The 59,615-nt window shown below is 47.7% G+C and overlaps 2 protein-coding genes across 3 annotated transcripts; one reads left to right on the top strand and one right to left on the bottom strand.

Moving 5' to 3' along the window:
- Nucleotides 1–14,279: 14,279 nt before the first annotated feature.
- SMIM7 (small integral membrane protein 7) lies at nucleotides 14,280–25,273 on the bottom strand. The gene is made up of 5 exons (XM_004761072.3): nucleotides 25,184–25,273; nucleotides 25,060–25,101; nucleotides 24,511–24,563; nucleotides 20,805–20,895; nucleotides 14,280–15,399 (listed from the first exon to the last, which is right to left on the bottom strand). The coding sequence occupies exons 1-5, from the start codon at nucleotides 25,207–25,209 to the stop codon at nucleotides 15,384–15,386; spliced, it is 228 nt and encodes a 75-aa protein (XP_004761129.1). The 5' UTR covers nucleotides 25,210–25,273; the 3' UTR covers nucleotides 14,280–15,383.
- A 210-nt stretch (nucleotides 25,274–25,483) lies between these two features.
- On the top strand, nucleotides 25,484–43,429 carry TMEM38A (transmembrane protein 38A). 2 transcript variants are annotated; one of them, XM_045082162.1, is made up of 7 exons: nucleotides 25,484–25,993; nucleotides 26,400–26,453; nucleotides 37,083–37,239; nucleotides 37,519–37,703; nucleotides 39,401–39,488; nucleotides 40,945–41,062; nucleotides 41,848–43,429. In XM_045082162.1, the coding sequence occupies exons 3-7, from the start codon at nucleotides 37,112–37,114 to the stop codon at nucleotides 42,085–42,087; spliced, it is 759 nt and encodes a 252-aa protein (XP_044938097.1). In that variant the 5' UTR covers nucleotides 25,484–25,993; nucleotides 26,400–26,453; nucleotides 37,083–37,111; the 3' UTR covers nucleotides 42,088–43,429. The 2 variants fall into 2 exon arrangements, with proteins under 2 accessions (XP_044938097.1, XP_004761128.2); XM_004761071.3 differs by lacking the exon at nucleotides 25,484–25,993 and having other exon boundaries at nucleotides 26,239–26,453.
- Nucleotides 43,430–59,615: the final 16,186 nt, after the last annotated feature.

Genomic DNA, 59,615 nt, shown 5'->3' with positions numbered 1-59,615 from the left:
CACTGTTATGGGAAGGGGTGAGAAGGAAGGCTGAGTAGATTATTAGCTGCAGCTCCGGAGAAATAACCTTTTTTGTTGTTATAGGAAGACCTAGATTTAAAACAGGAGGGAGGCAGCTAGCTGATGAGAACCACACGCGCGCCTTGGATCTGTGCTACACCTGTTAGTCTTACATTTGTCATGCTTCTGGGAAGCATTTTTATTTGCAGAAACGGCTGTTTCTGCACGTGGTTGTGGCTGCTTCCTTCTGGACATGTGAAAAGTTTTACATCACACTTGTAGCAGAAAATAAACACGGGCAAAATACTTAAATTTACTTTTTCTCCTAGAATGAGATGCTTTGTGTATGTGGTCCAGGTTGGAAACCAATCCATTTGGAGATACTCATTTTTGATATCTCATTTTAGATAAGCAAAATAAACAAGCTCTCCCCAAGCATAGTCTGCTCCTGCCTTTCTTTCAATTTCTAACTCAGATGTTCAAGATCTTATTTTTTTAATCAAGGATCACATAGAAGCACATTCGACAAAGGTTCGGAAAGCACTCAACTTACCTGCTCTTTTTAAACTAAGAAGCAACATTAAGATGACTGAGTTCTGCATGGCCAGCTGTATACACACACACCCAGACATAGGTATGCAGTTCATCTCCATAGATCTGGCACAAAGTGGGGCTCCATAAATATTTAACAAATGAATATTAAATGTACTGTATACACTTTAGGATGCACATAGACACAGAGCTATAGAGATATATATAGATATAGTTTTATTTCACATTTAACATAGATATAGTGGTAAAAATTAAATCAGATGGCCATTCAATGAGAGTCTTGAGTCTTGAAAACATTAGTTTCTATTAGGTCCAGGATAGATACTGAAGTTCACCTAGCAAGACCTTCTGTTTCAAGGAGGACATACTTGAAATGGCTCCTATCAGTTATACAAAGGTGGGGGGCTCAAGGTAAATCCTCTTGTTGTAATGGTTCTTTCCCAGCAATGTGCCCTTTAAATTAGTTAGGTCCAGAGAACATCCACCCCACCCTGTTCTGAAAGGACAAGATATTTTGTGCCTGTGATGCCCCTGACAATGCTGCCTTACTTCCTAGTGAGGTGGCCCCTCAAAAAGTAAGAGGCACTGAGTCCATGACTTGGCTCTTGCCATGGTAAGTGGCAGAAAGATAGCTTTAAGAGCCTGGGTGCAGAGCATCCTCAGCCAGACTTGGCAGTGAGGGTGTGGGCTCATTCTCCCTCCATGAACGGCAGTTGCTCGAGCGGGATAGGCAAGGGCATCATGGAGGAAGCTGTGGGCAAGCCAGCTCCCACAACTGCTTAGGACCAATCTTCAACAGCGACACCATATGTTGCAAGAAGCAACAGCAGGGACCCACCAGGCGGACTCAATCATTCATAAAGTGAAAGGCAGCTGTGACCCCTTAAGACACCCACACCCCTGGGAGTTGGGCAATTCAAAGGCGAGAAAGTAACTGGACTTACCCCAATAAAGTATGTGAGGGCTTCGATGACTAATAGGAAAAATGAACGCGAAGAAACCACCACCTCACTCTGACCAATTTGTTCACTCTGAATTTAACATCTGATGGGAATTTTTAAAAAACACTCTCATGAATTAACTCATTCAACCCTACTGATGAGCTCAGCAGCACCCAGAGACGGGTTTCAGAGTTCCGCGTGGCTTTCCTTGCAGCAAGGCCGACTGATTTTAAATGCGAAAAAAAATTCAATTGGTTTTGAATAGCCCCTGAAACGTCACTGCTTTTATGAAGGGGCTCCAAAGACAAACAAGAGAACTCAAAATAATTTTACTATGTCTTCAAGTAAGGGGATACAAATGCACATTAAGAAGCACAAAGCCAAGGGGCACCTGGGTGGCTCAGTGGGTTAAGCTGCTGCCTTCGGCTCAGGTCATGATCTCAGGGTCCTGGGATCAAGTCCTGCATCGGGCTCTCTGCTCAGCAGGGAGCCTGCTTCCCTCTCTCTCTCTCTCTCTCTCTCTGCCTGCCTCTCTGTCTACTTGTAATCTCTGTCAAATAAATAAATAAAATCTTAAAAAAAAAAAAAAAAGAAGCACAAAGCCTACTCCTGAGGATCTAGTTTTGAAGTTTCCAAGCACTGGAAACAGGTTGGGGACCCAAGAAGACAATGCTCTAACTGTATTGTCCGAGCAGGTAGGTGCCCCAAAGGGGGAACAAAGCCACTCCTGGACAAAGCCAGGAGTATCAAGAAAGATGTCTGACAGCATTTCCATATGTTCATATCCTTTGCCCCAGTATTTCCCACCTTCTAGAAATTTATCCAAAGAAAGCAATCACTGTAGACAAACATGTACATAAGGGGAAGTTGACGGCAGCATCATTTATAATATAAGGGCAAATGATCAGAAGTAACCCAAGTGTTCAGTAAAAGGAGAGTATGTAAATAAATTAGGGGTCGATTCCTGCAAATGGGAAGGTTATGGATGGGAAGGGACCACGGGATTTTATAATTCCACCTGGGTAGTGGTCTTGTCTTATGGGTGTATGCAACATGTAGAAATTCACAAAGCTGGACACTATGCTTTAAAAGTATAAAAATAAAGGACCTAGATAGAGACAGATGATAGATCATCTTAACTATTGAAATCAGTATTGAACAACATGGAATGCTCCCATATTTCATATTAAAATGTTAAAATGCAGTATATAAACCATATACATTATCATCTTAATTTTGGTTTTATACAAGTACGTCTACTCAATGCACCTGAAAAAATACTGGAAGGAAAGCAGCCAAAATATTTACAGTGGTTATCGCTGACAGGCAGGATAACAGGTGATTTTACTTCTAATACTCGTCCCTAAAGTTCCACATTTTCTAGAATGAACGCGCGGTGCCTACCCTCATCTCATTCATTGCTGGGGTTATTCTGACCTCTAGTAGCCTCTAGCTGTCACCTTCGGACTCAGATACCGCTAATTTGAAGCGTGCCCATAATCTCCAAAATCCTGAGCAGGGGTTTACTATCAGGCCTGCTGATAGCTGTCCATCTAAGTCCTAACAGCCAGTGTTGTGCCTACTGCCTCAGTTCTGTATTATTCTTAGTGACAAAAAGAGTAACATTTATTGAGTACCTACGAAGTGTCAGGTTGCACGCTGAGGGTTTTACCTAAGGACCCAGACGAACCCCTCTGGGCAGTCAGGTTCTTGTGTCAGCCTCTCCTCTTAACTCGGTGGGGGGAAAGGAGGGGGCTACAGTTTGCTTTAGAGAATGCAGTGGAACCATGTTCTGCCCGGTCCAAGCTAAAGCTTCAAGGCCTAGCAGTTACCACCCAATTCACCAAATCCGCTCCTATCAAAAACTGAAAACTACACTCAGAGACGTGTACAGGTAAATGTCCACAGCAGGACTATTAATGGGTGTAAAGTACAACACACCGGATGTCTATCAACTGGTGAATAGATGAATGAAATAAACACCCACGGGCTGGAATATCACTCGGCCGTAAGAAGGAATGAGAAGAAGGTGCCTGGGTGACTCAGTTGGTTAAGCAACTGCCTTCGGCTCAGGTCATGATCCTGAAGTCCCAGGATCAAGTCCCACCATCAGGCTCCCTGCTCAGTGGGGAGTCTGCTTCTCCCTCTGACCTCTCCCCTCTAATGCTCCCCATGTCTCATGCTCTCTCTCTCTCAAATAAATAAATAAAATCTTAAAAAAAAAAAAAAAAAAGGAATGAGAAGAAATGAAAAAGAGGAAGCAGCAGTCCTTTCCAGAACTGGGAGCAGGGAGCTGCCATGGCAGAATCCAGTGACTACGCTAGAGGGCCACTCAGCAAGAGGTAGTAGCCACAGGCCTCTGTGAAGGAGAACACAGTTCCTGATGACAGAGAACATGGAGCCCCCTATGTCTAACCCCAGGAGGCTGGGACGCCCTGGGGGAGGTGTCAGGCATGTGAGCTGAGAAGCCCTTGGGGCTCAGAGCCAGCCCCACTGTGCCCCATCCAATTACCTGCCCACAGAACTGTGACTCAATAATACAGGTTTTAAGCCACTTAGTACTGGGGGCATTTGTTACTCAGTGCTAGCTAACCGAGACACAGCTGCTAATGTCTCAGTCTCAGACAGTGAGAGACACACACGGCCCCTTCACCCACAGTGGCACGGCTGGGATTCCAGGCTGGATCTTTCTGAGTCTGGACAATGCTCTCCAGCCCTCATGGCTCCTTAACTCCTGGGCCCCTCCTGCCAGGCATTTGTCTTTGGCCACGTGTCCCCTGTGTTTCTGTCCTCCCCTGAACCCCTGCCCTATCCCAATCATCTCGCCTGCTGACAGTTCTCTCCTCTGATCTGTGCCACACATGTCCAGACAGCTTATTTCCTTATAAGCTTTAATTATCTCCTTTATCACGCTGACCTTCAGGTAAGTACCGGGTAACGAATTATCACACATAAAGACAACACAGCACATTTCATCTTAACACACACACATACCCATGAAGGAAATAAAGGATCACTCTCTCTTTTGATTCCACCTTTCCTACTGCAGCCCATGCTTTTTTTTTCCTAGTAGCTATGGGAACACACCTATGGATCTCTTTCATTTACACTTAATTCTTCAGAACACAGATCAGACAGTATGGTTAGAAACTATAAAAGCAATTTTGTCTGTTTTTGGTTTGTAGTCATAAAATTATTCTTCTTGCCTCTTTTTTTAAAAAGACCTCCAAAAACTTGCTAAAGTGGTTTTTTGAAATGTTCCAATAATCTCATCATTCAATCAAGTGATCTAAATCATTGTTAGATTAGAGGGTATCGTTTTGCTTAGCGCAGCGTTATGGTCTCTCAGTAACCCTTATGAAGCAAAGATAGAAAATCAGAAACTGTTTTTAACTCTCTAGTGAATGACTTTGATAAACACTTTATTTAAGAGTCTATAGCAATAAGGTAAGATAATCCCTTCTTCCTCAGTAAAGAACTGCAGGATAGAGTATCAGTCTCTTATAGCTTTTTCTGCTCTAGACAGCTCTTGCTAACATGGGTCTGGATCTTCTTGCCCCCTGCTCTAAAAACTCAGGGGCCCCCCAACTTCATCTCACTTAAGCCCTTGGCCTTGGGAAGCCCCTTTGTCTCACACCGCTCGTCACACTCATACATGCTGCCTATGTTCCTGGCCAGCCTTATTCATCCCCAACCCTAGCAGTTCGTTTCCTCCCCTCCTGTCACATTGCTCATCTCACTAGCCAACCAGGTGACCTCATTCTTGTTCCTCAGAGGAGGAGGAACAAGTCATGTGACTGGATTTTAGACAGGATGACAACCCCCGGCCCAGAGCTTAGATTTCCCAGACTGGCAGAGAAAATACGTGAACCCAGTCAGGTTACAAGCCATGCCCCCATGGAGCAGACCAGGGCCAAAAGACCAAAGCCACCAGGCACCAACAGAAGCAGACAGGGGCCACAGTAAAAGGTCCCTAACTCACCAATGGAAATCCCAGAAACAGGCTGTGTTGTTCTGCAACGTGATGAGAGGGGAGATGATCTAGAAAGTATTTCCTACAGTGTCAAGCCCTGGCAACACTGGGTCTGGAGCCATCGGGGTCACAGACAGAGAAATGGACACACAAATAGGAGCGATGACCTGTCCCCAACATCGCTGGCAAGTAAGGGACAAGGCGGGGACTCAGCATGCAGGCCCATGACCCCCTCCCCACCATTCCCAAACCCCATGGCTTGGAAAGTCCGAAGAATTTCTTTCACTTTGCATCAGACCCATTTGGTTGGCAAAGCTCATCTGAAATCTCCACTGGCCCAGTTGTGTGTGAATGTCAAGCTGTTTTGCTGCAGAATTATTACTCTTTGAAGAGTGAGCGAATAGCCCAGATGCCTCGGGGCTTCGTGGCATATACAGCACGTGCTGCTGGAAAGCAAGAGAAGTTCTGAATTTGGAACTGGCTCTGGTGCCCCAGCTTCTGGACTGGTCTCTCAGGTGGGCTGGGCACAAGCCATGTGCTTTCCTAATCCACGTCCACAAAGAGGTAGCAGAGCCCAAATAAAGGTGTTCGGGTGGGAGGGCGGCAGCATCAGAGGAGATGAGGGTCAGGGACCTCCTCGTGCCAGCTTAGCTGATGACCCCAGCAACTTTGGGCAAAGTCACCTCCCTGGATTGGCTTCAATTTCCTCATCGGGATAATGGCAATACTATGGCCACCCCCTGTTGTGCCAAAGCATAAAGGTTATGCGTGTAAAGCCCTGGCATGATGACTCTGACTTCTGTTCATGTAGTCAGATATAAAGGGCAGTTGGAGAAAGAACCCCAGGGGCACCTGGGTGGCTCAGTCGGTTAGGCATCTGCTTTCGGCTCAGGTCATGATCTCAGGGTCCCGAGATTGAGTCCCGCGTCGGGCTCCCTACTCAGGGGGGAACCATGTATCCCCCAACTGCAGCCCTGCCACCCCAACCCTGGCCGGAACTCCCTCCCATGTTGTCCTGGCAACTACATAGATCATTTGTCTTAACATGAATCTCAGAACTGGATGATGGCACCGAACTGCTTGGACAAGATTTTCTTCTCTCAATTAAGTGTCACAAAGAGAGTTCAGGAGACATGAGCAAGCAAATGTCCTATTTGGAAAGGGTAATCCAAAAGGCAGCCCATTTAACTGGAGCTGCTGCTTGCCCTGAGAACATCCCAAGCTTTGCCAAATTCCCAGGCTCATGGAAGAGGAGTCCAGAAAAGCACACATGTTCCGGAAGCTCTATTTGTGGCTTTTTCCTTTTTAACCTCAAGACGTGGTGGTGGTGGTTTTCCTCACATTTCCTAGATGCTCTGATGCTCCCATCTTTGTGTGTTTTTTGTCCTTCCTGATTACAAGAGTAATAAGATGTTTGGTGCAGACCATCAGTCAAGTATAGCAACGCATAAAATAAGATTTAAAAACCACCGCCTGAGGGACGCCTGGGTGGCTCAGTTGGTTGGACGACTGCCTTCGGCTCAGGTCATGATCCTGGAGTCCCGGGATCGAGTCCCACATCGGACTCCCAGCTCCATGGGGAGTCTGCTTCTCTCTCTGACCTTCTCCTCGTTCATGCTCTCTCTCACTGTCTCTCTCTCAAGTAAATAAATAAAATCTTTAAAAAAAAAAAAAAAAAAAAAAAACCACCGCCTGATGGGTACATGGGCAATCACAGCACAACACACAACCCTTTTTGTGTGTTTACAATTTACCATAAGAAAGCTAAAGATGGGGCACCGGGGGGGCTCAGTTGGTTAAGCGTCTGCCTTTGGCTCAGCTCATGATCCCAGCGTCCCAGGATCGAGCCTTGCATCGGGTTATCTGCTCAGCAGGAAGTCTGCTTCTCCCTCTCCCTCTGCTGCTCCCCTGCTCGTGCTCACCTGCTCTCTTTCTCTCTCTCTAATAAAATCTTAAAAAAAAAAAAAGGAAAAAGAGTCACACAGCAAGCAAGGCCTTGTCAGGTGTGTGCGGTCTCTGGCTGTTTTCACCCTTCAACAGCAGAAATGCACGGCTGAGTAAAAGGCTGTGTGGTCCACAAAGCCAAAAGTGATTACTGTCCGTCCTTGTGTTGGGCCAGATAACATCAGCCCATCCCAAAAGATGTCCCAGAACCTGTATATAAATGATGATACATGGCAAGAGAGAATTAAGGTTGCAGATGGAAGTAAGGGTGCTAGTCAGCTGACCTTAAGACAGGAGATGATTCTGGATGCTCCTAGCAGGTGGGCCCAATGTGATCACAAGGGTCCTTAAATGGAGAAGGAAGCAGAAGAAGAATCAGATGGCATCATGACAAAGATCTGCACAGCCACTGCTGGCTTGGAAGGTAGAGGGTGGGGCCACAAATCAAGAATGTAGACAGCTTCTAGAATAGCAAAACGCAAGGAAACAAGATTCTCCTCTAGAGCCTCCAGAAGAAACCGGCTCTGCCAACACCTTGATTTTAGCCCAATGAGACCCATGTTGGACCTCTGACCTCCAGAACTGTAAGATCATCAATCTGTGTTATTTTAAGCCACAAAGCTTGTGGCCATTTGCCACAGTAGCCAAGGACAACTAACTCATGCAGGCTCTGGACAAGGAAAACTTACCACTCTCTTTTAGAGGCAGTGCTGCCCAATTCGAGGTTTCGGCCATGAAAGGCACTTGAAAATGGACTTGTGACTTGGGGGCTAGAGTTTTAATTTCAGGGGATTGGTAAGGGTATTTCCCTGACAGGGAAAGTGAAATAGCCACGTGTGGCTAGTGGCCACTGAACAGACAGCCTCATTACTCAAAGTGTGGTCCGGAGACCAGCGGCAGCATGGACATCACCGGAGAGCTGACAGAAATGCAGAACTGCCGGCTGTGCCCCACCCTGTCCTGTCAAATCCCCACTTTGCCTGGGGGATTCATGGGGACACCATGGTCAGAGATGCTATGGTCAAAGCCGTCACCCCACTTCCAGGCAAATACTGCACTACGGAACATCGGGAGGCAAAACCCCTCTGTACCAGGTGTCAGGATCAGCTTTGCTAGACCACAGGGAGATCTCTAAAGTTTTTAATGCCTCGAAGCATACTATTAGCCAAGGACATGAACTCACACCTCCGGAATCTCTGCTACGGGACAGATCTTTGACCATACATTATGGGCTGAATGGTGTCCCCTAAAAATTCTTATGTTAAAGCTTTAACTCCCAAAGTGAACATACGTGCTGATAAGGTCTGTAGAGCGGTAACTCTACAGAGGTCAAAACGGTGGGCCCCGACACAATATGGCGGTGTCCTCACGCGAAGAGAGATGCGCATGCGCAAGCAGAAGGCCACGTGAGCGCACAAGAAGGCAGCCCATGCGCGCGCGCACGCACAGAGGAAGGTCACGTGAGCACACAGCAAGAAGCAGCCATTGGTCAGTCACGCAGAAAGGCCTCACCAGGAACCAGCGTTCCTGGCACCTTGATCTTGGTCCACCAAGCCCCCAGAGCCATGAGAAAATAAACGTTCTGTTGTTTAGGCAGCCCAGTCTGGGGCACTTTGTTAGGGCGGCCTGAGCAGACTAAGACGCTACCTCATTTAAGGTTCACAAATCCCCATCCAGGAGATTTTTTTAATAGAAGTAATGACAGCCGCGAAAATACTACCACTTACTGAGTGCCCGCTGTGTGTTACGCAGGCGGTAGGTACGTGTCAAGGCTCTCTTCCTCACTGTCCCCTTTTCACAGATGAGAACATGGAGGGGCAGCGATGCCAACTGCTGCTCCAGATCACTCTCCATAAAGGACAGAGGTGTTTGTAATCTGGCTCAGACCGCCATCTTGCTAGTTTCTACCACAACCATCTTTTCCATGATTTTCTCTGATTCACACAATAAACTCGAATTAAATGCGCCAACGCTTTATTCCCTTTAAAATAACTTCTACAACTCCCCCAGCGGACCAATACCCTTGTGGCCCACATTTATCACTAATGGTCTCAACAATGTGAACTAACCACAGATGAACAGGACCCACCCATGAGATTTCTTAAAATAAAATAAAATAAAATAAAATAAAATGCTGTTTAATCTAGGGGTCAGCACATACTCCTCTAGAGTCAGACAGCAAATATGTTTAGTTTTGCAGGCCAGATGGTCTCTGTCACAAGGACTCAATTTTGTCCTTGTAGATCCCTTTGGAGCCACTGATGGTATGTAAATGAAAGGGCGTGGAAGCTTTCCAATAAAACTTTATTTACGGACAAAGAAACTGGAGTTTCCTCTCATTTTCTTCTTAATCCTTTTTCAACCATTTAAAAATGGGAAAACCATTCTATCTTGTGGACCATGAAGACAGGAGGCAAGTCAGATGTGGGCAGCAATCTGTTAACCCCTGGTCTGATCCGAAATCATCCACCGGTCAAAAGAAAACCACAGAGCCATACTCTGAACTAGTTCTTGCTGTTTTCTTATTGAAAAACACGGACTTTGCATTTCTAACTTGCTCTAGACTCCCCCACCCAATTTCCCATGTAGGAATGCTCACTATTACCAAACTCTCATTTCCAGCAACTCTCAGAAAGGGGCTCAAAGCAGATCAAGTACTTTTCTCCCTGCCATAATGGAAATCAAGGGAATGATGAAAACAAATACCCAAGTAGAATTTACATCTTCCTTTTAAAAAGACCAGGCCTTTTGCTTTATACACAAACGGCATACGTCTTTCATCAACATGGGAAAACATCGGGAGGTTTGTCAAATATTTCATAAACACAAATGTGGTTAAGAAGGAGATAATGAAACAGTTGAAATGAAAAGAAAATGCCTCACTAATGACAGCCACGCTGGCTTTTCAAATCCAACCACTTCAGAGGAGAGCCGATCTCATTATCACACTGTGCTGCCGACACAGAGGAACTCCCACTCAGGAGAATCACAGGGAGCCCAGAAGAGATCTCTCCCCTAACTATCAAGAGAAATAAAATTACGTTTTGGTCTATTAAGCTCATGCTTGAAAATAGCTGGCTTGATTTTTCAGCAAATTCGAATGTGTTTATTAAAATGTAGACAAGGTGTGCCAATGGCTTCACTTGAGTGCCTTTGCGGGGAAAGGGCCCCTCGAGATTCTCTATCACCCCCTAGCTCAGCGGTCAGCAAATGCATCACATATATGGACCAGAAAGACAACATTTTCAGTTTGGTGGGCCAGATGGTCTCTGTCACAACACTGCCACTGTAGCAGGAATGCAACTAAAGCAGGCTTAGATAATACGTATTTGAAGACGCATGGCTGGATGCCAATAAAACTTTATTTACAAAAACAGGTGGCGGGCCAGGCTCTGCCTGGGAACCATAGTTTCCGACTTCTGCTCTAGAATAGCTGGAACTGAAGTGCAATGAGAAACCCACCAAAGGAGGGACATGTTCCATCTCTCGAGATGCCAAGGGGGAGGAAGCGAAAGGGGATTTCTAACAGGAATCCCAAAGGGCAGGTACTGCAATCTGTGGCCTTGTGTTCATTCTCAACGTGCAGCTTCTCACCTTGGCAGCAACTCCATGTAACGTGCTCCAGGGCAAGCAGCAGTGGGCATTTAGTACTTAGTGGTTGAGATCCCTAACCATCAGGACCAAGCGAAAGCCAGCTGACATGATGTCAATTGCAGTTACTTACAGAACAAAACAGTTATCTGGGTGGAGCCTGGAATTCTCATCCTTACTAACAGGTTAAACAAACCGAAATAGCCTAATACCACTCTCAGTCAAAGCTGATGGGGATATAGAGCCCAGTTCTTGTACACATGAACATACATACACATGAACAAATGAACACAGATTCAAGTCGTCCAGATGCATTTTTCTTTGGGATCCTTAGCCCAAAGCTGTCAAGATGAATCTCTTTTTAAAAATGACCCCCAATGGACATTGGGGAGTGTATGTGCTATGGTGGGTGCTGTGAAATGTGTAAACCTGGCGATTCACAGACCTGTACCTCTGGGGATAAAAATATATATTATGTTTATAAAAAAAATTTTTAATTAATTAAAAAAAAAAATAAATGTGACCCCAAGGGGAGCCTGGGTGGCTCAGCTGGTTAAGCATCAGACTTGGGCTCAGATTGTAATCTCGGGCCCTGGGACCAAGCCCTGCATTGGGGCTCCAGGCTCAGTGGGGAGTTTGCTTCTCACTCTCCCTCTGCCCCTTGCCACATTTGTGCGCACATGCTCTCCCTCTCAAATAAATAAATAAAATCTTTAAAGAAAAAAAATGGGACTACAAAAATTCATTAGGGATGACATACTGAGATGTTCATCACAGTGTTATTTGTAATAGACAAACACTGGAGACAATGCAAGTCTCCATCACCTGGGGAGGAGTTAATCATGGCACATCATTATAATGTTATTAAGAACGGTAATTGTAGGAAAAAATACAGAAATTTATTCTCGGATTAAAAAAGCAGGCTAGAAGGCACAAAGACAATTTACGTAATGAAAACACGTGCACCATACCTAGTGCACACGCACAGAGAAAGAGCCAGAAGGATATGTCTGTACCTTGAGTGATGCTCTCTGAGGGAAGGTGATTATTGGTGGTTCTATCCCTTAAGGCAAAGCTGTATAATTTTTCTATAAGGAACATGCACGGATAGTAAGAAACGTGAAAACAAAACAAAAACCACTAAAGCTACAACGGCGGCACATACCAATGTGGCCTTCCTAGGAACTGCAGAAGCACCCATGAAGGGCACCAACAAAGGCTACAACAATGGGGATGCAGGGGCATGGATAACTGTGGGCAAAGTACAAGTTCAAAGCACACAGGAAAGGACCAGCAAGAGGGCCACGGTTAAAGAGAGCTCTATGGACACCGCGCAGTAATTAAAACCCAGCATCACGAAGCCTGTCAGGCAGGCCGAAGATATGAAGGAAATGATGCCAAAATGAACACAGTAGAAACCAAGCTGTCTTGGGGCGCCTGGGTGGCTCAGTGGGTTAAGCCGCTGCCTTCAGCTCAGGTCATGATCTCAGGGTCCTGGGATCGAGCCCCGCATAGGGCTCTCTGCTCAGCAGGGAGCCTGCTTCCCTCTCTCTCTCTCTGCTTGCCTCTCTGTCTACTTGTGATCTCTGTCAAATAAATAAATAAAATCTTAAAAAAAAAAAAAAAAAAAGAAACCAAGCTGTCTTAACCACGATCAAACTATGTCACATCCAGGCAGACCTCGAGTTTTTGACAAACCCAAGGTTTGCGGCAACCAGTCTCCTGCCGCCATTTTCCCAACACTGTCTGATCGCCTCATGTCCCTCAGTCACATTTTGGTGATTCTCACCATATTTCAGACTTCTTCATGATTACTGTATTTGCTTTAGTGATCTGTGATCAGTGATTCTGACTCACGTCTGATCAGTCATATGACCACTAAGCATTTGTCAGCAATATTGTCAGCAATAAAGCATTTTAATCACAGCACACACGCCAGTTTTTCAGACGTAAGGCTATGGCCCAACTCCACGATGCAGTGAAAACATAACTTTTATATGCACCGGGAAGCCAAAACACACATTTAACTTGCCTTATTGCAATATTCGCTTGATTGGGGTGGTCTGGACCCAAACCCGTAGTATCTCTAAGGTATGCCTGTTTACTGATACAGATAAGGAAAATGCTGGAAAGGAAGGAGGAAGGCGAGAAAAGGTTTTCCATGTTGGAAAACTATTTCTATAGTTTTTAAAGAATGCCATCTCTCTTTCACGGCATGTGTGCAGACTCTGCGCATGAACGCAGGCAGAGCACAGAAGAGGCAGGCAGGGAGGACTTCCAGGTTTTGAGCGCTTCCTGGGTGCCAGGTGCACTTGGTCAACCACTCGGCCCACATCTGAGCGTGCTGAACCTCACAACAACCCCAGGCAGGTGGGACTTCCAGACCCACTTTGGAGATCGGAAACTGAGGCAGAGAATGGGGAAGCAGACAGCCAAGGTCCCGCTGGCAAGGAGCAGAGATGGGACTTGAACCCACAACTAACTGGCCCAGATCGTGAGCGCTTAAATGCTGGGGAACCCTTGGCACCCGAAACTCAAACGTTGAAAACCTTTGATGTTAACGAGAGTTCTCAAAAAGCTTCCTAAAGGTGCACGTCCATGAGATGCAACTTTTAAAATGGACAGCAGCCTCCAAAGCCACACTGCTTGCAGAGGGCTTAACAATGAGATAACAGTTCTCTGGGAAAAAATACAACTATTGAAACAAATTCTCAATGACAGCATTCTCTTCTCAGAGAATGATTTATCCCTGTAACGTACGAATGCCTCGCCTCACTGAAACTTCAGCACCAGTCTGAATAACGCAGTGAGGTTTCCCCGCACCACTGACACGACCTGAGGAGTGACCAGCCAAGATCTCGGCACATCTGTTCTTGCTGACAAGGACACAGGCCTGTGCGAAGCTCGATTCAGCAGCTACGTTCCTGGCCACTGACAAACCATACGCCTGGGTTTGACAAGGGAATAAATTACAGAAGCGGTGGAGGAGAATGACATCAGCTGAGCAGCCATAAAAGTAGATTTGGCCCTGGTCTTGCAAAACCCCGCTGTTTTTCCCTGACTCTTTCAACACTCCCCAAAGCAGCCAGTTCCAAAGCCCATTTGCCCCATTCTGGCCTGACATAAGTATTAAGGAGAATCCAAAATGGGAAATTGAACATTGCCTCTCTTCTGACTTTCTGACAGCCTCCAAAATGACTCCTTGGTGTCTCCCACAGTGTAATTCGAAACAACGCCAGTTGGAAGTTCTTAGTTAAAAAAAATGTATAAACAAAAGATCCTTTTTGGAAATGAGCTTTATTTCCAGTGCTACTTAGTTCTGAAAAGTCTGCATATTTAGTTTCTCCTCCCACCAGGTTTACCTCCAAATCAGGAATTCAAAACCCACAACCAACAGATCAGACACCAACAGGATCTGGGTGTTGACAACCGGCATTTCATCCTGGCGAAAAAGGACCTGCCTTCCAAAGGAGAGTCTATGCAAAATGCTGTATTTCCTCAAATGAGGCTCACTGCTTTTCAACCTTGAAATCACTCACTTGAAAAGACCACCCCAAATTCCAAGCTTTCAGACCTGGACCTGATTATCATCATGTAAGTCACTCATTCTTAAAAACTACACATTTAATGGCCCCAAGGGTTACTTTAACAGAGGGCTGCAAGGCAGGGCAAAATTTCTCGTAACACCCACATCTGCCTCTGCCAACTGTTCTGTACCTCTCTTCCACGGTAATCAGTGAGGCTTTACCCTTAAAGTCCTGGGCATGACCTCAGAGGCACTGAGTGGCCGAGCAGAGCCCATCGAGACAGGAAAGGAATTTGGACACAAGCCCAGCAACAATGAACTTGCCTGTTATTCCTAAACACAGTCCAGTAAAGAGGCTGCATCAATCTTAAAAGCCAACCCTTCTGTTTCAGATCCCTGGATAAAAAATTATTTTGAAAAATCTGTATAATTTGAACCAAAAAAGAAGGGTTATTAAAAAATAAACCAAGAAACATCCAGAAATGAGTTTCTAGTAAAAGCTTGCTAGATGAGAAATTCAGTCTAAAAAAGCAATCTACACAACGTTCTTTTATCTGTGGGGAATGCAATGTTATTACATCCCCTTCCATAAACCCTCCTGAAACTCCTTAAGTAGACAGCATTTCAACGCAGAAACCAAAGTGAAAATATCTTTGAAAAGAAAACAAGGACGTGGCTGGGAAGCCGTGTGTAGCTTGGCGAACATTTTTTTTCCACCCACCACGAACTTGGGCTTTCTGGGAAGGTCGCTGGTTTTCCGGTCAAAACCATTCTTGAAGTTGTCAGGAACGGAGGAAGGGAGACTCGGCATCTGGGAAGGTGGCTCCTGGTTCCCAGGAAGGTGTGTGTCTGGGGCTCAGGAGCCGAAGAGCCTGGAAAAGTCAGAGGGCAGAGATGTCCATAAGGATGGGAAGGATGTAAAGCTATAACTCAGAAAACACTTTCAGAAAATATTTTGTTACTATTATTAAGATTATTTTATATTACTTATGACTCTATAAATAACTCTTCTGTTACACAACACGAATATACTTAACACTACTGAACTGTATATTTTATCTTATTTATAAAGCAGGGCTTGAACTCATGACCTTGAGATCAAGACCTGAGCTGATAGCAAGAGTCAGATGCTTAACTGACTGAGCCACACGGGTGCCCCCAAAATGGTACATTTTATTTTATTTTAAAGATTTTATTTATTTATTTGACAGAGAAAGAGAAAGAGATCACAGGTAGGCAGAGAGGCAAGCAGAGAGAGAGGGGGAAGCAGGCTCCCCCCTGAGCAGAGAGCCCGATGTGGGACTCAATCCCAGGACCCTGAAATCGTGACCTGAGCCGAAGGCAGAAGCTCAACCCACTGAGCCACCCAGGTGCCCCATAAAATGGTACATTTTAAAAAGAATAAAATCTATTTAAGAAAGTACTTCATCAGAATCTGTAACATTTTATTTTAGCCCATTCTTCATTACTACAAGTCGATGATGACTTTCACAATTTGAAAAAAAAAGATTATTTTTCTGAGTGAACAGATGATTACAGTTAACTCTGGTCATTGACGAAAATCTGAATGGGAAAGGCCTGGAAAATATATAAATGTCCATGAAATTGAGAATGGGTCTGTTAAGTTATGACAGAGGTTTCCAGGGGAAGACCACAGAGCTATTAAAAAGATATATATATGGGAACTCTGTTATCTTTGCAACATTTCTATAAATCTAAACTCTTTCTAAGATAAAAAGAACAACAGATTGTGCAGGACCACCACATGCAAAAGAATGAAGTTGGTTCTCTATCTCACACCATATACAAAAATAACCTCAAAGTTGATCACAGACCTAACTATTAAAATTAAAACTACAGAACTCTTAAAAGAAAACTTAGGCCCAAATCTTCACGACCATGGGCTGGGCAATGACTTTTTGCTACAATACAAAAAAGTGCAGGTGACAAAAGGAGAAATAGACAGAATAGACTTTATCAAAATGAAGGTTTTTTGTGCTTTAAAGGACACCACCAAGAAAGTGAAAAGACAACCCAGAGAATAGGAGAAAATATTTGCAAATCATGTATCTGATAAGGGATTGGTTTCTAGAATATAAAAAGAGCTCTTATAACTCAGTTATAATCCAGTTTATTAAAAAAAAAAAGACAGAGGACCTAAACAGACATTCTTCCAAAGAAGACATACAAATGACCAATAAGTACATGAAGAGAGAGGCTCAATGTCATTAACCACTGGGGAAATGCTACTCAACCTGCACATCCACTAGGATGGCTCTAATGAAAAAGACTGACAATAACAAGTGTTGGCAAAGATGTGGGGGAAATTGGAACCATCATACACTACTGGTGGGAAGGCAAATTATGGCAGCTACTTTTAAAAAATAGTCTGGCAGAACCTCAAACAGATAAATATAGTAACCATATAACCCAGCAATTTCACTCCTGGGTATGTACCAGAGAGGACCGAAAACTTAAGTCTGTCTGCACAAAAACTTGAACACCAGCGTCTGTGTCAACAGTGTTCATCAACAGTCAAAATGTGGAAACAGGGGCGCCTGGGTGGTTCAGTGGGTTAAAGCCTCTGCCTTCGGCTCAGGTCATGATCCTGGGGTCCTGGGATCGAGTCCCGCATCGGGCTCTCTGCTAAGCAGGGAGCCTGCTTCCCTCTCTCTCTCTCTCTGCCTGCCTCTCCATCTACTTGTGATCTCTGTCAAATAAATAAATAAAATCTTTAAAAAAAAAAAAAAAGTGGAAACATTCCAGATATCCATCAACTGATGAGCAGATAAACAGGCAGTGGCACAGACACACAATGGCCTATTCTTCAGGCACAGAAAGGAATGCAGTGCTGATACACGCTACAACATGCTGGAACCTTTAAGACATCACGCTACACGAAAGAAGCCAGACACAAACGGGGCCATACATCATTACGATTCTGTTTACAGGAAATACCCAGAACTAGCAAATCCATAATGACAGAAAGTAGCTAAGTGGCTCCCAAAGGCTGGTAGAAGAGGCAGTCATTGCTTAATGGGTATAAGGTTTTCCTTTGGGGTGATGAAAATGTTCTAGAATTGCATTGTGGGTGGTTTCACAACCCTGGGAATATAATACAAAATACTTAACTGCGAAGACTGACTTCTGCTTTTACTTATTAATCCTGCTCCGTGATTTGACACCCTCATCTTCTCCGTGTCTTCCCACCCAGTATTTTATTACGGAGATTTTTACATATAAAAGAGTTACAAGAGCAGTTCCGTGAACCCCAGCATATATACCTCCATTCTGTAATTAACACTTTGCTTTACATGGGTGCCCGGGTGGCTCAGTCAGTTGGACCTCCGACTCTTGATTTTGGCTCAGGTCATGATCTCAGGGTGGTGGGATCAAGCCCCACATCAAGTTCCAGGCTCAGTGGCGAATCTGCTTGGGATTTTCTCTCCCTTTCTGTCTGCTCCTCCCCGTGGACATGCTCTCTCTTTCTCTGTCTCTCTCAAATTAAAAAACAACAAAAAACTGTGCTTGGGATGCCTGGGTGGCTCAGTCTGTCAGGCGTCTGCCTTCAGCTCAGGTCATGAACCTCCTGCATCAGACTCACTGCTCAGTGGGGAGTTTGTTTCTGCCTCTGCTCCTCCCCCTGCACAAGCTCTCTCAAATAAATAAATAATAATAAATAACTTTGCCTTACAGTGTCCCTATCCATTTATCCAGCTACCTTATTTTTGATATATTTCACTGTTAACTTGCAGGTATCTATACTCAGTTCCTAAACACTCGGGCATGTTTCTCTCCATGTTTCAAGATTTTTGTGGCTTTTCAAAAATTTCCCAAGTAGCTCAGCTCAAGCAACGTAAAAGTGGGTGTAGGGGAACTGCAAACCATTCCCTTGGCCCCCGTGACTCTCCCTCAGCGATCTAAACAGGGTCACCTCTGTGGATGGCCTGGAGCAGATCTTTCCAACTCCCTGGCTGGAAGTCATTTTTTTTGTTTTTTGGGTTTTTTTTTGTTGTTTTTTGTTTGTTTGTTTGTTTGTTTTTTATTTATTCATTTGACAGAGATCACAAGTAGGCAGAGAGAGAGTGGGGGAAGCAGGCTCCCTGCGGAGCGGGAAAGCCCGATGTGGGGCTCGACCCCAGGACCCTGGGATCATAACCTGAGCCTAAAGCAAAGGCTTAACCCACTGAGCCACCCAGAGGCCCCCTGGAAGTATTTTCTCCACAGACTTCAGGCATTTATTCAGTGTTTACTGCAAGCACATCACAGCCGGGGCTAGAGGGCATATGTAAGCGACCTCCAGCCTTTTTTGCTTTCGAAACATTCCCCTGTGCAGACAGAACCTGCAGCACGTCGTCAGTGATAGATTGCGACAGCTGCTCGTGTGGGCGTCCGTCTGAGTTACCCGACTCTTCCCCTGTTCTTGGACATTTAGGTGATTTCCGGATTTTTTTTAATATCCTGGGAAAGCCAGTCACAGCCTCCCTGACAGAGCCTTTTCTGATGAGATCTTCCCTCACTCACGGCACCTACTGAAAAGGATGGCCCAGGTCAGGTGTTGGCAAAAAAGCCACACAGTAAGTAGTCTGAGCTTTGCACGCCCGGCAGTTTCTGTCTCAGGGCTTCAACCCCTCTGCCGTAGTACAAATGCAGTCACAGAAATGGGTGTGCCAAACTTCATGCATGAAAACAGGAAACAGTTAAATATGGCTCACAGGCTGTGGCTTGCTGACTCGACCTCAGGGATTATGCTGGAATCGGCATAACCCCCATCTAACTGGACCTAGGTCACACCTAGCTAAGTCAAGCAGGCTCTGCTCCCAGGAAGCAAAATCAGAACACCAGGCTACAAACAATGATAGCCTTGAGCTGAGCTAGGAGGTCACAGAGCCTAACGCAACCCTCTCAGTAATAGGCCAACAGGTGAGCCATAAAGGAAGCTAGGCGGGTGAGAGCATGAATGAAGCTGATGGACAGAAAAGGATAATGAAAACACAGGAGTTCTTCCCTGCCCCAGGACCTCTGCACATGCTACCATGCCTCTCTTCAGCTCTAAAAATGGCAAGGCTTCCTCCTGTTCTTTAGGTTTTGATTTACATAGCACTTCTCTGTGAGCCTCTTCCTGACCATCACCTAAACTGAGATCCTCCCATTGGCCTCATCAGTGATTTTTCCCTACTTATTTTTCTGTCCCTGTCCCACGGGCTATACTGTACATTTGCTGATGGCAACGATGATGGCTGTCTCGGTCTCAGCTATCAACGCAAGGCACAGCCCACACTGGATAGTTATAAATCAGTAAATGAAGGAAGGAAAAGACAGGCCGGAACCTGGAAAGACCAACACTGTTCTACTTCCTGTGAATCCTAGCTATGCCCATATCCTCCTCTGCAAACTCCCTGATCACTCCACCAGCCCTTTCAGCACCTGCACAGGCCTCTTCCGAGCTCTCCAAAAGGGGTTCTCTTGGCACACATCACAGTCCTCATTCAGGGCTCTAACACTTCCCAGTGGCACAGTGAAACTCCTAAGTCCGGGAATCATCCCCTCACACAGCCACTGGGCTGGCACAAGGACCACCCAGCAACCCCAAATTCAGCACCATGATTACTCAGGAGAGCAGACTTTTCATTCTCTTCCTCTTTAGGGGAAGAACGGGACCAGCCCAGCACGGTTAGCCCAGATGATAACACACCAGGTTCTCCTACAGCGTTTTCCTTGAGCCTGTTTACTCTTGAGTCTCACAGTTCATGAGAATCATTAAGGCCCTGACACTGGAAGGAAAACCAAGCCAATTAGATTTTTTAAAGCCTAATGAGAAAATGAAAAACGGGCATGAAAACAGAAGAGTCTGAAGACACTTCTGAGGGCTATCCGCAGGGCAGGAGCAGGACCCAGCAGCACGCTGGCCATTAAGCCACATTTTCTACCTTGGCAGATACCAAGGATAGGCTAAACACAGCACAGCTGGCAAAAGGTGAACAGGGCCATGGGCTCGAGGGAAGGCATCTCTTGGCAGCCTCTACTGAGGCACCAGGAACAGCTAGGACTTGGAGAACACCGTGTTCCAATCAAAGCTCCAGCCTAGACCACAGTGACACAGTCTAACCTTTGTAGACCCTGCTTCCCTCTCTAGCCTGAGAGAGTTCTTATTCTGAAAGCGGGAAGCGTAACATGAAAGTGTGGAGTGAGAAGACAGAAGACGAGCTTCCGGTGAGTCATTCTAGAGAACACCACCGAGAACAGGACAATGAAGGGACAGGCCAGCCGGACTTACACGATCATGCAGAACATCATGAAGACATTCCACAGGGCGATGAAGATCCGGAAGTATCTGAGGCTCAGCAGGAACTCCCGGATGTTGTCACCTGGAAAGTCAGAACGTGTTTTTACAAGCACTGCCGACATTTCTGTTGTCACGGCCGCAGGGTGCTTCCAGTTTCCAACCATCCCGACCCCACCGCCCCACGTTCCAGGGGCTTTTCCTGTGGGTCACCTCTGCTCCCCAACTCTTGGTACTCGAGCAGTGGCTGCCACTGACCAACCCCTAAAAGCACTCAGTCTCTGACTGGCTCAGGGAGGAGCACGTGACCCAAGTCTGCCCAATGAGACTCAGTCCTGGGACTTTTGTCCCAACTACTGGGAAAGAGGCCCTTGCTTTCTGTCAGCCTTGCTGGGCTAGTAAGATGTAAGCCCTGTCCTTTAAGGAAGGGGGTGGCAAACTATGGCCCATGGGCCAAAGTTAGCCCCTACCACCTGTTTCTGTATGTCCCATGAGCTAAAATGTTTTAAAAACGTTTTAATAGTTACAAAGAATACTCAGAATACCTTGTGAGACTCAGAAATTACATGAAATTCACATTTCAGGGTCTACAAATAAAGTTTAATCAAAATACACCCATGCCCGCTCATTTATATACAGGAATACCTTGGAGATATTGTGGGTTCAGTTCTAGAACACCGCAATAAAGCAAGTCAAATGAATGTTCTGGTTTCCCTGTGCTTATAAAAGTTACATTTACATTATACTGGAGCCTATTAAGTGTGCAATAGCATTACGTCTAAAAAACAATGTCAACACGTGAATTACAAAACTATGGCTAACAAATGCTGACCACTATCTGAGCTTTCAGCAAGTCCTGTTCACTGATCACAGATCACCACAAAAACAACAATAATGAAAAAGTGAAAAGCTGCGAGAATTACCGAAATGGGACCAGACAATATACGACCCAAAAAGCCGAAAATGTTTATTACCTGACCCTTTACAGAACACTGGGCCCAGCCCTGCTCTAGAATAATCTTTTGCCAACACAAGTCAGCCTGACAGTAAAACCAACCCAGAAGGAAAAAGAGAGCTGGAGAGGGTCACACACAGAGAGCCCTGAGGCCAGATGTGCCTGAAAACAGTCTAATCCTTTGAGGTTTCCATTTGCTCCAACCATTTTGGGTTGGGTTTTCAGTGCTGGCACCTGAGAAAGCATACTAATTCAGGCAAGTAAAAGGGAGGTTCTGCTTTGATGGTTACTTACTCTAGTCCCCAGATGCCACAGAACAGAACCCTTCCAAGAGGAAGCAACTTGGTACGTTGAGACTCCAGAGGCATGGGTTCCAGAACCTTCCTCCAGAGTTTTAAGTCACTCACCTCTCTAATCCTCCAGAATGAAATGAATGGGTCCACGTGGGGTAATCTACAAGGGAGCTACCCAAAGTGTCCTCTCTAGACCAGGGCTGTCCCCTAAGTACAGAATACGAGGCGGGAGCTCAGGAATTTACAGTTACTGGCACCACTGCACCAACCAAGCATGCAACGGGCACACAGAGTCTTGCTGAACACAGTTTAGATGAGTTTGATATTATCCAACCCACTGGGAGAGCCATGTGCAGCCCAGCCCAGAGTGCAAATGTCAAACACAGGCCCAGCCCCAGGATGTCTGAGAGGCACTGCTTGATGAGGCCCTTCTCTGGGTACAGCATCACAAAAACAGGCTCTCCTGCCATCAAGAGATGTTAAGTGAAGGCCACTTGTCCCAGGCAACAGCCAAGTGCAGAGGATACAAGGAGGAACAGGGCAAGTTCCTAAAAAGTTCAAAATGGGACAAATAGTAAGCAATTAATGACAACTGTTACTCACCATGGCCAGTGCCATGGGAGCATACAATGGGGGGGTGGGGTGCCAGCCTAGTCCATGTGGGGGATCGGAGGTCAGAAAGCTGTGAGCAACTGCGTAAGCTCCGACCTTAAACACGGGCAGGAGTTTACTGCCCTTCCACGCAGAATGACTTTGCTCAGTCCCCAGCCTACATATGCCCCAGTTTCCTCCTGTGTAAATGGGGGTGACAAGCAACTAAGAAGACCTCACACCAGTGCCTGGCACGCAGATGGTTCTCAACAAATGCACCCACTACAGTACTGGGGTGAGCCAAGCACAGGGAGAGCAGCACTCTCTGTAGTGGCAACAGTAAGAACAGAATACGGGCTGGAAGGAGACGTGCAGAGAGGCCCTGATCAGAAGGAAGCCACTGTTGTAACTGTCCTTGTCACCCCCACTGCCACCAAGCCCTTCCTCTATTCTCCCACCCACCCCCCCACACCTCCAATTTAGATCTCTAGAACACAGCCCCAAGAGTTGGTATAGTACCTTCTAGAGAGTTTGTAAGTGATATAAACAGCTGCTGAATGAACATATGGAGGAAAGAATGAATGGATGAATGGTCTAGTGACTGAGAGCGAACAGTCTCCAGGGTCAGAAAAACTCAGGTTCAATCAGGATGTTGGCACTGATTTCCTACGTGGCCACAAGCAAGTCAAGCCACAGCCCTGAACTTCATTTTCCGTCTCTATAAAATGGGGAAAATGCCCTTTACCTTTCAGGATGGAGGCAGAGCCCCACACCTACAGGAAGCACCTAACAAGGCAGCTACCACTGGCTGGGCCCCCAATAAAAGGGAGTGGTCTGATCGGCATCGAATTCACTGCTCCTTGGGGTTCCTATCATTCCCATGCAATGCTCCAACACGGCACCCACCACCTTGGCTGCAATGCCACCCTCTCATGGGTCCTTCTCTCCACACGTGGCAGCTGGAGCAGCAATCCCATCCCTGTCCTCGCCTCTCATCTCCTCCATCACCATTTGTTCCTTGTTTAGGAACTGCCTGTCCACCCCAGAACAATACAACCCACAAGGCAGGAATTGCATCTGTCTTGTTCTCTGCTGTGTCTGCAGCATTCAGGACAGTGGCCACCATGTGGCAGGTGCTCAATAAATGCGTGATGAATGATGCATGGACACAGAAGTCATGTGCGGGTCCCACCAGGTTTCAAACAGTTATATGAATAAATTCCAGCGCTCCCAGGACAGTGAGATGATATAAAGATGAGGAGGTAGGGGCTGGGATGAGGCAGAGGCCACAGACCCCTGCCTAAACGGGGTCCTGTTTTTCTTCATTTTATCCAATAGATGCCAAGAGGTTGCCTAAACCTTGAGCTGTAGAATGTTCAAATTTTTCTTGATAAATCAGACACCTGAATTTTTATGTGACATCTGATTTATCTGAACGCTAACGTTGGCCTCTAATTAAAAGAGGTCTGCAGCACTTTGAAAGCCATGGCTAGTTGTTCATTCATTCACTCATGCTGGAGGACGGGCCCACAAGGACACAGAAATGGGCCCAAACAAGCAAGAGCAAGTGTGCGGGGCAAATATTAGCCAGATAATAGCATACATAAAGGAAAATCATGACTGTAGGAAGTTATATGGGTGGTGACCTACGCAGGGAGGTTTGACAGGAGAAAGCGGATGACAAAAGTGAGCAGAAGGAATAGCATACCTTCAGGCCCACTTTTCTCTCTCTCTCTCTCTCTCTCAACAACCCCCAACCCACACACACACTACTGGAAAGAAAACTAAGGTAGGGCTTGGCTGAGAAAAAATTGTCCTCTCTGAACAGGACCAATTTCCGAGTCCAGAAAGGAGGCCTTACCTGTGCTGGGCTCCCTCGACTCCTCCCCAAAGCCCTGCGTGTCCTTCTTTTTCCTACAAAGAGGAACAGACAGTGTCCACTCTCCGTGGGACATAAAGACCACTTGATCCCCTGGCTCTGAACCCCAGCTCAGAGGGCCTCGGACAGTTTCAGCTCTAGCCCTCTAGCTGAGCTGCTGTGTGACCTCAGGTGGTTGAAGGCCCCTTTCTGAGCCATCATCTACCTGCCAGTCACAAGCCTGCAGCCACCAAGGTGTAGAGTTGGTCCGTGGGTAAAGAATTGGGCTAAATATGGGGAGGGGGGGAGCGAGGGGACGGGCCGGAGGCTCTAAGGGATGCGAGAAGAGAGATTCCCCGGGAAACGAGGCAGTCTCTATTTCAAGCCCACGTGCAGCAAAAGTGTCAAAGGAGGATGGACCAGGCTGGAGGCGTGGCCAGAGGGAGAGCTTGGGCTTGGGGGCGGGGCCTTCGGCGTGGGGCGGGCTCACGCTCGCGGGGGCGGGGCTACGGGTCCCCTGGGTGGAGCCGCGACCCAAAGCGGCCTACTCACAGCTTAAAGTTGAGCACTGCCCCTGCGTTCATCAGCAGCGTCCTGCGAAGGAGAATTAGGTTACCTGGGCTGCCCCTCGTCCCTCTCACCCTTCTCACCCCAGCTTCTGGCCCCCCCTAATTACCCAAACAGCAGGATGTCCCCGATCATCGTTACGGCCGAAGCGTCCGTCAGAACCGGAAGCGGAAGTCCTGGAGGGGGAGGAGAGAAGACCACGAGCCGACCAATCGCGAAGCCTCGCAGGCGAGGGCTGGTCCAATCGAAGGCCAAGGCAGGTAGGCTCCCGCCCCCTACAGGCCAGGCCCCTTTAGGAAAAAACTAGCGCCCCTTCTCGCTAGGGAGGCCCAGGGGTAGCGAAGAAAGGGCGGGGCGAGAGTGTGACGTCACCCAAAACTGGCACCAACCCGGGCGAGGTTGGGTTACGCACTGGAGGCGTGCGGCGCAGCCGTGAGACCCCTGCGCGCTGCAGAATTAGTGCCATAGCTTTTCCTTCTGGGCTGGGGTCTCCCAGGCGGCTTCTGGAGAAACCCGGCCTCCTGACCACTGAGCTGCGCAGAGGAATGGGTGCTGCTGTAGTGGACTCTCCCGGGCATGGTTTCCCGCGGGGAGGAGGTTCCTCCTGAGCCCAATGGAAGGCAGGGATTCCCCCCTAGGCTAGAGTTAACGAGGGTGCGGAGGTCCGACCGAGCTGTCCCTTTGGAGAACAGGGTTCCTGGTGGGGAATGGAGGTCATGACTTACAGAGCCCCACAGAGGACTAGGGTCATGAAAGCTCCATAGAGGACGGGGGTCTTGACACTCTAGGGCACGGGAAGATGGGGTTCACCACTTGTCGAGACCCACAGAGGATGCAGGTCCCGATCCAAGGCTCCAGAGGACATGGGTCCTAATTGAGTCCCACCAGGACAGGGTCCTGACCGACCCGTCCCTTCTGGGTGAGTTCTGTGCGGGAAGGACACCCCCCCCCCCGCCATGGAGACCTACCCTGTCCAACTCACACCACAGGGACACCCCTGCACCCTACCTCGCTGGGCTGAAGGGGGTCGTGATGGCCCGAGGCACAGAGTATGGGACACCCTACTGGGCTTTATGGGACAGGACGGTCCCACGACCCGCCCCGGGGCCAGCGGTCGTCCCTCCTCTCCCGCGGGGGCCGGGTTGGGGGCGGTGCCTGGCGGGCGGGGGCGGGTCCTGCGGCGGGGGCGCAGTCACCCGGCGGCGGGCTGCGGGACGTACGGGGCCGGGGGCTGGGGTGGAACCCGGTGGGCGCCATGGAGCTGCTCTCGGCGCTGAGCCTCGGTGAGCTGGCGCTCAGCTTCTCGCGGGTGCCGCTCTTTCCAGTCTTCGACCTCAGCTACTTCATCGTCTCCATTCTCTACCTCAAGTATGAGCCAGGTGAGCCAGAGCCAGCAGTCCGCGGGGGCTGGCATCGCGGGGCGGGGGGTGGGGGTAAACCTGCGGGTCGCGGGGAGGGGGAAGCCTTAGATCATGGCGGGGCACAGTACCAGGGACTGCTTCGGGGGAGCAGCAGGTGCTGGGATCGTGCTGTTCTTCCACAAGGAGTGGGCGGGGGGCGGCGGGGGGAAGACGAGGGAGGGCAAGGAGAGAAGCCCTCGGGATTGTGGGGCTGGGGGAGTAGGAGCGGATGAGGGCTGGATGGCAGGAGAGGAATGCAATTGTATAGAAGAGGGGGAACGGGTGCTCGGGAGGGGGCTGGAAGAGAAGGTCAGGGGTCCCGGCGGGGTCGCATGAATTTTGGCAAGCGGCATAGGTCGCGGTGAAAGCGCAGACTGGGGTCGGTGCTGCCCGTCAGTCCAGATGTCCTGGCCGCCCGCAGCCGTGACCTCCCTCCTTGCCCTTGGCGCGCAGAGCCGGAGCGGCTCAGTGTCTATATAAGGACCGGCAGTGCTGGGGGCAGTAATCCGGTTCAGAGAAAGTGACACCGGTGCCCCCGCTGATCTGCGGCCCTCAGCCCTCGGGCAATCTCCCCTCCTCCTCCGACAGAGCGAAGCTGGGTCTCCCGCGCCCGGCGGGAATTCTTCCAGCGGTGGCGCGGATCCTTTCCACTTACTGAGCAGAATCTGCCCTAGGGCAGGGTGATTTGGGGTTAGCTAACCCAGCCAGCCCCAGAGCGCCCCCTCCACCCCCCGCAGAGAATCTCAGAAAGGAAGAAAGATTCTGCTTCTTGGGGTTTTTTAAAAGCATTTTTTTTTAGATGATGGTAAATAGCCTCCTTAGAGTGTGGTCTATTTTTAGATAAGCCTCACTGAGTATTTCTTGTTCATCTCCTAGCGTTTTAACTGTTATAGCACACCAGCCAACTACAGGGACTAAAGAATTTAGCTTTAGAAAAGGGATCGATCATCTGGAAACTTTTTGACTGTTTCTCACACTTAGATGTAAATTCCTCTATATTCTTCTCTCAGGACTGAAATAGCTTTTTTTTTTTTCCAGATTGTAAAAATAGGTGCTTCTTTGTTTTTAAAAATCAAGCTGAGAAACAGAAAGGAAAAAAGATCCTTACAGTTGAGGTATTGCAGGCCCTTCTAGACCTCTATTCCATGCGTTTATAACCCTGTAGTTAGAGATGGTAAAGCACGATTTTATGCAAATAGGATCATATTCTGCTTGCCAAGTGTTTTTGTTCTGTTTTATTTTTGCCCGTCCACAAGCCAGAGCCTATTCTTTAAAAGCTATTCTGCAGATCAGTTACTTTGCAAAGCAAAATAAGCTTTGTGTTGTCTTAGCACGGGCCAGGACTGCATTTCCTGTCCAAGACAGATTTTGGTGGTTCATGCCGATTCCTGGGCAAGTACAGAACCTAGCACACCTTGGGAAATCTTAAACTGTGGAGGGCTGGCACTTCAGAGGGATGTAGGACACAAATGTCTGGAGGAAAGAGGTCTTCAGGCTGGCCGGGAGTATGCGGGGGGGGGGGGAGTGGTCCTAGAAATTTCTGCCAGAGTGAATAAGTCACCTGAACTAGAGGTACTGGAGCCTGAAGGTTCCTGAAGATGGGGAAGTCCAGTGGTTCATAACCTGCTTATATTAAAGGCTCATGGGGGCTCTTAAACCCCCATCTCACCTCCACTCCAGACAAACTGAATCAGAATATTTGGGATAGGGCCATCCCTGCATGCTTATGTTTCAGGGTCCCCTCCCCAGTGATTCCTGCATGCCTTCAAGATTGAGAAACCCCTGCCCAGTTCAAATGCCCTCGGTTTGCAATTGAGGAAGTAGGAAATAGTGGCTAAGCTAATTTACATGCCCAACCTGTGGTCCCATGGCTGGTAAATGCAGCCTTGGGACTCAAACCCAGGTCTGCTGGACCCCAAGACTCACTCCAATTGCTGAGATACTTGCTTCCCTTTAGAAAAGGGAGGGGTTGGGCTTAGCTGTTAGCCCCCCACCCCACCCCATCCTGTTTGTTGCTCCTGCTGAGCCTCTACGAATGTTTCTTAGAATCTGTGTACTGACTACAGGAGCAGCCACAGAATCTGCGGGGGCCTCCCCACTCAGAAAGTAGAATTTCAAGATGGTGACAGCAGCGCTAAAGTATATGTGGGACCTTTCTGAACACAGGGGCCTGGGCAATGGCACAGGTAGCACACCTGTGGAGCTGAGAGCCATGCTGGCTTTTAGGGAAAATCTCTGAATTAGGAGTCAGCCTCTACCACTGAACACCAGGCTGGTGTCTGCACCTCGGTGAGGTTCAGCTCACTCATCTGTTAAACAGGCTCGTCGGAACATAATCCCAAACTCTTCTGCCAGGCTATTGTAAAGATGTATTGAGAACTTTCTCCATAGTAGGGTCTAAGGCACTTGGGAGAGGTAGTTACAATTATTTGTAAGGACGTAGGAGGATGTGTTTCCCGAGATGCAGGCATTTTCTGGGTCAGGCTTTCGTGAGAATCCTGAATGAGGACAGATCTTAGAGTGTGGTCCTCAGATGAACAGCATCTGTGGCCCCTGGGAGCTGGTTAAGAAATGCAGAATGCCAGCCCACCCTCCCCCCCACCCTCAGACCCGCTGAATCAGAATCTGCATAATATTTAAGGAAGGATGGACTAAAAGAGGCAGGAGCTCCTTATTAGAACCTGGAGCTCCTTAATACAGCAGGGAGGAGAAGATCTGGCTCACCTCCCGGTTCCCTAGTTCTATCCAAGAAGAGAAGAAAAAGCAGTGGATGTCGGCTGCATGGTGGTTGAACGAATGAATGACAGTCCTGGATCCTTTTAAGCCTTGACCTGTCCCAAGAACCTTCCAGACCAGTGGTTCTCAAATATACCTCCACATTAAACTCACCTGGGGAGCTTTTCAGAACCCTCTTGTTCCCGCAGCACCCTTCCACTTAAATTAGAATCGCTGTGCACGTTACCAGTGTCAGTATGTCTTTTTTAAGTTCCCCAGATGCGAACCAGTTCTGTGTAAACAGTGCTGCCCAGGTCTTTGCACAAGTGACAGGGCCAGATCATTCTCTGTGGTGGAGGCCATCACAGGCATTTCAAGATATATCACAGCATCCCTGTGGCTCAGCCTACTAGATGCTGGTAGCATGTAGTTGTGACGACCAGAATGTGACAGCCAGTTGTGAGAACCAGAAATGTCCCCAGATGTAGTTGCCCTCAGTTGAGAAGCAGTGATCTAGACCAAGTCCCAAACGCCCAGTGCTTTCAAGGACCAGGCAGGTGATGTCTGGGAAGCGGTCTGCCAGCCACGTGAGGACTGTTCCCAGGTGAGACCCAGTTGTGCACATCTTCGCCTGATTGCAGCAAGAACCACCAGAAGTGATGTTTCAAGGGAAGCTGGAAGTGCGATATGCAGTTCCCTATGTGTATATATTCGGCTGTTCAGACATTTTTTTTTAATTTGTTTAAAAAAATTTAAAAAAATTGTTTTAAATAAAACAATTAACATTTTTTTTCTTTTTAAGAAGTTAATGGGCTATTTTCTAGAGCAGTTAGATCCACAGCAAAATTAAGCTGCAAGTATGATTTTCGTGTACTCTTTGACTTCCTCTCCATCAACATTCTGCACAGAGGAGTACCTTTGTCATAATCCAGGAGCCCGTTTCATTATTATTATAATATCACTATCACATATCATCAACCAAAGTCTAGAATTTACATTAGGGCTACTTGGTGTTGTACGTTTTGTGGATTTCACCAATTGTATAATGTGTATCCACTGTTAGGTTATCCTACAGATAATTTCACTAACCTAAAAATCCCCCAAGCTCCCCATGAGCATCCTGCCCCCTCCCTCCCTCAAGTCCTGGACAACCCCTGATCTTTTCATCATCTCCATAGTTTTGCCTTTTGCAGAATGTCATAGAATTGCAACCAGTGTGTAGCCTTTTTAGTCTGGCCTCTTTCACTGAGCGGTATGCATTTAAGGTTCTTCCATGTCTTTTCGTGGCTGGAAAGCTCATTTCTTTTCATTGCTGAGTAATCTCCCAGGGTACGTATGCACCATAGTTACTTATTCACCTACTGAAAGACATCTAGGTTGCAGGTTGAACATCTAAAATACTGTGGGACTAACAAGACAGCTCCTTGAGCCCTGTTTTGAGACCTCTGGCACGAACTCTAAGCTTTTTGAGGGTGAAGGGCTGCCTTTCCTCCAACCTTCCAAAAATCTGTCACAGGGGAAGAAACCAAGGCAGACAGCTGAGCTCCTTCAAGTCACTGAGAAGCTCTGTAAATACACCTCCCATGTTTGGACCTCAGACTAAATAGTGCAGAGCCATGGCTTTGCTGAAAGTGCCCTGGGGAACCTTCTAGTGCTTCCCTGCCTTCCATAGACAGGACTCTAACCCCCAGAGAGGGAATGCTGGGATGCCCATCCCAGGCCAGAGCTAGGGACGTGATCAGGGTTTCCTCCTCCCTCCTCAGGCAGAGCTGATTTTTATAAATCCATCAGCTAAAATTTCCACCCACAGGTACTTTCCATTTCAGTTCAGCTCCAGGAATAACTCGTGCATAATTGCTAAGCTCTAAGCAATTTCTTTTTGTTCTCACCGGCGCCCTTTGAAATGGGTAATAGCACCGGTGTGACCACCTGACCCAGGTTCTGTTAAGACAAGCACCAGAAGCCCCATGTCCTGGGAACCCCTCAGTCCCAGGCAAATCAGGCTGACTGGTCCCTCTAGACAGCACCCCCATTATGCACAAACGCACCCATTGAAACCCGGAGAGAGGAGTGACTAACCAAGCTCACCCGGCGAGAGGGGAGGGCTTTGGTGGCAAACCTGGGATTGCAGCCCACTTTCTCGTGGTTCCTGATGCTCCCCCAGAACCCAGCAAGAGAAACCAGGAAGGAGTATGGCAAAGGGAATGAGCCAAAGAGAAGGTTCTCGGCACTGCCTTGCTGTGTGATCTTCAGGGCAGGCCCATCCCCCATCAGCCTCCGTCTTCTCCAGTGTGGCAATGAGGAGACTGACCTTGGTCTTCTGGGTTGCTGAGACAAATAAGTTTGATAATGCTAAGAATCATCTTGATAATCACCCACACCGCCTTGAATCACCAATACAACTTGGGAAGAGGGTACTCTCATCTTCTTCTTTGGAAAGCAGAGGAAGCTGAGGCTGGCAGGGAATAGTCATTTGTCCAAGGCCACACCAGAGAGAGTGAGCAGCAGGGGCAAACCTTGGTCTGTGACTTTTCTACCAGGACTCACCCATGGTGCAAACACGGGAGCCTGCTTTACTCCCACTACCTGCGGCCCCACCCCCACCCCCTGCTCCCTGGACTCAGTCCCTGGGATGGTCCCAGAGGGCACCAGAGTGACCCTGGAAAGAATTCAACCCCTAACAGTTATTTTTAGATGCAGAGGTATCCATTTCTGCAAAACATGGGTGCCTCACCTGACCCAAGCCCTTGGAGGACCCACCAGCTGCTCCAAAGGATTAACTCTCAGCTGGCAGCATTTTTAAATAGACACCCCAGGGAAGAGAAGAGAACATTCTGCCTAATACTGTAGGACCTTTGTCAATGCTGAGACTTAGGACAACCTCGAGGGCAGGGAGAAGATGCGCTGTGGGCTTGTAACTCCAGAGTGAGATCGAGGAGGGAAATTTCAATTCCTGCCCTTGTCAGGAGCTGGGCAAAGAAGGGACTGGGGTTCGCACCTGGCAGAAGTAGTGGGACACAGAGGAAAAATGGTTTGTCCAAGGTCTCATGGTTAGTTGGGGATGGCAAAGAGAAAGGGGAGTGTGCTTACAACTTTCTTTCAGACTTTTATTAAGCAAGTTTCCTGATTATAAAATGTAGTTTGTGCAAGAGAATGGAGAGAGAACTTGGGTTCTATTCCTATGTTAGCATGTCTTACAGCAGAGAAAAATAAATATGGCACTTGAAAATATTGTGCTCCGTGAAAGAGCGAGAGGTAAAAGACTATGTTATATGATTCCACCAAATGAAGTATGTAAGTTCAGAACATTTTCCTTCCTCCAAAAGGAAACCCCAGCCCCATGAGCAGTAAGTCCCCACCCTCTCCTCCCCCAGCGCCCCCCCCTCGAAGTCACCAGTCTACTTTCTGTTTTTGTGGATTTGCCTGTTCTGAACATTTCATACAGATGACCTCACACACTGTGGGACCCTTTGTGTCTGACTTCTTTCACTTAGCATGTTTGCAAGATTTGTTTTCATGTTGTAGGACTTCATTCCCCTTTAAGGCGGAATGATATTCCATTGTGTGACTCTACCACATCTTGTTTAACCATTCATCTATTGGGGGACACTTGGGTTGTTTCCACCTTTTGGCAAATTGTAGATAGTGCTACCATGAACATGATTTTTTAAAAAAGATTTTATTTATTTATTTGACAGAGATCCCAAGTAGGCAGAGAGGTGGGTGGGGGCAGGGAGGGGGAAGAAGGTGCTCCCCACTGAGCAGAGAGCCCCATGTGGGGCTTGATCCCAGGATCCCAAGATCATGACCTAAGCTGAAGGCAGAGGCTTTAACCCACTGAGCCACCCAGACGCCCCGTGAACATGATTTTTTTAAGAGCCTTCCAGAACCTTTTGCTAGGTTCTCCAGTAGGATATAGCATGGTTCCCCACTGCCCACCTTCTGCTCCTGGACCTCTGATCATGACCATCAGAGAGGGAGCAAGTGGTCAGGATCTGATAGGAGGCTGGTGGAACCCTGTGTGATGAACATCATGTCCCTCTTGCCTATTGGCTTTCCAGGGGGACTCTTGTTTTTACTAGTTTTGATGATTAAGTATTTCATACACACAGAATAAATATCATGGACATCTTTCTCCCCTCCAAACAGATTTAACAGATGTGAACATAGATTTGCTTCAGATGGTTTTCTTAAAGACTTTATTTATTTATTTATTTATTTATTTATTTATTTGAGGGCGCCTGGGTGGCTCAGTGGGTAAGCCACTACCTTCGGCTCAGGTCATGATCTCGGGATCCTGGGATCAAGTCCCGCATCGGGCTCTCTGCTCAGCGGGGAGCCTGCTTCCTCCTCTCTCTCTCTCTCTGCCTGCTTATGCCTACTTGTGATCTCTCTCTCTCTGTCAAATAAATAAATAAATAAATAAATAAATAAGAAAAAAGATTAAAAAAAAAGAGAGAGAGAGAGAATGAGTGCAAGTTGGGGAAGGGGCAGAGGAAGAGGGAGAGAATCTCAAGCAGACTCTGAGTGGCACACAGAGCCAACTTCATGGTTCTTAGAGTAAAAGATCCTACAATGACCCTGTTCCAAGTAAGGTCACATGCTGAGGTTCTGGTGGGCACGAATGCTGAGCAGGAGGACCCTAGTCCCCCATATAACTCGCTGCAAGTGGGAATAATGATCCGTATATCATGTGCGGCTAACAGCTCTTGAGGATGGAGTGAAGGGGTATAGTTTCCTAGAACAAAATAGTAATGCCCTTACTATCAGTAAGTAATCAGTGAAGTGGGGAGGGTCTCTTATAGTGGGACCCAGAGTGCCCAACACAGCCTCAATGCCTGGGGTGTTCCCTCCACATTTACTAGAAGGGGAGCTCCATGAGGGCGGGAGTTCATTCACTCCCAGCTGTTTATTGGGTGGCTGCTATTTGGCAGGCCTAGCGCTGTGCACTGGGCGTGCAGCAGCAGGTAAGACTGAGGAGGTCCCCCTACTCACCAAAGGATTAAGACCAAACCAGTCCGTTGAGTGTATCAACAGTATGGATCCGTATTCATGTCAGTGGCTTTGCCCGGGGTGCAGGTCATGGAGAGACCAAGCATTCAGACTCAGGTTAGAGACTAAAGGCATTCAATTTCTAGAAACAACGTGACTTTTTGTTTAAGGTTTTTTGTTTTGTTTTGTTTTGTTTTTTTGAGAGAGAGAGGGCGCACGAGCAGGGGGCGGGGCAGTGGGAGAAGCAGAATTCCTGCTGAGCAGGGAGCCCAGTGTGGTGCCAGATCCCAGGACCCCGAGGTCAAGATCTGAACCGAACGCAGACACCCAATCAACTGAGCCACCCAGGTGCCCCCAAAGTGACAAAAAACAGGGTGACAGGGTGGCTCAGTCAGTTCGGCACCCAACTTTTGATTTTGGCTCAGGTCGAGCCCTGCATTGGGCTCCACACTCAGCAGGGAGTCTGCTTGAGATTCTCTCTCTCCCTCTGCCCCTTCCTCCTCTTGTGCTCTCTCGCGTGTACGCTCTTTCTCTCTGAAATACATAAACACAGCTTAAAAAAAAAAAAAAGAGGGGCACCTTGTGTATAGATTCTAATAATCACCACCACAGTTGGGGTACAGAATGGTTCTGGCACCCCAAAGGAACTCCCTTGCGATGTACCTTTATAGTTATATCCTCCTCCGAGCCCTAACGCCTGGTGACCACTGATCTACTCTTTGCCACGTATCGCTATGTTTTTTTTTTTACTTGGAGAAAGTCATAGAAATGATACCATATAGTATGTAACCTTCTCTTTTCTTTTTAAAGATTTATTTGAGAGAGAGAGCAGGAGTGAGGGAGGGACAGAGGGAGAGGGACAGAGAGTCTTAAGCAGGCTCCACACTGGCCGACTGAGATGCTTCAGGGTGGGGTTCAGGTATCTGGTTTGTAAAGTCCCCCAGCAATGCTGATGTACAAACAAAAGGAAGGTAAGTGCACTGAGCCCTTTTCTTGACAAATGGGATTCTGTTTCTTTTTTTTACTTATTTGACAGAGACAGAGAGAGAGAGATCACAAGTAGGCAGAGCAGCAGGCCGGCGGGGGGGGGCGGGGTGGAGGGTGGCATGTGGGGAAGCAGGCTTCCTGCTGAGCAGAGAGCCCGATGCAGGGCTTGATCTCAGGACCCTGAGATCATGACCTGAGCTGAAGGCAGAGGCTCAACCCACTGAGCCACCCAGGTGCCCCGGGATTCCTGTTTCTGTTTGCTAAGCAAGATCATTTTTTTGTGTGTGTTTTGTTGCCTTGGGTTTATAAAAAGACTCAGTTGACTATCATTTATAAGTCTGTATCCTCAGTTACAGAAACTGAAATAAGTTACATTTTTTCTGTCATTCATTTTATTTTATAACAGCTTCATTAAGCCGTAATTCACATACCACCCATTTATAGCATCCCATTAGTTGGTTTTCAGTATATTCGCAGAATTGTACAACCATCACGTCCAAAAGAAATCTGTAGCCTTTAGCTACACCCTCCTATATCCCCCATTCCCTCCAGCCTTAAGCAACCTCTAATCTACTTTCTCTTAGTGTTAAAAATTAAATAAAATACCAAGACCCATAATAGGATAAAGTCCACAGGGTCATGGGAGCCCAGAGGCAGGAGTGACTGACCCAGCAAAGCAAGGAAGCCTTCCTAGAGGAGGTGGCATTTGTGCTTGGCCATTTTTGCTTTTGTGTCTTTGCTCCTTCTGTGCCACTAGCTTGTAACAGAAGACAACAAGTGTTGGGGAGGAGGTGGAGGAGTTGGAACCCTTGTGAACAGCTGATAGGAATATAAACTGGTGCAGCCACCATGGAAAACAATATGGCCGTTCCTCAAACAAGTTAAACATCGAACTACCATTTGGCCCATCACTTCCATTCTGGGTGTATCCCCAGAAGAGTTGAAAGCAGGAATTCAAATTGATATTGTTTCACTTATGTTCTTAGCAGCATTATTCGTCATCGCCAAAAGGTAGAAATAACTCCAATGTCCATCGATGGGTGAGTGGGTAAACAAAATGTGGTATATCCATACAACGGAAGATTATTCGGTCTCAGAGAAGAAGGAATTCTGACGCATGCTACAAAATCAGGTTATTATGCTGAGTGAAAGAAGCCAGACACAAGAGGACAAATATGTGTGATTCCACTTACATGAGGTCCCTAGAGGAGTGGAATTCACAGAGACAGGAAGTAGATGGTGGGAGCCAGGGGGCTGAAGGAGGCAACAGAGAATTAGTGTTTAATGGGGACAGAGTTTCAGCTGGGGACAATGAAAAAGTCCTGGAGATGGATGGTGGTGATGGTTACATGACAGTGTGAATGTGCTTCATGCCGCCGAGCTGTTTACTTAGAAATGGTAGCACATTTTATGTATATTTTACCATAATTTTTTTAAAAAGGTAAAAAGAAGGAGAGACCAAGAGGACAGGCATGAGCTTGTAGGGATCTTGGCATCAGCCCAAGTCAGAAGCAGCCGCATGGAAGCGTTCTCATCTGTACATCGCTCCCTCTCCACATCACCCTCTCTTGTAGGGATGAGAGTGACCGCTTGGCTGTGGTTATCAATGAGGATTTAGCAACTCCTTCATATAAATGTAAACCCAGTATCTGAGACCTGGAGGGGCTTGCTAAGTGGGACCTGGTGTTACCGTCATTGCCACATCTCTGAGCACGGAAGAAGGAGCCCTGGCCCAGCTCTGCCTTTTCTCCATGTGACCTCAGGCACCTGTCCAGCCTGTCTGAGCCTGGGTTCTTCCTCTGAAATGGGCAAGCTGCAAGGCAGCTGAATTAGGATGGGCTGACTGGAGGGCATGGGGACAAAGCATGCCCTTGCCACTCTGGTGACGGTGGGGAACACCCCTGTGCCCCTCAGGAGCAGTCGAGCTGTCCCGGCGTCATCCCATGGCATCCTGGCTGTGTGCCATGCTGCATTGCTTCGGGAGTTACATCCTGGCTGATCTGCTCCTCGGGGAGCCCCTAATCGACTACTTCAGCAACAATTCCAGCATCCTGCTGGCCACAGCTGTCTGGTAAGCACTGTCCAGCTGGTGGGGTATGGGAGAGCAGATTTGGGGGCAGGGGTGACCCAGCCACCTGGAAGGTGGGCAGTGGGGTTGGAGTCAATGGGGTTGGAGGAAATGGGACCCATCTGCACAACATTCACAGCGGACCTGAGTGCACTGCTGTCCACTGCCCAACTCTTTCCCAAGCCCAGCAAGCCGGGGAGGGGGATCTGGACAAAACCTCAACCCCCCCAGGGACCCTCAATGGTCTGTCTCCCCCTGATGCTCTGCATTCTCTCCCCAAAGGTACTTGATTTTCTTCTGCCCTCTGGACCTCTTTTATAAATGTGTCTGCTTCCTGCCTGTGAAACTTATATTCGTGGCCATGAAGGAGGTAGTGAGAGTCCGCAAGATTGCCGTGGGGATCCATCACGCCCACCACCACTACCACCATGGGTGGTTCGTCATGATTGCCACCGGCTGGGTCAAAGGTAAACAGGACCATGATGACATTGGGAAGTCACCTCCGCTGAGAACCCCTGCTCAGTGATACATGTCTGGCACCCAGGTTGGCACAGACATTGCTCCAGGCTATGAGGACTGTTGTGGGAGTCCAGCCTCATTAGCTGACAGCTTTCGAGTAAATGGGAAGATTCTTCCAGAATTTAACTGTCAAAGATAAACAGGCCCACAAGACAATGATGACTATCTCTCAAGCAGGGGTCCTCAGCTGTGACACTACTGATGTTTGGTGCCTGGTCATCCTTTGTGGTGGGTGCTGTCTTGTGCGGGGTAACATGTTGAACAGCATCCCTGGCCTTCTCCCACCAGATGTCAGTAGTGCCCACCTGTGTGACAACCAGAAATCTCTTATCTCATTTGATTCTTAAGACTCTGCTTTAGGAAAAATCTAACATCATCCCCTATTTACTGAGAAGGGAAATGAAATGACTTGCTTATGGTCACACGGCTAAGGGGGTGTAGCTATGTTAGACTCCAGATCCTCAGAATTCAACATCCACATTCTTAACGACTTTGAAGTCCTCCTTTTCCCTTCTCCTTTGGTTATGCTAAGAGGTAGGCCAAGATAGACTTTAAAGCAGAAAATGTTACTAAAAATTAAAGAGGGGCCCTTTATAATGATAGGTCAATCCACTAGGAAGATACAACAATAATAAACATATATGCACCTAAAAATAGCATCAAAATATATAAAGCAAAAACTGAGAGAAGCTAAAGGAGAAATAGACAGTCCAGCAATAATAGTTGTAGAGGTGGACCCAGGAGTAACAAGAAGACAAGGAAAGAAGGCTCGACTTTCTTTTTGCTAATACCATGGGCCTCCTTATCCCTGCTCCCTGATACCAAAGTGAGTACTGCTGACATGCCGGGGCCTACGGGCACACTCCACTGAGCCATAGTGTACTCAGCTCCATTGACACATGGGGCTGGATCAACTGTAGGATGTTGAGCAGCATTCCTGACCTTAACCCACCCGTAGCAGCCCTGCCCCAGTTGCAACAACCAAAAATATTTCCATATATTTCCAAATGCCTCACTGGGGACAAAATCACTCCAGATATGAACCCTTGGTTCATATCAGATATGAACCCACTGGTGGTACATACCAGGTACCTCAGCACAGCCATTTCTGGAGTGGGTGTTCAGCTCTCTTTAGCCAATACATTTGGGGTAAATGGGAAGATTTTTCTAGAATCTCAACCATTATGTCCCATGTGGGTCTCCTGATTTGCTCTCCACAAAGCCTATGCTATAGAACAAATGCCTCAGGGGTATAGTTTGCCTCCCAGAGGGAACATGGCTTAAGAAAGATTGAAAATTTAGAACCCTAAGGAGGAGGAAGACTGAGATGGGGAGCCCTCTAGAAGCCTTATGCACAGTTCAGGGTCCTGGGCTAGGGATATCAGGGCAGACAACCCATATTTGTCCAAGATATGCCTTGGAGATGAGATATGAGCTCAATTCCTTCATGCTGCTTTTACTCCAAATATGCCATGTGACCTTCCTGAGCCTCAGTTTCCCCACTGCAGCTGGTTATTGTACACCCAGGCTCAGTATCTCTCTGGAGAAGACTCTAGGAGCAGTGAAGCTGCTTCCTTGGGAACTCAGCCAAGAAGAGTGGGGAGCTGGAGGTGGCCGGCTCATTCAGGAGCACCCTGTCTCCTAGGCTCTGGCGTCGCCCTCATGTCTAACGTTGAACAGCTGCTCCGAGGGGTCTGGAAGCCAGAGACCAATGAGATCCTGCACATGTCCTTGTGAGTATCCTGTTCCACCCCCCTACCATCCCTCCTGTATGTACAGGTGCCTCCTGGGCCTGACCCTGGGTTGGATGTTCCCAGTAACTTAGAAGCCCCAGCCACTAATTCTGTCTTCCAGAAGCTTCCAGAGGTCATGGAGCATCTTTGGAGCTGAAAGGGAACTGTAACTCTGCCTTGGGGGGAGGAGCAAGCAGAGCCGTAGGGAGATGAGATACTTGATTTGGGTTTTGAAGAGTGAGTAGGAGTTTCCTGGCAAAGGGCAAGCCTCTGGACAGAGGCCAGCACCTCTGCCAACTGTCAAGTGAGAAAAGTACAATGATTCTGCCCAGTTCTGCAGGGTCCCGGTACAGAGTGTGGGTGGGAAGGAGTACAGAGCATTGGTGGAGAACGCAGGGCACAGAGTGTGGGTGGCAAGTGTAGCTGGAACTAGGTAGGCAGGACCACAGGGCAGCATCCAGGACCCAACCTTGGGTCCTGTGCTACATTTAGCCTATACATTTTTAAAAGACCTCATTGGTTTGGGCTCGTTAAATTTTCTCCCAATCTATAATAAAGAAAGTGAGAGCCATTAAAATACGACACTTTTTTAAAAGGCTCACCCATATGCCAAAGAAAATTCCCAGTTCACACTTATCTCATCTCATCCCCCCTGGAGACCTATTCCCACCCTCAGTTCACCGACAAGGAAATGGGGACCCAGAACGTGACGTTGCCTGCTACTAAATGGGCAAGGGTTTTCCCATCCTGCATTCTGTTTCGGCCTCCTGAGCAGAGGGTGAGGGCTTCATGGATTCATGCTCATGAACTCCCTGGCCCTGGTATCTGGTGAGCACTTTGGAAATAATCAGGCAGAATTATCATCATTAAGGACATCAGTGAACCACGGACATCGGGAGCAGAAGTCACAGGGCTCTCTTCTGCAACAAGTTAAAATATTGCAAACCCATCCCATAGGAAAGGAAAGAAAAGTGAAGAAAAACCATGTGTTATAATCCTACCTTCTGGGGGACGTTTTATTGGGGTTTGGTTACACAGACATAGCTGACCGCCTGCATGCCTGACCTGTCTTCAGCCCCTCCAGAGGTCGATCTGATACCACGTGGCCCAAGACCCCACCTTAAATCACATCGTTCCTAACTGGTATGACCCAAAGTCCCCAATGAACAGAAACACTCCTTTCAGGCGGGACATTTCCAGGTGCTGAAAAGAGACCTCCCAGGAGCCAGAGGGGAAAGCCACACCTCTCTTTGGGCCAAGTTAACCCTTTACTGTGCAGAGAGATCCCCCCCCACTCCTTATCTATGCCATGCCGGCAGCTTCCCACCTCCCACTCAGGAGAAGCTGGGATGAAAACTGGGGCCGGTAGCGGGCAGGTGGAGAAGGGGGTCTGGGCCAGAGGGAAAAAGGCCTGGGCTGCGTGGTGCCTCATAGTAACAGAGGCTGCCCCCTCCAGCCCCACGAAAGCCAGCCTCTACGGAGCCATACTCTTCACCCTCCAGCAGACCCGCTGGCTCCCGGTGTCCAAAGCCAGCCTCATCTTCGTCTTCACCATGTTCATGGTATCCTGTAAGGTAAGCCGTCCTGCCCTGCCCCACGCCAGCCCACACCTTCCAGGCTGGGAGCTCAGACGTGTGCTCTTGTGTCCCAGAATGGACAGCCCTAAGGCAGGGAGTTGGGGAAGGGAGTCCCTATAGGTCTGTGCATAGGAAGAAGGTCTGATAGGAGGAGGGTCCAGCACGTGGGGACAGGGTGAGGACAATTAAGGCCTTCTGGGCACAGGGCCCAGCCTGGGCAAAGGCCAAAAAGAGGGACAGAAGCACATGGAGTCTGTTTGGAGAATCAGGGCCTCATGCCTTGGTGGTGGAGAGCTGAGAGATAAGACCCGGGAAGGTACACTCAGGACCCCAGGGACTCAGGCTGGATGAGGAATGGTGCTGGTTTCATCCTGAGGCCTTGAGCTGGAGTTAGCTCACCCAGGAAGGGTCTTTGGGAACCACACTGCCCTACCCCATAGATCTGGGGAGCTCTGCTGCTGGCTGCCAGGGAGGGGACCCATTGGTCACTGTTTCTCTCTAGGCCCAGGTGTTGGGGGGCCCCTGATGTTGAGGGGAGAGATCAGTTGTCCCCGTTGCTGTCTGGGGTTTCAGCACCAGAAGTCCTATATCCAGAAAACCTACCATAGTTAGTCATCCTCCTGGGGGTGCGTAAAGCCAGAGGGATGGGTCTTGACTACCTCTGACCTTGACCTGGCTGGCCTTTTCTCCCCTCTTTCCTCCTCTTACCCCCCACATCTTGCTTTCTACCTTGGTCTCTATCTCTCTTGCTGTCTCCCTGTCTCTCTGTTACCCTACCTCAGGTGTTCCTGACGGCCACTCACTCCCACAGCTCCCCTTTTGATGTTCTGGAGGGCTACATCTGCCCTGTGCTGTTTGGGACCGCCTGGGGGGGCAACCATCACCACGACAACCATGGTGGATCCCACGGTGGGTCCCATGGCGGAGGCGGGCCCGGCTCACCACACTCAGCCCTACCTGCTAGGTCCAAGGAGGAGCTGAGTGAGGGCTCCAGGAAGAAGAAGACCAAGAAGGCAGATTAGTGTATGGCCCAGAGGCCTTGAGGGGTGCCAGGGAGAAGACCCGGACCCAGGACCCTCAGAGCCAGTGCGGGAGCATTGTGGGCTCTGCTCTCCCCTCTCTGGGCCTCAACTTCCCAGTCTGCAAACTGGGGCCATGTGGGGGGGGGTTAAATGAGATATGGGGGTGAGGAGAGGGTAGAGAGGTCCCTCTCTCTTTCTGCCAGGCCACCAGAGCGACACAGCTTTATTTGGTGGGAGACCCACAGCACCCTGGCAGTGGCCCCAGCCAGAAACCCCAACAGTTATATTCTTGGTTCTACTATTCCCTCTTTAAAACTACATCTGGACTCCAGAAAAACTTCAAGTCAGGTTGAGACTCATGAAATTGATGGACAATTCCTAAGTGTCTGCTGTGAGGCAGCAGCTGCGACTTCCTCTCCTCGTGCCCGCTCCTCCCCGACGGCACTGGGCAAGCTGCCTACTCCGAGCCTCGCATTCCCCATCTGTGTAGTGGAGACCCTCCCCCCCAGCACCTCCGTGTGGAAGTGCTGGTGTGCACCTGGACGTGAACCAGCCTTACCAACTCTAAAGCACCGTGCAGGCGGGAGGGGAGGCCTTGAGGGGTGTTCCTCGTGCTTGACAACGGCTTTGCATTTTAGATTATTTGTGTTCGTGGATCGGAGAACCCCCGCAAGTTACCTGGCACGGAGGGGGCCTTCAGTAGACACATTTGGGCCCGTCTTAAGAGCTTGGGTGGTGGGGAAGGCATGTTGTGATCTTTGGCTTCAGGCAGTCCCGAAACCAAAGAAATGCCGCAAGCTGGGCCGGGGTGCCAAGATCCAGCTCCATCAAGGGCCCCTGGACACTTGCTGTCGGGCCCTAGAAGCTTCGGGCCTCCCCATGCTGGCATCCTCCACTGCTCAGTCATTCAGAGGACTTGGCTTGCTCTGTGCCGAGCCTTGTGCTGCTGCTGGGCGGGCCCAGAATATGCTTCAGGGTGAGTGAGGAACGGTAGCTGAGGCCCCCCTGCCCCGACCCCACGGGCCACCTTCATCTCAGCCTGCATCACCAGGACAGCCAGGAGGGCTGGGTAGATTAGGTGTGGCTAGTCTCAGGTGGGGTTTGGGCACGGATGGGGCCGGTTTAGAGCTGTCCTCTGCACTAGGGGGGATCAGAGCAGCAGCCTACATCGGCAGCAAGATCAGCGCGCAGGGTCCCGGGTATTGCCGAGCTGTTGGGAAAGTGCCTTGATCTGGTGACACCTGGGAGCCGGTTGGGTCCTGAGGCTCCCAATGCATCCTCTTGCATGTTTATCAAGGCTCGGCATGAAGGTTCAGCAAATAAATCTGTTGTGGAAGAAGCACATTGGCCTGGCTGATTTATTCCTGCTCTTTCGGCCTCCGGACACGGCAGGGTTCTTTGTCCTTAAAGACGCTCAGAGTTTCCAGGGAGACGAGGCTCCTGGCAGCCCCCCAATGGCCAAGAGGAGATGGAGCCTGTGGGTAGAGTTTGGAGTTCGGAGTTCAGATATTTACTGTGCCACCGACAGATCATGGGGTCTCCCCTTCTCCAAGCCTGTTTGCTTCTTGGGGAATAAGGGTAATGATTATCACTGTCCTTTATGGACAGATGGGGGAATTAACGGGGTGATTGGGGTTTGCAGCTAAGAGGCCATACAGGACCCTGTTAAGAGAACCACTTGGCAATCACACATCTGATAAAGGGATTGTATCCAGAATATATAAAGAAGTCTGAAAACTCAATAATAAAACGGCCCAATTAAAAATGAGTAAGGAATTTGAAAGGACACTTGGCCATGGAGAATATATAGATGACATTTTAAAAAGCACATGAAAAGATGCCCAACATCCTTAGCCATCAGGGAAATCGGTGGGAAGATACCCATTACATTGTCTAGGATGGTTAAATTAAAAAGACTGACCATACTGAGTGCTCGAAAGGATGTGGAGCAACAGGAACTCTCTTCATTCCGTGGGCAGGAATATAAAATGGTGCAGCTGTTCTGGAAGACAGTGACAGTTTCTTAAAAATTTAGCTTTCTGGGGCACCTGGATGGCTCAGTCACCTAAGCATCTGCCTTTGGCTCCGGTCATAATCTCAGGATCCTGGGATCGAGCCCCATATCAGACTCCCTGCTCAGCGGGGAGCCTGCTTCTCCCTCTGCCAGCAGCTCTCCCTGCCTCTGCTCTTTGTCTCTGACAAATAAATAGATAAAATCTTTTTAAAAATTAAATGTTCATTTACCGTGTAACCCAGCTATTCGGGTGCTTGCCCAAGAGCAATGAAAATATGTGTCCGTGCAAAGACGTGTACAGCGATCTGCATAGGCGCTTTGTAATAGCCCCAAACTGGAAACAACAAATGTCCATCAAAAGGTGAGGGGATGGATAACTGCTCCATCCCAGTGGAATCGTGCTCAGCGATTCCATTAGCAAAAGGAACCAGCATGGGACAACATGCATTACAACAAATGCATTACAATGGGTGGGGGAAACCATATAAAGAAGAATACATACTCTACAAGCCCATGTATATAAAATTCTGGAAAAGGCAAATTAATTTATAGTAACAGGCTGATCAGTGGATGCTTGGGGAGAGAGGGATGAGGAGGGGAGGAGGGAGGGAGGGAAGGTGAAGAAGCAGATAGAAACTGAGTGGCGGGGGCACCTGGGTGGTTCAGTGGGTTAAAGCCTCTGCCTTCAGCTCAGGTCATAATCCCAGGGTCCTGGGATCCAGCCCAGCATCGGGCTCTCTGCTCAGCAGGGAGCCTGCTTCCTCCTCTCTCTCTGCCTGCCTCTCTGCCTACTTGTGATCTCTATCAAATAAATAAACAAAATATTAAAAAAAAAAAAGAAAGAAAGAAACTGAGTGATGGAAATCTTAACTATCCTGACTGTAGTGGTGATTTCACGGGTCTATATGCACATCACAGCCTACCAAATCCTATGGTTTAAAGGTGTTTTTTTTTTATTTATCTGACAGAGGGAGAGAGATCACAAGTAGACTGAGAAGCAGGCAGAGAGAGGGGAGGAAGCAGGCTCCCCGCTGACCAGAGAGCCCGATGCAGGGCTCGATCCCAGGACCCTGAGATCATGATCTGAGCCTAAGGCAGAGGCTTATCCCACTGAGCTATCCAGGTGCCCCGAATCCTATGATTTAAATGTGCGCAATTTAGGGGCACCTGCCTGGCTCATTCAGTAGAGCACACAACTGGTAATCTCAGGGTTGTGAGTTCAAGCCCCACGTTGGGTGTGGAGCCTACTTTTTTAAAAATGTGAAGTTTATTGTATGTCAATTATATCTCAATAAAGATGTAAAAAAAATGTTCACTTAAAAAAGAAAAAAATTCCATAAAAAATTGGGCAAAAGATTTGAACAGTCAGGGGTGCCTGGGTGGCTCCATCGGTTAAGCATCTGCCTTCTGCTCAGTTCTGAACCAATCCTAGTTCCCCCTTTTTTATTTATTTATAATGGCTGAGATCGTGCCTGTCTTAGGTTGCCAATCCTCAGCACACATGCTTACCCGTCATCGGGTACTCTCCCTGGTCGAAGAGCCCCTGTCTTAGGTTGCTATGGTGTGGGATCAGTCTTACCCGTCTTTGACTACCGATCTAGCATACTTAGCCATATCTGGGGGGAGGTACCAGCTTCAAGAGCCATCATGGCTTGAACCATGAGGTGTTATTGTCGTTGATTGCGACGGACACGGCCACACACCCGACGGACACGGCCACACACCCAACGTAACATTAGTATGTTAGCTGTGATTAAGAGAACAGCCATGGCACCAAGTCCGGCCCACTGTTTGAGGAACGAAACAGATTGCTGTAACATTTTTTTCCACTCACTAACAGGTGCAATAGTTACTTTGGTAGAATTTATGGACATAATTTGAGCTCGTAATTGCCTAGTGAAATTTTGAAATTGACGGTTCCAGGTACCATTAAGCATATTTCCTAATTGTCTAGAGAGGTTAGCTGCTAAGGATAAGTTGTTATGAGCTATAGGGGTGATACAAAGTCCAGCCATATTATGTATGCATCCTATCGACACAATTGACTCTAGGATATCAAGTTGTTCCTGTACAAGATCAACCCTTTGATTTACAATAAGGATCCCAGCATGCAAATGTCCATTAATTTGTTCTTGCGTAGCCAATGCTTCAGCGACCATTCCTGTGACGTTGTTGAGCGCAGCTGCTGTCTGTACTGAGGTTGTCAACGCTACCGTGGCAGCAGTAGCAGCGGCGGCAGATGCTGCAATAGCCACAATGATGGCCGCTGTTATCCCAAAATCTCTTTTATGCCGTAGCAACACAGGCAAGTTATCGGAGTTCACTTGCACTGGCATAGGGATGTATGTCGGTATCTTGGCTATTACTGCCGAGTCTCCCACTGTGGCGTTCCAACATTCTGATAGTTGACAATTCTGGGACTCACAAGAGAGACTAGATGACTTGTTAATAGTAGAAGCATTAAAAACTATGAAAAGAAAGGGAGCTCTAACACAGACGGGCGTTGGTGAGTAACTTATGTGCTTAGCTGAGGTGCAATATCCCAAAGATGATGTTATTCAAGCCATTACCGTGGAAGAACTAAAGTCAGCCCTTTAAATTTACAACTGAAGTTTGCAAAACTGATACTCCCCAAGAAAAAACAAAACAATTTTCTTGCTACTGTCTAAAGTTTCTGGCAGACTTTAGTGTTTCAACCTAATACCTACGGCATATATACTACATGCTAAATGCTGTATACTTTAAGCAAATTTTTACATGGAGTATGTAATATGTTGATACACATGACACAACGGAGACTGAAAATGCAGGATTTAACGAGAATCATTTTCCCCTTACATACTTCCTTTTATCATTTTTTGTTTCCAACTTAGTTACAAAAAGTAGCACAAGTTTTCATCAATTTACATTAAATTATACTTAGTAGAAGTTGAAAAAATTTGGTAAAAGAAAAACTTTTCCAGTACCTTGGAGTACACAGAATCAAAAAAGTCATCACACCATTGAAAATGTAAAAACCATGTAAACTTGAATTACCCTTGCAATAATAACAGTTGTTTTAATTCAAACTTTTATATTTACAAGGTTTTAAAAACAAATGGAATCCGTATTAAAGGTACGTTATCACTAAAGTTTAAACTAAACAAAAAGATGTGAAGTCGTAATGAAGTCTCTCGTGAACCTGAAGAAGGGCCCAGCCTTACCTAAAGTGGAATCCAATTTTTTCAAATCGAGAGCCTATGTGATAGTTGTACGTACAGTTACGCCATGTAGACCCATTAATAAAGTGAAGGCTTTCCAAGCCTGTACATGCCTGTGCAGCATTGCAGAGCAGCCACCTATCTAGAAGGTGAGCTGACACACCTTGCGCAGGGTCTTGGTAGGTATAATTATAGCCAAAAAAGGTGGAGTTAGAGTAAGTGGGGATTTTAGGACTGAATGAGAATCCTGTTCCCACCCAAACTCCTGAGAGGCTACTATGGCAGCCACTCGTGCGGTGCAGCTTGCACAAGAGCAGGCCTTGGTGCAGCAAGGTTTATATGGAGGAGGCCCCTCGTAAGGTGGCGCTGTTGGAGCTGAGCGCGTGGGCATTGTAACTGCGCCATAGCTCCTTCTTTAGCTTTTAATTTCAGCTGCGCCATAACTTCCCCCTGCATTTTGAGCTGCGCCATAGCCTTCTTTAGCTTTTCCTCCTTTTTTGCAAGCTCCTTTTGCATCTTGCTCACCTTTTGGCTTTTGGGCGATTTCCCTCCTCTGCTCCTTTCCAAAAACCAGGGAGCCGTTTGTCCCACTTCTCTCAAAAACAAACAAGCTGTTTTATTTTTTAAAGGAGTACCAATTGCCTTAAGGATATCAGAAAGTGGCCCCAGCATTTTATATGTAGCCATCTCGTTTCCCATACCGGAAAGCTTTACTCTCATCCTTATCCTAGGAACTTTGCAGCCATCTCGTTTCCCATCCCGGAAAGCTTTCTACTCTTGTCCTCGACTTGAGGAACTTTCCCTGTCACTAGACAGAAATAGGTGCACTCCTTACCTGATCGTTGCCTAACTCCGCGTGTCTCTTCTGCACGAGTTCCCGGGTTTCGGCACCACTTGTCGCTCTCGCCAGCAAGAAGGACACGGAGACACGCGTGGAGGCAAACTTCTTTAATGGCTTCTTTTTATGTTCTTCCCCCTCTGGCGCAGCACAGCACGCAGCTCCCGCCGCCCCGCTCGGGCACCGCCGCCACCTCCAGGGCCGGGCGCGGCCCCTCGGCGCCCGCCACCGCTGCCGCTGCCTAACCGGAACTGCGCCGCCGCCATGGTCCGGGCTGAGGCCCCCTCAGGCCGGCCGGCGCGGCGCGGCGCGGCCTGGCTCCGGGCGGGCCCGCCCCTCTACAAGTACATTCAAGCATATATACACCGGCAGCTTAGCCCGCCTAGCCAATCACCGCAGTGCTCATGCACCTCCCGCGTGAGTGGACCTAAATGAACAGCCAATCATATTCAGTCCCTTACAGCTCTTATAGTAGGCCTCCTGTACTGGCTCCCGACACCTAGTGTCCTGAGATCGAGTCCCTAGTGGGAGCTCTCTGCTCAGTGGGGAGCCTGCTTTTTTCCCCTCTCCCTTTGCCCCTCCTCCTGTTCATGCTCTCTTTCTCCCTACTCAAATTAAAAAAAAAAAAAAAAAATCTTAAGAAAAAAGATTTGAACAGTTCACCATGGAGAATATATGGACAGCAAGTGATTCCATGCAATAAACACATGAAAACTATAACAAAATGCCCCTGCATATCTATTAGGGGCTGAATTGTGTCCCCCACCCCCCAAATCCATAAGTTGAAGTCTCAATCGCCAATACCTCAGAAGATAACCATATATGGAGATAGGGTCTTTAAAAAGGCAATTAGGTCAAAATGAGCTCTTTGGGTGGGCCCCACTGCCGTGTGACTGGGGTCCCTATAAGAAGAGATTAGAAGGGCACAGGGGTGGCTCAGTCAGTTGGGCGTGGGACTTCCACTCATGTCATGATCCCCGCATCCTGGGATGGAGCCCTGGGGTAAGGCTCCCTACAGGGTGGGGAACCTGCTTCTCCCTCTCCTCCCAACTTGTGCTGTCACTATCTCTGTCAATACCCCCCCAAATAGATAAAATCTAAAAAAGAGAGAGAGAGAGATTAGGACACAGACATGAGCAGCGCAAAGACCCTATGAAGACCCAGGAAGAAGACGGCCATCTAAGAGCCATGAAGTCTCAGAAGAAAACACTCGTGCCCCCAACGCCTTTATCTTGGACTCCTAGCTGCCAGAACTGTAAGATGATGAATTTCTGCCAAAAAGCCGCTCCGTCTGCTGCTTTGGCCACCATAGCAAGTTAAAAGGATACTGCCTTGAATGTTCAAAGTAATAGTTCAGGATGCCGGGTGCTGGTAAGGACTCAGAGCAACCACAGGGCTCACAGAGGGCTGCAGGAAAACAGCTGGGCGGTCTCTCACCAAACCAAACACCGTTTCCCCGTGTAACGCAGCAATCCCAACACTAAGTGAAACACAGACTCCTGTTCATGCAAAATATGTTCAAAGCAGCTGTTTGGGGGAATCACCAAAAATTGAGGCTTCCCAGATGTCCAGCGGCTGGTGTGTGGATGAAACTCGCGCAAGGGTCCCGCCACGCTACCGAATAGTACTCAGCGATGAAAAAGCACGAGCTGCGGATACGCACCGCATCGTGCATGCGTCTCCACAGCGAATGCAGCCAGACTCAGGCTGCATCCCATGTGCTCTCATTAGAGGATATTTTAGGAATAGCAAAATTATAGGGACAGAAAACAGATCCGCAGTTGCCAGGGCTGGAGAGTAGGAGTAGAGACAGCCTCCAAAGGAGCCAGGGGAAGGGGGTGGGGGACGAAACCGTTCTGTGTCTTGATTGCGGTGGGGAAATCCACAACTGCGTGTCTTTGTCAAAACTTCCAGAAATGGATGCTGAGAATTCCAGCTTCATCTAACAAGAAGAGGAAACGCAGACTATGCTGCGAAGCTTCTTGGACCTGTCCACATCCTGGCGTTTTACCTGCGAGGGGCATGGCCTTGGGGGAGTAACTCCCCTTCTCTGAATATCAGTTTCCTCTCAGCATGACCAGCGGGAGGATCTGGAGCCCGATTCCAAAGGCCAGCACTGTAATTCCCCGGAGCACCTCTGCTCGGACTCATCATCGAGCCTCTGGTGGGTGTGGGTGATAAGCCGGCTCTCCGCCCGGGAGCATCAATGGATGTTCCAGGATCTCATTTTATGAGAGAACAGATTGTACTGAAATAGCCTCCCAGCCTATTCTGGGAAGGGGCTGGGTAGGCCACCGTCTGACTGGGGGGGTTGATTGGCGGGGCAGGCTGACCCTGTTGCCCCTGTAGGTGTAAGAACTCTGAAGAGAAGGCTCTCCATTCCAGCCTAATTATAGCTGCAGTAGCTTTCTCTGTCTTGGATTGAGAGAAATGTTCTTTTAACGTCATCACCATCATCATCATCATTATGGCTATAGTTATGGTAAAAGACACAACACAAAATATTCCGTCTTCACCATTTTTGATGCATTAAGTTGCATTGTTGTACAACAGTGTTCGACCACCACCAACCATCTCCAGAACTTTCTCGTCTTCCCACACTGAAACTCTTGACCCAATTGAACGCTGACTCCCCACACCCTCCCCCTAGCCCCTGCCATTCCATTTTCTGTCTCTATGGATTTGACTATTCTTGGTACCTCATGTAAGTGGGATCATATAACATTGTCTTTTTGTGACTGGCTTATCTCCACTCAACATAATGTCTTTCAGGTTCATCCATGGTGGAGCCTAGGTCAGGATTTCCTTCCTTCATAAGGGTAAATATTATTCCATTGTATAGCTATGGCACGTTTTTGCTTATCCATTCATTGATAGACACTTGGGTTGTTTCTACTTTTTGGCTATTATGAAAAATGCTGCATGACCATGGGTGTGCAACTAACTATTTCTTGAAGACCCTGCTTTCAATTGGGAGGAAGGTTGCTGAAGCAGGAAAGATGGGGAGGAAGCAGAGCCTGGGTCGCAGAGGTCAGAGCTTTGAAATATATGTACGAATATGATACACACGTATCTGTATTCAGTTACATATATCATCAACCATGAATGTGCCCAGAACCTCCAATTCCAGCTCAACAATGAGGGGTATATTGTAGTCTTCCCCCATAGGGAGAAATCTGCAGGGTCTTCTTTTAACCATTAAGTGATGCCCCTCCGCATTCCCCATCAAAGAAAGGGAAGGGGAAATCAAAATACAATTTATCAAGCAAACAACTGTATTTTGGCTGTTTGCACCTCTTACAGACGTTAGCCAAAAGAGGTCACGTAGCTGGGGATATGAGCAGGAACTTAGGCTTGGATAAACCCATTAAAAGCATGACCTGGAGCAGATGACTTGAGCAGGTGACTCTTGAAATTCAAGTATCATCTCTACACTGGGCCGTCGTAAGGATCAACTAAAAGTGGCAGGGTCTCATCCTGGGAAAGATCTGTTTCCTGAGTTCACAGGATTGTTGGCAGATTTTTGTTTCTTGTGGCATGTTGCTCGGCGAGCCTCAGTTTTCCACCGGCTGTTGGCAGGAAGCTGCCCTCAGTTCCCTGCCATGGGGACCTCTCCAACCTGGCAACTTCTTTATACAAAGCCAGCAAGAAGTGTCATTCCTTTTTGCAAAACAGAAATCATGAGGTTTTGTTTTTGTTTTGTTTTAATTAGGGTGAAATTTCCATAACACAGAACAAACTGTTTTGAAGTGAACAATTCAATGGCATTTAGTGTGTCCACAGTGTTGAATAACTATCACTTCTACTTGGTTCCAAGACATTCCCATCTCCCCAAAAGCAATGCCATGCCCATAGCAGTCACCCCCCATCCCCCACCACCAGCCCCTGGCAACCGCGAATCTGTGTCTCTGGATTTTACATGTTGTGCACAGTTTACATACCTGAAATCACACACCGTATGAGCCTCAGTGTCTGGCTTCTTTCACTCGGCATAGTGATTTTGAGCTCTCTCCACATTTCTCATGGGCCGGAGCTCCATTCCTTCCCATGGCTGAGTAATATTCCATGATATGCATATCCGACATGTTGCTTATCCTTTTGTTCATTGTTGGGATATTTGGGTTATTTCTACTTTTAGATCATTGCAGATGGCACTGTTATAACCATTTGTTTGAATGCCTCTTTTCAATTCTTCGGGTGATACATCTCGGAGTAAAATTTCCGGGTCATAGATTTCTATAACCTAATCTCGGAAGTAACATTCCATCACTCTCCCCTCGTGACCCCACGTCCTGAGCCATTTATCCAGTTTTGACAAGTGTAGACACCCATATAACCACCACCATCATCAAGAGAGGGGACATTGCTATCATCTAAAAAGGTTTCCATGTGATTCTTTTGGATATATACTGAGGCATATACCAAGAAGTGGGAATTTCTGGATCGTATGGGATGATTGTATATTTAATAGTCTGAGGAGCCATTTTTTATCCCTTTTTCATATTCTGTTCATGAAAAGCAAATCCCAAGTCTTCTACACTCAAGGGTAGAGCTTATACATCGTGCTTATACAAAAGCATGAGTACCAGCTGCAGAGGATCCACGGGAACCACCCAAGAAGCCGCCCACTCCTCCGTAAGCAAATCCAGGCCACAACTGCATCCAGGAATTTCTGTTAAGTGCTCACAACATGCCAAGCACAAAAGTAGGTATTTTACGAGCTGATCTGTCTTTGAGGTGGGTTGTTCCTCCCGTTTTCTAGGAAAAATTTTGGGATCTGTGGCAAGGGGACCTGCCAGCCCTCACACAGGGCTCATGGTGGGGCAGAATCAGGACCCAGGTCTATCTCGTTCCCAATCCTACACTTCTCCCTTTACACTTCACCTCTCTGAGTCTCCTCAGGGAAGCCCAAGATACATGCGTGGGAGGAGTGTGGCAGAGGCTCTGAAAAGGCAATCATCCAGTTACCGCAGACTTGGGTGCTCATAAGCTCTTTCCCACTGCCGTTTCTGGTTGGTACCTGCCCAGAGGCATCTGGGAAAAATTCCCAGCTCAATTAGTGGAGGAAACGAGAGGTGAACTGAGCCCACAGCAGCCAGGCAAGAGGTCAAAGTGAAGGCGTAAAGATAGGAGGTTGGCAGGCCCGACAGTGAGTTCTGGTTTTGCTCCTAACTTCCCACGTGATCCTGGGCAAACCCTTCCTAGTTCAATGAAAATGTTGGGTTAGGTCAAAGGTAGGTAAGCTATGGCTTACAGGCCAAACCCAGCGCACCGCCAGTGCTTGTAAATACGGTTTTACTGGCATAGAGACACACTCAGTTGTTTACTTACTGTTGATGGCCTCTCTTGAGCTACGACAGGGTAGTTGAGTCATTACAACAGAGACCGCCCGGCCCATACAATTCAAAATATTGACTATTCTGACTATCCGATTCATTACAGGAAAAGTTTGCCAACCCCTGGATTAGATGATTTTTCTTTTTTAGAGAGCGAGAAAGTGAGAAAGATTACAGAGGGAGAGGAAGAGGGAGAAGCAGACTCGCCACTGAGCAGGGAGCCTGATGCGGGGCTCGATCCCAGGACCCCCGGATCATGACCTGAGCTGAAGTCAGAGAGTCAACCTACTGAGCCACGCAGGGCCTCCCTAGACTAGATGATTTTTTAGATGCTTTCTAACTCTAAAAATCTGATAATTCATAGAAGAAATGAATAATGCAATTAGCTAGGTACAGCCAAGAGGGCTGTTTCAAACTCTGTACCACACCACTGATGGAGATCTGACCATCCCCCGAGTCATCGTTTTCTCAGTAAAAGTAGACCAAAATCGAATGTCTTAGTTCAAGCTGCTACAACACATTACCACAGACCAGGGGGCTTCAACAACAGACATCCCTAGATCTCTGGAGGCTGGGACGTTCAGGATCAAGGTGCCAACAGATCTGGTGGCTGGTGAAGCTGTCTTCCTTACTTGTGGACACCCTCCTTCTCACTGTATCCTCACATGATGGGGAGCAGAGAGAGATCCTGTGTCTTCTTCTCTTTGTATAAGGGCATTAATTCATCATGAGGGCTCTCTTCTCCCGACCTAATCTAACCTTAATCACCTCCCAAAGCCCCTGCTTTCAAATACCATCACGTTGAGAATTAGGATTTCAACATAGGTAATTTAGGGGTAGGGAACTGTACAGATATTGAGTCTATAACATCAGAATAGGTATAAATTCATTCAACAAACGTTTGCCAATGCTCAGTGTGCCTGTGCCTGGGCTGTGCCCCAGGGTCACAGACATGCAAAGGCACAAGCCTTGCTCTGGAGGAGTTCCCTGACAGACAGATGGAAATGCCATGGGGGATTCAGAGGTGTCGTGGAGGGTCAAAGAGGACTTCTTGGAAGAGAGAGATTTGACTGGGGCCTTAAAATACACAGGGAGGATTAAAAGATGTTGGGAAAGTGTTCCAGACAGAGACCACAGCACGGACATAGGCTGGGATGGGGGAATGTTTGGAAAACACTTATCCACAGACTCTGACTAGACCGGTTAAGGGGACACACATCTGCAAACACCCCCCTCTGCCAGGTGTGGTGGATTCCCTCCTGGCTGGCCAGTACCTCACTGTGATTGTGGTCTACACCTTCACCTTTGTCATCCCTTCTGTGGGTTGCATTAGAGCTTCCTAGGGTGTGCCTCTGTGCCAAAATATGGTTTGGAAAGGGTTATTAAAGACTCTTTGTGGGAAAAAGGCAGACAGACTCAGACTGGGAGAAGCAGGGCATCCTATAAGGGCCTAGGCAAGGAACTAGAAGTTTTAAGCTCTGTATCAGTTAGCTATTGCTGCATAACAAAACACCCCAAACTGTAGTTGCTTAAAACCACAAACATTTCTTATCTCACATGCTTTCCAAACATCAGGAATCCCAGAGTGGTTCAACTGGGCAGTTCCATCTCAGTCTCTCTCAGAGAAGCAGTCCCTGTAAAGCCTAACTATAGATGGAGAATGGACCCCCAAGAGCCCTCCCGGAGCTCTTCCAGGCCTCGGCTCTTCATTGGCTGATGGACACAGACTTCAGTCCTCACCACAGCACTGCCCACAAAGTGACAGCTGTTCCTCCCAGGGTGAGCCATCCAAGCTAGAACAGAGGCATTCAAGAGAGTGCCCAAGATGGAGACCACAGTCTTTTATAACCTAATCTTCAAAGTGACATCCCACAACTCCTGCCATAGTCTATTGGCCAACTAACCCTGGGGCAGTGTGGGAGAAGGCTAACATAAAAGTGTGCCTCAGGGAGGGATGCCTGGGAGGTTCAGTCGGTTAAGTGTCTGCCTTCAACTCAGGTCATGGTCTGAGGGTCCTGGGATCGAGCCTCATGTGGAGCTTCCTGCTCAGTGGGGAGTCTGCTTCTCCCTCTCCCTTTATATATCCTTGCTCGTTTTCTCTCTCTCTCAGATAAATAAATAAAATCTTAAAAAACAAAAAGTTGTGCCTCAGGGAGGTGGAGTCATCAGGGGCCATCTTAGAGGCTGCCCGCCATGCCCATGGGTGTCACTAACCCCCTCAGCTATTTCTCTATCTGTACATCTGTCTGAGCCACAGTCCACTGTTTCTTATTATAACTGAGGCCTGCCTCACAAATAGCTGGGAGGTGGGGGGCCATTCCTTTTCTAACCCATCAGTCTGACCACCTCCTACTTTGTCTCAAACCCTTCCAGAATGTTCCAGAAAATTCTAATGAAAAAAAATTAGACACAAGTTCAAATGCCCATTGACAACAGGAGGATGAACAAATTGCATTTCATATGACAGAACACCATACAGCAGTAAAAATGAGCAAACCAGAGCATGGGACAAATTTCAAAAACATGTTGAGTATAAAAAGCAAGTTGTATCAGAATACCTACAGCATTGTTCCTTATGTGAAAGCCAAAAACATACAAACCTAATGATGTATTATTTCAGGATATGTATTTATATGGTAAAACCACCACATAAGCTAAGAGATGGTGAACACAAGACACAAGATCAACGCTGTCCTTTGTCAGGAGAGGGAGACAGAGGACTGAAAGGTGTGCAGGGAGCTTTCAAATATTGGAAATATTTGATTTTTTAAGCTAGAGCAAGGATGCCTGATTTTGTATGACCCTCGAGCTAAGAATGGATTCACATTTTGTTTAATAGTTGTGGGGCAAGGGAAGACTGTTTCATGATATGTGAAGATTATATGAAATTCATATTTCAGGATCTGGAAATAAAGTCTTACTGGCACACACTTGTGCCCATTTGTTTAGGTAGCATCTATGACTCCTTTCGAGCTACAGTGGCTGAGCTGACTAATGGAGCCAGAGCCTGTCTGAACTGCAAAGCTGAAAATATTTACTATCTTGTTCTTTATAGAAAAAGTTTGCTAGGTGGAAGGGGAGTATGTGGATATCCATCTTATTATTTCTTATAGTTTAAAATTTTTTTTAATTTAAATTCAATTTAATGATCTTATGTGGTATTATTAGTTTTGTATTTCTTATAGTTTATATCTAAATTCATTGTATCTAATATTGAACCTCACCAAACTCTTTGCAATTCCTAGAATACAGCACGTTCTCTCACCCCGGGGCATTTGCATGGGCCGTCCTCCCTACCAGAAGATCCTTCTTCACTTCCTCCAGCTTCTGGTGGTTTCATCATTTCAATCTCTGCCTTCACTGTCCTACAGCCTTCTGCTCCTCTCTATTTGTGCCTTCTTCTCGTCCCACTCTTACACAGACTGTCATCTTGGGTTTAGGGCCCATCTGGTAATCCTGAAGGATCTCATCTTGAGAGCCTTAACTTAATCCCATCTGCAAAGACTTTTTCAGATAAGATCGCTCTTCAAGTTTCTAGGGGTTAGGAACTGAGTATATCTTCATGCAATCCTCATGGATTCATGCAATCCTCATGGATTGCATGAAGGAGAATGGATCTCCTACATTGATTGTAGCATCATGCATTGATCATTTGAAAAATATTGGTTTTGGCAATGCAGAGGATGTCACATTTCATTATTCAATATCAGAAAGTCCCCTTCATTAAAATCACGGCCCATATTATCAAAAAAGCCTTCCTTTGACTGTCAGAAACCAGTCAAGCTCATAGCAGCAGGTGCAGGTTTTCCAAAAATCTTATTTTCCCTTGAAAGGTTGAATTTTATCACTAGCAACAAAACTGAGTTGTTTTCCTTGGAGTGACAGGCTCTTTTTGTTCATTTTTGAGAAAATGTCTGACAAACAGCCTAGTCTGAATCATGGTTGGTCAGACGTTTCAAATGAAATTAATGTTCCCTGAAAAAAGATCATAAACTTCATTCAAATACTTCTCCTGGAGATGGCCCCTGAAATTAAGTCTCAATAGAAGGGCTTTGTATGTATTTCCCACTTTGTCCCACGAAGTATCTGAAAGACATGCACTTGCCCATTATAGGGCCAACTGTGTCTCCCTAAAAGGGATGTTGAAGTCCAATCTCCAGCACTTGTGAATGTGACTTTATTTAGTGATAGGGTCTTGGCAGCTGTCATCAAGTTAACATAAGACCACCAGGCTGGACCCTCATCCAATATGACCTGGGTATTTGTGCGAAGAGGAAACATTAAACTCATCCAACTCAACTCAAGAGATGGTGAACACAAGACCCAATACATAAACTCATATATAAAAAGGAGACCATGTGACAACAGGGTCAAGGAATACCAAGGATTGAGAGCCAGCACCTGAACCTACCTGGAAGAGGCCAGGAAGGATCTTCCCAAGAGCCTTCAGAGGGAGTGCAGTCCTGCTGAAAACTTGATTTCAACTTCTAGCTTCCGGAACTGAGAGAGAAGCCATCTCTGTTGTTTTGAGCCACCCCCTCCTTGGAACTGTGTCATGACTGTCCCAGGAGTCCAATCCCCCAGGCCATGTCTGGGCTGCATCATGATGTGACCTGGTATGTGGTAAGCTCCTTGTCTCAGGCTGCTCAGGATGCTATAACAAAACACCAAAGCCTGGGCGCCTTAAACAACAGACATGTATTTCTCACAGCACGGAGGCTAGAAGTCCAAGATCAAGGTGTTGGCTGATTTGGCCTCTTGTCAGGACCCCATTTTTGACTTGTAGACGGTCCCCTTCTTGCTGTGTCCTCACATGGCTTCTCCTCTCAGTCCTCCTCTTCTGGTAAAGACTACTCTTAACAGGACAGGCCCACCCTCTTGATCCAATAATTTAAACCTAATTACCTCCCCAAAGCCCCATTTCCAAATGCCACCACTGTGATGGTTACTTGTAGATATCAACTCAACTACGCTAAGGGATAGCTTCTCAGATATGATTTCTGGGTGTGTCTGGGATGGTGTCTACTGCTAAGAGATCAGCATCTGAATTGATTAACTGGGTGAAGCGGATGGCCATCCCCAGTGCCAGGGGGCATCACCCAATCCTTCAAGGTCCCCGAAATAACAAAAAAGAGGATGGACAAGTTCCTACTCTTCTCCGCTTGAGCTAAGACAGACATCGTCTCCTGCCCTTGGGCATCAACACTCCTGGTTCTGGAGCTTTTGGACTCAGATCTGAGCTCAGGCCTTCAGCCCCCTGATTCTTAGGCCTCAGGACTCAGACAGAATAGATTGGGTAAATAAGTTATAGCCCATCCACTCAATAGAATTCCAGCAGCCGTTAAAATGAATGACATAGATCTTCAGGAGACTGACATGAAAGGAATCCATGTTGTATTATGATGTGACAAAAGCACAGTGCCAAAGGGAATGTGTGGTATGATTCCAGTTTGGTCAAAACAGACAAAACCTTTTCCCCACGTGTATTTATGTGTGCATAATACAAGGATGGTTCATAGTGATTATCTTTTGGAAGAATCTCTAGTTTTTCCATGGAGTTGGCCTATCTCCCTCACTGGGAACCCTAGATCCAGTAGTGAAGGCTTTGTTTACTGACATGGTGCCCATAAAGAAATCCCACTGTGGAGGTCTTGGGGGCCCATAGACAACACCACACTTTAACAACCATGTGTGAGTAAAACACTCACTGTTGTGGGTTGAATTGGGTGCCCCCCCCCAAAGTTCACAAGAGGAAGTCCTAACTGCTAGTACTTGAGAATATGACCTTATTTGGAGAGAGGACCTTTAAAGAGGTGATCAAGTTCAAATGAAGTCAGTAGGGTTGCCTCTAACCCAATAGGGCGGTTGCCTCTGGAAGAAGAGGGAATCACGGCATCCAGACATGCACAGAGGGCTGACGACCCAGAGATACAGGGAAAGCACAGCCACCTGCAAGCCCAGGAGAGAGGCCTGGGACAGATCCTCCCGCAGAGCCCTCAGAAAGAACCAGCCCTCCTGCCACCTTGCTCTCAGCCTTCTGGTCTCCCGATCTGTGAGCCGATTCACTTCTGCTGTTCAAGCCTCCAGTCTGTGGCACTCTGCTATGGCAGCTTTCGCAAAGGGTTACACCCATTAGACAA

This window comes from Mustela putorius, unplaced genomic scaffold (assembly GCF_011764305.1).
Source record: "Mustela putorius furo isolate JIRA1106 unplaced genomic scaffold, ASM1176430v1.1 tig00000095_pilon_pilon_pilon, whole genome shotgun sequence".
NCBI classification, from domain to species: Eukaryota; Metazoa; Chordata; class Mammalia; order Carnivora; family Mustelidae; genus Mustela; species Mustela putorius.
The sequence above is the reverse complement of the archived record's forward strand: the minus strand, read 5'-3'. Positions and strand labels throughout refer to the sequence as shown.

Coding starts and splice junctions, on each gene's coding strand:
- SMIM7 (XM_004761072.3), bottom strand. CDS start 25,209: ATGATCGGGGACATCCTGCTGTTTGG. Junction 25,102..25,183: donor GGGGACATCCTGCTGTTTGG/GTAATTAGGGGG, acceptor TCTCCTTCGCAG/GACGCTGCTGATGAACGCAG. Junction 20,896..24,510: donor GTCGAGGGAGCCCAGCACAG/GTAAGGCCTCCT, acceptor CTGACTTTCCAG/GTGACAACATCCGGGAGTTC.
- TMEM38A (XM_004761071.3), top strand. CDS start 26,330: ATGGAGCTGCTCTCGGCGCTGAGCCTCGGTGAGCTGGCGCTCAGCTTC. Junction 26,454..37,082: donor CTACCTCAAGTATGAGCCAG/GTGAGCCAGAGC, acceptor TGTGCCCCTCAG/GAGCAGTCGAGCTGTCCCGG. Junction 37,240..37,518: donor CTGCTGGCCACAGCTGTCTG/GTAAGCACTGTC, acceptor CTCTCCCCAAAG/GTACTTGATTTTCTTCTGCC.